The sequence below is a fragment of the Cryptomeria japonica genome, chromosome 1, assembly GCF_030272615.1.
Source record: "Cryptomeria japonica chromosome 1, Sugi_1.0, whole genome shotgun sequence".
Taxonomy (NCBI): Eukaryota; Viridiplantae; Streptophyta; class Pinopsida; order Cupressales; family Cupressaceae; genus Cryptomeria; species Cryptomeria japonica.
Window position 1 is genome coordinate 442118935 of NC_081405.1, and position 72089 is coordinate 442191023.

The 72089-nt window shown below is 35.9% G+C and overlaps 2 protein-coding genes across 2 annotated transcripts; both read right to left on the bottom strand.

Moving 5' to 3' along the window:
- Positions 1-14176: 14176 nt before the first annotated feature.
- On the bottom strand, positions 14177-15065 carry LOC131065990 (auxin-responsive protein IAA13-like). The gene is made up of 4 exons (XM_058000651.1): positions 14974-15065; positions 14724-14739; positions 14412-14539; positions 14177-14330 (listed from the first exon to the last, which is right to left on the bottom strand). The coding sequence occupies exons 1-4, from the start codon at positions 15063-15065 to the stop codon at positions 14177-14179; spliced, it is 390 nt and encodes a 129-aa protein (XP_057856634.1).
- A 4813-nt stretch (positions 15066-19878) lies between these two features.
- On the bottom strand, positions 19879-21751 carry LOC131064722 (auxin-responsive protein IAA11). The gene is made up of 4 exons (XM_057998975.2): positions 21338-21751; positions 20773-21258; positions 20227-20332; positions 19879-20143 (listed from the first exon to the last, which is right to left on the bottom strand). The coding sequence occupies exons 1-4, from the start codon at positions 21687-21689 to the stop codon at positions 19996-19998; spliced, it is 1092 nt and encodes a 363-aa protein (XP_057854958.1). The 5' UTR covers positions 21690-21751; the 3' UTR covers positions 19879-19995.
- Between the last annotated feature and the right edge of the window lie 50338 nt (positions 21752-72089).

A 72089-nucleotide genomic window follows, 5' to 3' on the forward strand; every position in this document is an offset into this window, starting at 1 on the left:
GCACACAATTTTCCAGTTTCTATTTTATTTCTTTTTATTTCAAAAAATCCTCCTTTACCCTATCATTCTTGATAACCTTTCAATCAAATCACTTAGTTTAGCCTCAATAATTAATTCATTAGAGAATATGTTTCTAATGTTTCTTTGTTCCAAATCCTGAACTTGTTCTTGATTAAAACCAATCTTTTCATGAAACAAAAATTGGTTGTCCCCTCATAAACATTTCTTTCCTTCCACCAATTATCTAGCCTATTGATAATAGAATCATCTCTCCAACACATGGATTCAAACTTGAAATACTTATTATTGGGTTTTTTGCTTCTTCCTCTAACCAACTAAATCAAGAAGTGATTAGAGATAGCTATCAGAATAATAGACAAAAATAAAGTTGTATTGATATTCATTCACGAAATACCAATGAAAAAATGGTCCAATCATTCCACTATGTTGATAAAACCCAACCTTCGATTTGATAACATGAATACAATTTTTTTGGGCACCACATTGATCAAATCATAGTCTTTGAAACAAACTTCCAAAAATATAGAATGACCCTATTGATCTTCTTCATTCCCCCACTTTTCTATTCTAAATTTAGAATTGCGTTAAAATCACCTCCAATACTACAGTTCTCCTTATCCAATCTCCCAAGTTTATCTTTTAGGGTTGTCCATAAATTTGCCTTGTCCTCTATTCTTATTTTCCCATAAACATTGAAAAAGAAGAAATCTAGATTGGTCATACACCATCTGACATTACATACCATCTAATGCATATCCAATTCTAATCTTGATACCCTCATAAGATTGGAATTTCATATTACTCCTAACCCCCCTACCTTAAATGGCCACTTGCCTCCTGAAACCAACCTTCCCATCTTCTGCAATACTGAGTGAATTTATTGTTAGCTTCAAGATTGATTTTTGTTTCTTGTAACAAAATAATATTCGCATCTGCCTTCTGTAGAACATGCTTCACCAAGCACCTCTTGTTAGTGGCCAATAGGCCCTTGATATTCTATGATAGAATCTTCATTGTATCCTAAGGGAGGCATTGGCTCCCTTGGTCATTTAAAAAAAATTAGAGATTTTATAATCAAACCTTTCTCCATTAATTCATCTTCTCGCTTTTGTTTGTTTGTTTTTCTTCCTCTACTCTTTTTGGATCTACCAAGGAGCTTGACTGTCATCTGGTTGATACATCTTGGGTCCACTATACCTGAATCATCTTCCCCAAACATTCCATCATCAAAATTACAATCTTTTTTGATTTGTTTAGGGGTTTCTTCCATCATAACCTTCTCCTCATTTATCTGGATTGCCTTCTCCAAGGGGTGATTGTCATTATTATCCCTATTATGTTGTACTTCCATTTGATGAATCATTGAACAATCACCAACTTCATGTTCTTTCTACATTGTCTTTTTGTTCTCCATTGATGTTTAAAGGAGGGATCATTAGGTTCCAATTTTCCCTTACAACCATTGTCTTTAATTCCTATTGCTACAACCTCTGAGAGGAAATATATTCTACTCGTCAGTCTCTATTTTTCTATTATTTTGGGATTGGTTGGACACTCTTTTTCTTTGTTGTTTCTTGATTTACACCTCATGAAATATTTATTTTCTTCTTCTATTTCTATCTGTTGTATCCATTCAACACCATGGGCATTTAATTGGACTTGACCCAAAATTTTCCCGACTACCGCAATCTACAATCTTGCATATAAGTATGAAATATTATTAACAATGTCTACATCTATGTCCATGTGAGCTCCTAGAGATCTACCAGTATTTTGTAAACACTCCTCTGAGCAGTACTTGATTGGGAGGTAGTAAATGTGAACCCATACTGGGTTTCCATAGGGCTCTTGCTTGAGAGGGTTGAAATTAGGGTACCACCTTTGCATATATAGAGGATAATTATCCATATACCATAATCCCTCTTATAAGATCTTGTCCCTCTCCTCTTCACTAACAAAGATGACCACAAAGAAACCCTTTGAGAGAATTTTTGTAATTTCCCGTGTTCTCCAGTTCTCTCTGTAATCTATTTTTGAATTTTATTGCATTCCATCCTAGGTCTAATAAATCGACATATAACCACTAGTTCTTATAAAAATCCATATTTGTATTTGTTTCTTCAGATACTTCAATTGTTTGTATTGCTTTGTGGTCCATATAAGTGCAAGGATGTTATTTATACCTCTTTACTTAGTCATCACATGAGTCCATTTGAGCCCCTGGTAATGGACTAGAGATATTTTGACCACAAATAAATACAAACATCCCTGAGTTGATAGCTGACCTTGTTGGATTTTATCACTTTTTAGGTCCACAACATCCCATGTTATGCTTCTTCCATCATCATTAGTCACCAATAGCTCATTAAAAAGAGCTTGTACATAGATACTAACCCAAAGAGTACCTCCATCATGCTAATGTTGCACTACTTTGATTTCCATACGGGCCCCATCATGAGTGAATTTGATGATGCTTGTGTACTCAACACCAATGGTATCCACCCCATTGAACTGCAGGCCATGATAAAGCTCCCTTACTTGTGGTGAACCAATAAGGTCAACCATCAACGCATGATGATCTAATCCACAATAGTCCACTATAGAAAGTAAACCATCAATGATCTTGGGTAGCCCTATAGGAAATACAATTGGTTTCACCTTATAATCACACACCATATCTAGATCCTATATCTCACTAGTGTTATAAAAAATAGGATATACCTCATCATCCAACTCAAAGAGTGGTTTATCGAAAGGAAAATCAACATGCTCATCATGAATAGTGGGTTATCAATAAACTAAAAATTATTCCATCTAAATTAGACCAAGCCTCTTGATGTCTTGTATTTGAACATACCATTTTAGGACTCTACTCTAAATCATAGTATTCTTTGATTTGGTCAAGCTCTTCAATCAACTGCTTGAGTTATTCCCTTCCTCTATTTTCTTGCGTCTTGAACTATTCAACAACAACAAGCTGACTTTTTTCTTATAGAAGATCCATTTTACTATTCTTTGTAGTATACTTAGTAAACTTAAGCTCCAAGGTGAGATCATTAAATTCTTCTTTTCCTTTTAATGCATCATAATACACTTCAACAATATTGAAGATATGATACTTTCTAAAAGTAAATGCAAGTAATATGATTTCATTGACCCCAAATATTCTTTGACTAATTACAGATTTGCAAGAGAAGATTCACCTTCCATGAATTTTTGTCTCCTCTCAACTTAGGCCATCCAGAAGAGACCTTCAATAATCTTGTGAGTGTATTCATAAAGTATTAAGGTGAAACAATCATATCTTTAGTGACCTTCAATTGATTCTTCAAAATATGTGACTCAAAACCAACACCTTGCAATAATATTTCTAATTGGTCCTCAAATTATCCCCTTCAATGTCATCTTGCTCACATAATTTAGGCTCAAAAGCTAGGATAGTACCTTAGTTGAAAATAAATTCACCAACTGATGTAACCTCATTTCCTATATCTACAATAATCTTAGGTTCATTTGATAAATATCCTTCCAATAACTTGTTGACTCTTCTCATTTCTATATTTTCATCAAGGAGGCATCCTCATTTACATCAAAATCCTCATCAAATTTGGCATCTTCTAGGTTCATTATTTTTTCCTCCAAAACTTTATTAAATGTATGACATAATCATGCATTAGTGAACTATCACTAGTAAGAATACATGAATCATCATACCTTTCAATGGTGTTGTCAATGTCACCATAGGCCTCATAATCCTTGTTGGATTGATCCAAATTTGTAGCCAAGGCTATTATTTTGTCATCTTTGTTAAACAAATATTCAACATATAAATATACATGTTCTTTGATGGAGTCATTTTGGTGCTCTGTCAACATACTTCTTGAGGTAGGATTTTTTCTTCAAGCTTTATTGTCCCAATTTCTTCTTTGTTCCCATCATTACTTGGATATGATAATTCACTTTCTCATTGATTCCACATACATGATAAGGTGTCCAAGCTTTGTAACATGTGAATCAATGTTAATTTCTTCTCATTTGGTTTTTGTTTATTTTGGGAGGTCATGTGACTTGTAAACCCAAATAAATCAATTCCTCTTCAATCAACTGGTTTTAAATCTTCTTAATTTTTTACCCAACCAATCTTTTTGATAACTCTTGAGCTATAGGTGAGACATCCTATTCCTTCATCCAAATGGTCAACAAGCTCGATAGAAACTACTTGAAGATATCATCATCCTCATTTAAAATGAAGTACACAATAGTTTGTATAGCTAGTTTAAAATTATATGAATGATGTTTTTTTTATTTTGGCAAAGAAGCATTGAAAGATTTGGAGAATCAGGTCATTACATTTGAGATCAAGAAAATAACACATGAACTGACCTTAGCCATAACTTCTAAAATCTTAACCATTTTATCAAAAGAAGGGCTTCTAGTATCATCCAACCTATGAAATATTCTAATAACTAGTTGTATTATTTTCATCATTACGTCATCATTGTAGGGTGCTTTAGGTACCGTTATTTTGGTGATTTCATTGAGACAAGAGGTGAGTGCAAGTAAGGATGTTCCATAAGCTTGTGCTGGATTAAAGCAAACATTGATGGGTTTAAAGCCCAATTCAAAATCTCCCAATTTGATTGATATAACTTGGATAAACACATTTCCACTTCTTTCAACATAGAGAAAACAAAATTAGGAAAATGTACACTCTTTGGTTCTTTTCCAACTACCAAAAACCAATTTCCCACTTCCTTTTCTTTCTGTAAATTCCTAGGCTTTACAAACTTAAAGTTTTTGAGGAAGGACCCATGTTTTAATTTTCTCTTCCTAAAATATTTTTGAGTTGAAATGCTTTCCATATTGACATGCAATCTTGAAAACTCCAATAGACTAGTTCCTCGATAAGCTGAAAATACCACTAATTCTAATACCATTGTAAAACCCCTCACTATTTTTTTCCCCAAATTATTTATTTTACTTCAATGCTTGTGGGTTAATCAATTAATGATAATAATGAAATCTTATCGCATTTTTGTTGGTATAAGATTGCATTGGTGTTTGGTGCATCAATACAATGCAAATCATAAAGAAAATGAAATTGTAGTGTCTATTTAAGTGATGACATAATATATTCAACTACTGCTATAACAGAGACAATTACAACCATGATACAATTGCAAAAATATCATAATTTTTTTTTTTAATTTCTGACCTCTTCCTTACATCATTAATCATCCTTTTTGTATTCAAGGACAACAAAAAATAGCAACAAAATTTAGGGGGCCATGACAGTAGATTATAAGTATGATTCTTCCCATGTTTTATTCTTTTAGATATTCCACAGCTTCAGGAGTTTAGTGCGCTATGAAGACCTCAACTAGATGTCTTATGCCTCTAACTTATTAACTCCAATACTTCGCAATATTACCAACAAATTAATGTGACTAGATATTCTAAGAACCGGACCAACTAATGAGGTTTGCGCTAAACCTAGCACACGTGACCACCATATCTCCTTGTATCTCTCATGCCTTGTCTATGGAGCTATTCAATGACAAAAATCAATCTTAGAAAACTTGGTGGCCAAGGTAAATACCCAACTAGCATCAATCTAATAATATATTTTCATTCCACAAAGATAACCACCTCACATTCACTCGCATGACTTAAAAATATAGTGAGTCGAACAAAATTATCCAACCAATGTGACTTGCTAATTACTCATTTAATAATTTTTTTAGGCACATATTATTTGTTCGATATTCTAAGAATAATTCCTTCCGAATCCAATTTCTAAACTTTCTTGGTGGCTTTCAATACACAAATCCTGAAATTTGTCTTTCTAAAAAGATTTTAGAAATTTCAAAACTTCAAATTTTAGATCTATATACCAAACCTGTAAGTCACTTTTAGTACAAATGTGAACTCTGATTAGATTCACCTTTGAATCCTCACTAACTAATGAGGGTTTTCGTCCACACTCAAAACCTTTAACACTCTGTCAATCATTGTATGGAACTAGTTTGAAGAAGGCAGAGGGTTTCCATCCTCAAATCTAACAAGCCATTGAAGTTTTTGTTCTACTAGTAAGAGTTTGGCGATTCACACAAATTTTTGAATCTCTATAGAGAAATAAACAAGCTTCTGAATCTTCCTTGTGTTTCAAATGAGACCCTAACCTTCTTTTATAACTATATTGAGAACTTTCCAAAAGTATAATAGATTCCATAAGATCTAACAAATGTTACATCAACATTTGACACTTTTTTGCTCTTACATAACTTAAGAGTATTTTCTAGATTATTGTGGCCTAAAAGGATTGGAAGAGTATGATAAAAAAAGAGAAACCTTCACTAGAATTCAATCATTGGAATACAAACATGTTCATACTCTTGGTTTGATCCCATGATACACACAAAGAAAAATATAGCTCTTGGCATATTTATACTAAGTGCAAAAAAAAGTATTTTGTAAGAATGCATTTATTGTGGGCATAATTAAGTGGTTTAAAGTTGAGGAGAACCAAGATATATTGTTATATTTAGACAAAATAGATATATAGGTGTGAACAAAATATTCATTTGTGTCATATATTTTAAGAGTCAATTCATCAAAGTTTGACACATTTTTGCTCTTATCTCTTAAGAGAGTTTGTTAGATTATTGTATCTCAAAAGGACTAGGAGACTTTAGTAATGAAAAACGCCTCCACTAGCATTCACACACACATTTTAATATTTTCATTCACTTGATTCAGTCCCATGAGGTGCAAAAAGAAAATCATGTTTTTCTCCATGCCTATGCTAAGTGCAAGAGGGGCATTTATTAAGAATGCATTTATTTTCATCATGGTCAAATGGATCAAATTTAAGGGTAACTGAGATTAGTTATTATAGTCAAACTTAAAATCTGCCTATATATTCAAAAATTATTCCCAAGCACCATCTTTGAGAAACTCTCTATCAAAGTTTGGTATATTTTTGCTCTCAAGTCTCTTAAGAGAATTTCCTAGATCATTGTAGCCTAGAAGGATTAGGAGACTTTAGCAACAAAATAATGTATCCAATAGTATTCACCCACCTATCCTAATTTGTTTTCACCCTCATTTTTTCGCACAAGATATGAAAGAAAATTATGGCTCTTGATGTGCTTGCACTCACAAAAGAGGTATTTTACAAGAATTCATTCATTGTTAATATAATCAAATCATTCAAATCAAGAAAAAAACATATAGGTTATTGTAGTTAGACTTGAAATACACCTACATGTATTAATTTTTTTTTATAAATAATGGATTCTAAGAAATTATTTTAAAAATTTGGCAATTTCTTTTTCTCTTAGGTCTCTTAAGAGACTTCACCAAGTGTATAATAAACTCTTTTAAACCACAAAAATCTAGAAATATATGTTCCTAAACTTATACGATGAATTGTATAATAATGTGTCTTTAATATGCAACAATGATGAAAGAAAGCTAATAAATCTCAACACACGAAGAGATAGGGTGTATCAATACATTCAAATCAAGATACCAAGAAATTATTGTGTTCTTTATATCAATTGCACAATTTATATATGTTTTATTAGATGATATGTGGTTTTACACAAAGATAAAGGGATTAACAATTTGACATATGAAAAATTAGTAATAATAACTCTTAAGTACATTTAGAACATATAATCCAAATGTTCTCTTTATTATCTTTTTCAAATGATACAACTCTAAAAACCCTTAGGATTAAAGTGTCAAATCAGAATTCTGTTGAACACACATTGAATGCTGAGAGGCAAGGGTGAATTAACATAAATTAAAATTCTGGACTACAAACTTGCATCAATAAATTAATTCTAGATGTGCATATAATAAAGAAAACATCATAAATCACCCACACAAGAACACCAATATTTTATATGTGGAAAACCCAAACTAGGAAAAACCATGGTGAGTGTTAACTCACAAAATAATACAGTACATAGAAATTATTATAAAGAGAGATCTCATTGCTCCGGACTCACAAACCAAGGCTAACTGCTCATGGTGCAATATACAAAAGAGGGCTTACAAACCTAAAGCTAAATGCAACAAGGCAATATACATATTTAAATCTTTCACTTGAAAAGAATTGTATGAATAAAAGCATTTCCATATGTTGATTACAGTCATTGTTAAAGCATAATATTTGACCTTACTAAGATATCTAAACCACCAAATCTTCCAAATTATTGCATCTACATTTACGATCACTTCTGCATTGCAATACCATCTGACACAACAACTCAAATCACATCGACATCCTTACATCAAGTCGCACATACTTACTATTAAATCCAATTCACTTGCATCTCACACATATCTCTCTCTATGTATATTCTTTTCAATAAATCATCATCATCATCATCATCATATATATATATACCAGAACAAGAACATTCTCACCAAGTCAGTCAAAGGACAGATTGCAACATGTACACACATTTTCAACTTAAGATAAACATCCAGACCAAAACATAAAACATGGAACCTAAACCAACATCCAACAAGCAACACCGAACCAATAGAATGCATCACATGGAATCACTAGACCAAGGAAAATATCCCAACACGTGCACTAAAAGAGTCCGCACCAAAATAGGCAACACCCAGACCATACAGATAAAGCTTCCAATTGTTGCCACCATCACAAACAAGCTAATATCAATTGGAACAACTATCAACGCCATCTGTCTATATCCATTCCATAAAAACCAATCATAACAACCTCCAGTATGAATATAATCATAATAACTGGTACAAAAGCATAACTGCAGATACTTCAACGAAATACTTCAACACTGAATCCACACAACAGATGTCAAATCCCACACAACAGATGTCCTAAATAGAACATATCCAGACCACACTATTTGACATCAATGACAACAAAGCACACACCTGTAACAAAGTCCTCCAAGAAACCCCCCTTGTTTAAGTCCCTCTTTACATTCAAAATAACCTTGTATTTATAGGCTTCTGTTTAGTAACTATCTATAACTACTTCGTAATTACCTCATAAATACCTTTTTAAAATTTAATACTAAAAAATGATGAGCCTTATTTGGTTATGTTTGACATTTTTTTAAAAAATGTCCATTTTCTAACTTTTGGTTTCAATAAGCAACATAAGTCACTTTTCCATAAAGACAACATGAAACCTATAAATTTTGAGAAAAAAGATCAAATAATTGATCTTGTTGAGGTGGTGATCAATTCTTCTCCTAATCCAAGAATCATTCATTCAATAGAAAATTAACATTCAAGTACATGTACTTCAACTATATTTGATGATCATCCTTTCCTTCCATAGAATCCAATTAGCCTATAAACCAAAATTTTAAGAGGAAAATCTTATACCATTAGATAGATACCCTGTAAACTAAACCATGTTAGTTTTCCAACACCAACAAAGTGGCATGGCTATGAAAACTAGATGTTCACCTCTAGAACTTGATATAAAAAAGTTCTTACAAATTATAACCATTCAACCTCCAAGGTCAAACAAAATTGCACTAACTCAAAGAAAATAAAAATATTTAAGATTCTAAGTGAATGAAAATCAAACTAACATTGGTTCTTGCAATTAGGAGATGTACCAATAGACAATAGCTCCATTCCTTGTGATCCTTAGAACCTATCCTCAAAATTGAATTTCTAACTCATCAACCATACATTAGGATAAAGAAAAATAAAACCATGTCATACGACTCTCAAAATAGTTTTTACAAATGATATCCATTACATAAGACTCAATTCATATTAGTGGGTAAAATATAACAAAGATCACACTTGAAAAATATTTGGATAATACCTATTAGATCAGTCTCTACAAATTATATCTCATCAAGAGTAGTGGGTATGAAATTTATCCCTAGTTATGAAGGTCCAATCACACTAAATATCTATGTGAACAATATCCTCATTAGACCTAGGTTGAACTCATATCTAGCTCGAGATGTATAGGTTCCTTGTTCATTCTAAAAAAATTACATCAAAAGACATTGTCCAACACTTGATCTCCAATATCCAAAAACTTTCCAACCTCACCCAAATATATTTAAAATAAAAAAATTCCAAACTAATATTTTCATACAAAATTAATTCAACTACAACAACACAATATCTAGGAGTTCCTTAAGGCATTTTATGATTAATATACTCTACACTAGAAGACTACCTCCAAATCATAACCAATGCTTCTACTATATGTTCAATATAGTTTGTAAGAATGTGCTTATGACACCATGATTTGTATATTCATAAAATGATGCTATTTGTTTAAAATCAACAAATCTTAACTAATAACTCAACTAAGAAATCTAAGAGCTTTCAATAGCAACAAGTTGTCCACATAATCCAAATATATGAAGATAAGCATCCTCTATTGATAAATTAAATAGTTATAAAACATATTAGTACTCATATATATTAGGAACTAAGAGATTCTCATGCCACCAACATCCACTATAGAAGACCATCCATTACATAATAATAAATATACATTATTATAAAAGCTACCATTGAAAGTGATCTAGAGCTTTGAGCATGACATAGTGATAAACATATTTATGACAAGTTCACAAGTTGAACCATTTCATGTTAAATATTTAACAAGATCTTCCATGATGTCATGGTCAACATATTCAGTCAAGAAGACAACTTTTCACCATTTATTATTCTTGCATAAAGCTCCCATTAAATCATGATCCAAGCCCTTTCATGATAGTTTAGTTAATTTCTATGGGCTTCAAAAGAACTACTAACCATCATAAAGTCTTATTGCAACTTGACATATTACTGCACCATGATAGCCAAATGACCAATAAATTAGAATCTAAAACTTATAGCTTCTAAACAATCTATAACAAAATATTGCTACACACACATTACACCATCAATACTCTACATATCTATACCTATTTTTTTGTGCAACACATAGGTATAAACACAACAAATACAACTTTAACTATGCACATGCAACCTCTGAAGGTGATAGAAATCATGCTTAATGCTCTTATTTTAATTTAATAATATTATATAATACACAAAAATCCTAAAATAGTATAATATGGATCCACCATAATAATGCATCCTAAAAAACATACATTAAAATAACAATAACATTTGGATTCCTACATAAGAAGCATTGAATCCAATATACTACAAATTCACTACATGAAATAACTATAGTTTTATGAACCTAATATGAACCAAAAAAAATGTTCAATTACATATCATTTTCCAACACTCTTGTAATAAAGAAATACACAACTGGTTTTCTCTAACAATACTTGAAGCCTACATGCAAATTGAAACATGTCTCTTCCTTAGCTATGCTTAAATCATGCATGTCTCCCATTCAAATAACTCTTAGGAAGTACACCTTGAATAAAATTATTTCATAGATCTAAAAGGCTATAGATTTTAATTAGATGTAAAACTTGAAAAATCATATATACAAATCTAAATTTATTAGTACATCCAAAACACTTATCAATCCAAGAACCAAGGGTTCAGATGTTACATGATATAATATCACACATTTGCAAAACCATATATTTTAAATAGAAAATCTATAAAACCTGCTTTCACCAAAATTGGATGTCATTCATATATCAACTTGAGCTACACATGACCTAGATACACAAACTTGAATCTATAACATATTCAAAAATACCAAAAAATCTAAAACCACTAGATCTTCTATTTGAATGATGGAATGCCATAAATTCACATCATGCATATGCATGTAGACTCAAATCTCCATCAATTTGCAACTTACAAGAGTCTGTAGACTTATAATTACTAATGTGAAATTGACAAATCCACACATGCAGCTTGTGTATCCATTCATGGGGGTCTAGAATAACATAGATCTACAAAATTCAACTATATGTAGCCATAGGGGCTAATAATCTAGAGATTTCTCACACAATCAATGGACAAAACCAAGAACCCACCATAACCAAACCTCGCGAGACTAGAGGAAAATCCCACACTACCGAACATTGATCTCTAAGTAAAAAAATAGTACATTTAAAAAATCCAAGATCCTCTGCCTTATCCATTATGTAGTGCTTGTAATGAATGTTTTCCTAAAAATAAGATCAACTAAAAAAAAAACTTGAACATGTATTAAAATCTTAAATAAGACAAAACTTTTTAGAGCTAAAACCATGGTTTTGATATCAAATGTTAAAAGAATATATTTGCAAACCACTAAAATAGATAACCTCAAGACCAAGCCTAGACGCGAAATTTCTAGATGGTTTCTACATTAACCCTACAAAGAGTGAAATATAAGTATCTAATATACAAAAAATAGTAGCATTCTAGCATGTAAGACAACACTAAAATGGCAAAAATGTGAGAAGAAGAATTAAACCATAGATAAGTGTGATGTAAATATAATATAAGAAAAATTGGATAACCTTAGCCTAAAAAACACATACCCCCAATTTTTTTTATTTTTTTTAAAACAATGAATGCTTTTGACTAGAGCTATGAACCTGTGAGGCCACTAATAGGGGACCTCATCCTCGACATTAACGCAACAACAATCGCCAAGACCCGTGAGCTCCCAATAGGAGACTTGACATAGGCCTTAACATTGTCAATTGACATTAATGCCGTTATCGTTGACAATCAACCTAGAGGGGATTTGAACCTTGGTGGCACCATTAACAATACCACAACTTAACCATCACATTACGAGATCAACCCCACACACTCCCAATGTATTATTAATTAGTAATATTACAATACATTCATGGGATTGTGTTAAAACAAACCCTTTAATATTGAAAGAAAACTAATAACATAACCCTACAAGAAATAATGCATAATATCTCCATCTTAAGAATTTACAATATAGACTTAAGGAGGATACAAAAACCACCAAAAGATAGTATCATAGGCCTAAAATTCTCAAAACTCCATGGAAAAAATTATGATGACCCACCATAAAAGAGTGGCCCCCAAATAGAGCATTATTCCTCTTAGACAATGTCTTTAGCTATTATGACAGTCCCTGTTAGTCCACAAAAGCACTAATTACATCTCTTACATATCTTTACACTTGACTAATAACAACCAATCAAAAGATGCTCTTACTAGTCCACTATGAAGCTCCTTCATCATTACTAATTAAAATAATAATTTTAAGCCCTCATAGAATAACAAAATATTTACACATGTCCATATTTTCACATAGGTATCTCATTTTTTCCACTCCATGATTCTTTAAAAGATGCATACACAATTGTACTACATTAGACTTTAGAAGGTGCAAGGTGAATAACACATCTAATCTTAGTACCATCACTTAGAGAACATCAAAATTGTTCATTGCATCATCAACATTATATCAAATAGACTAGATAAAGTGTATGGTTGCTTGATATGTCTTTGATACTTATTCATACTACTACTTTGGTTCAAGAAGATTGAAAAAAAATGAAATACTTATTTCATATCAAACTCCAATGATATTTGTAGATACCCACCACCATGTTGCAAATGTAGATTTAAATATTCAGGGTGAATAAGTTTTTCAAGGCCACCAATACATGAATCATTTACATATATAAATGATTAAATCTAAAAAAATGTAGACCGATTTTGTAGTCATGAAATTCAATCAAAACAAAATAAAAACTATCTTATAATTCGTCAATATAATATAATTCAAAATTTGATTACAATGTATCATATTAGATTACTAAACACAATCTACAATAAAAATTCTCTAAACTACATACGAAACTTAATTACTATTCTTTTTTACCATTAAAAAGCATATTTATATTTGAATTGCAATCTCAACACATATCTAGAATTGGTGGTTATAATTGTTTGATTTATTGTTTTATCTATTCCTAGAAATATTAAATGGGGTGGTTCTTATTCTCTCAGGTATCCACAAGTAGAGTCCTCAATGTTTTAAGAATTCGAATCCCAATTTAGGAATAACATTATTCTTCCTCGAGAGTTACAAATCACAAGATAGGCGTCTGCAATAAGGGGCAACAATAAAAGTTCCCACCCAAAATATTATTCTCATGGTAGTTCAATTTGAACACAAAAAAATTGTAGGAAATTGTACTATGATGTACTGGATTTAAGTTTTAGAGCCTTTGGGAATTACAAAATCTATAAATTGTCTGGTTCTATAATTCATCTTCTTATAATCTTTGGCTCCAACCAACTCAGATGAAGATCCATTAATGGTAGAATGTGAGATCCTTAGACGTTTCACAGACTCGACAAAGTTTCTGCAATAAAACATATATCAGAACCAGTTTTGAATTGTGAAGTTAAACATAATTAATATATAAGAGGAATGAAGGGCTTACTCCCATGGAGCATCGCCCAACAGCATCCAATCTCCATCCTTGTCCACGTAGGTCAATAAGTAATCAGATGCAGAATCTAGAAGCCGCCAATGGGTTGAATTTGAGTGCTTGTCTTTCACTGTATTTTTCTGTTTAGAGTGGAGTATAATGATGTGAGCGTGTTAAAAAAAAATGATCTTTTATTTCAATTTTTCAATTTTTTAGAAATAATAACAAGAGATAGAATTAAAGATTTGAACATGTTAACAAATATTACAGATAGAATCAAAAGTGTGAGCGTGTTAAAAAAAACTTACTTATGAACATCTTAACAAAATAAAAACTCTTACTAAAGAAAGTACTAAATGAAATAGTTTCTTTGGATAAATGTATTTAAGATATCAATACTAGTTTAGAAAGAGTTGTATAACAATTACATGAATTTGAAATAGTTGTATAACAAATTGCATGTGATTCTTGAAAAGGTGAAAGTATAGCAAATTGCATGAGATTTTTTAAAAGGTGAAAGCATAGCAAAGATAAACTATTTTAAATGAATGAGAGTTTCTTATAGATGGGGGGCTGTTGAAACATATCCTCCACTGTCAGGGGCAGACTGTTGTATTTGTCCTGTGCATTCAGATCTACTTTCCTACCAATGGGAATGCCATCCATGAACGTTATATCTTCAAGGTGAAATTACATTTCATCATGAACATTATAATTGCTTGTTCAATAATCTCCTAATTGTACAATGACACATTTTTTTCAGTGCCCTATGCCATTCAATTGCATTTAGAATTGCATCTAATTTGAAGGTGTTTTTTCAGTGCCCTATGCCATTCAATTGCATTTAGAATTGCATCTAATTTGAAGGTATCTTGCTCCAGAGGAGCCTTTTTTGTTCTCTTTACTTCTCTTTTCATGATCCCTCTTCCTTTATTTTTCCTCTTTGAGCTACCTTCTCCTTCACTTCATTTTCTTTTCTTTTCTCTTTTTCTCAACTCAAAACCCTTCACTTCTTCTTCTTCTTCATCATTATTGTTAACCACTTTTATCTTTTCCCTTTTTGTTTGTTGCTTCTTCCTGGATTTCTTCTTCTCAACTATCTTCTCCTTCTCAAGTTTGACAGTTGTAAATATCTTTCTACTTGGTGGAGTTTGTGTTGCTATATAAGGTGTAGGAAGAGTGGCAGTAGCAATAATAGCCCTTACAATTCTTCTAAGTGTAGGCGGTGATTGTGAGACATTCGTAGTAGTTCTAGATGCCTCAACAAAGCCCTTAGGTTGTAAATCAAATCTCTTCTCCAAATTTTCTTTCATCTTCTCAAACTTTTCATCCACCTTTTTCTTAATTTGACTATTGAATATTTCCTCATGGGTTGCAAACCTTTTTACATTAGGATCTATAAGTTTGCTAATTAGTAACTCAACATGAACAACCTATTCATCTCCATCTCCAGTAAGTTCATATGATAATGTAGGGAGGGATCCAAGAAGTCCTAGGCTCAACAACCTCCATATAGCAGTTATCCTTGTCAACCATAAAGGTGATCACCTCCTTATATCTTTCTACAACCTCAACTAGTATTTTATGGCTCATTTGCATTTCACCTTGAAAGGTTTTGAAGAAACTCCAATAAGCGCTTTCCCATTCGGAAAGCTATGCACATGATTTAATATTTGTGATGCTACAGATAAATTTGTTCTCCAGACAACATTCCCCCCACCAAGCAATTCATTCATGAAATATAGCATTAAATAGATGATTAAAGATCCATATCGGAATGGGTACTTTATCTCCTTGGTCTTTTGCAAATTATCCATCAATTGTTGTCTCAATAACTCACATAGGTCAAATATTTGCCTTCCCTGACCATTGGTACGCTGTATGTATGGCAGTAGCAGAAGCAGAACCTTCTCTGAAATCTTATAGAAAATGCCCATAGAGGCATACTAAACACTCAAATTAACAATGTTATCAATGGTAAGTGCCCTGTTATCAAACTGTGCTCTGATTAACCTAGAAACCACATCATTCTTCATAGATTTCAATGCAATGACATCTCCTGTAGAACAGGATCCTATCATTTCCCTAATTGCTTCCTTCGTTATCATGTAGGGCTAGTCTGACCAAATGAATTGTTCATGTATATGACTCAATACAATTATGATAATCTCCTCTTCATAGAACATGGGGAAATAACTCTAGACATCCAATTTATTTTCTTCTAGATGGATGCACTCTAGTTTCAACATGAACTCATCATCCAACAAATATTTGTCTATGAAATCTACCATTTTTGTGTGATTGTACTCTTCCATGCGAGCATGAATGTAAATTCAAACATCCTTAGTGTGAATAACGTTGATCAACATGTGAGAAAATGCCCTACTAATGTCGTTCATGATGGATTTGAATGGTCATTTCTTGAATGGGGGACTTGGCTTATCTGCAATGTCTATAACCCTAGGAGTATCCATTTTCAACTTCTCAACCTAGGGTTTGTAGAGACTACTGAGAAATACCTAGAAATCTGATGACTAGGTTTTGCACGAATGCACTTGCAAGTTCTCTTCGCTCCTTAGCTCCTTAATTGCTTTTGAATGCTTTGAATGAGGTAAAAAATGACCAAGTGTGGCCTCTATACTTCTCCCATCTGTTGCATTAATTCTTTATTAGGTGTTAGCAGCTTTTAACCCTTCTGGTATAAAACTGATCAATCAAACTCTCTGTAATCCTCCACAATGAAGTCATTTGATCTAGAAATAAAACCAAATGACTTAGCATCACTTCAGCAATATGCCCAAATCATCTTGACTGATATGCTGAAGATCTCAACATCTACACTTCATAAGGGGTCTGGAAAAATTTGCAAGCACAACTCTCCTTGAAATAATACCTTTTCAATTTAGTTTCTGGAAGAACCATCTGCACCATCCAACGATACATGTCCATCGTTCACCTCATTGTCTTTCTTTCCTTTTCACTTCTTAATCCATATCTTTTCCATCTCTTTCTTCATTTAAGCCGGATCAACCGTCTTTTTGTGGAATAGAAGACCTAATATTCTTTCGTATGCAAAATTTAGCAATATGTCCCTGTTTGTTGCAGTTATAACATGTAATGCCATGTTGCAGAACATTTGCACTCTCCTTCACATTAGATCTATAGTCAACAATCTTATGTTCAAACTTGTTGCATATATAACCATTGAAAGATTGAGCATTCCTAGCATTGTTCACATTCATGAAACCATTCCCCATCACTCTACTTTTGCATTCATTTGCTTTATGATCAAATTTGTTGCAAGTATAACACTGTCTATTAAATATAAATAAATACATGAAAAAATTGGACAACCTTAGCTTAAAAAGCCCACACACCCAATGCATTATTTATTAGTAATGTTACAATACATTCATAGAGTTGTTGTGTACAATACACTATTTAATATAAGAGTAAAACTAATAACATAACTATACAAGAAATAATGCATGATTTCTCCATCTCAAGAATTTAATATATAGACTTGAGGAGGATAGGAAAACCATTAAAAGACGGTATCATAGGCTTAAAATTCCCAAAATTCTATTGAAAATGTTCTCATTAACCCATCATAGAAGAGTGGCCCCCGAAATAGAGTATAACTCCTCTTATACAACATCTTTAGCTTTTATGACCTTAGGCATGTCATACATAACTACCAAGTAGTCCACAAAAGCACTAATTACATCTCTTACACACCTTTACACCTGATTAATAGCAACCCGTCAAAAGATGCTTTTACTAGTCCACTATGTAACTCCTTCATCATTTCTCATTATAATACTATTTTCAAGTCTTCATAGAAAAATAAAAGAATCATAAATGGCCATACCTTTACATAGGTGTCTCATTTTGTCCACTCCATGATTCTAAAGATGCATACACAATTGTACTATATTTGCCACACACCCAATTTATTATTTATTAGTAATGTTACAATGCATTCATAGAGTTGTTGTGTATAATACACTCTTTAATATTGGACATTATTCTAAAGATGCATACACAATTGTACTATTTTTGCCACACACCCAATGTATTATTTATTAGTAATGTTACAATGCATTCATAGAGTTGTTGTGTATAATACACTCTTTAATATTGGAGTAAAACTAATAACGTAACTATACAAAAAATAATGCATAATATCTCCATCTCAAGGATTTAAAGGATTTAATATATAGACTCAAGGATTTAAAGGATTTAATATATAGACTCAAGGAGGATAGGAAAACCACCAAAAGACAATATCATAGGCCTAAAATTCTCAAAATACTATTGAAAATGTTCTAATTAACCCATCATAGAAGAGTGGCCCCCAAAATAGAGCATAACTCCTCTTATACAATATCTTTAGCTTTTATGACCTCAGGCATCATACATAACTACCAATCAATCCACAAAAGCACTAATTACATCTCTTACATACTTTACACTTGATTAATCAAAATATGCCTTTACTAGTCCCCTATGTAGCTCCTCCATCATTTCTCATTATAATACTATTTCCAACTCTTCAAAGAAAAATAAAATAATCATATATGTCCATACCTTTACATCAGTGTCTCATTTTGTCCACTCCATGATTCTAAAGATGCATACACAATTGTACTATATTAATAATCATATATACAATTGTACCATATTAATAATCATATATGTCCATACCTTTACATAAGTGTCCATTTTGTCCACTCCATGATTCTAAAGATGCATACACAATTGTACTATATTTGATCTTAGGAGATGCAAGGTGAATAATACATCTAATCTTAGTATTATCACTTAGAGAACATCATAATAATTCGTTGCATCATCAAAATGATATCAATAGACTAGATAGAGTGTATGGACTAGATTTTGATATCAATAGACTGATAGAGTGTTTGGACTAGATAGAATGTATGGTTGCTTGGTAAGTCTTTGATCATTATTCATACTACTTTGGTTCAAAAAGATTGAAAACAATGAAATAATCATTTCATATCAAACTCCAACAATATTTGTAGATACCCACCACCATGTTGCAAATATAGATTTAAATATTCAAGGTGAATAAGTTTTTCCAAACCACCAATACATGAGTCATTTACATATATAAATGTTTTTAAATCTATAAACATGTATACCGATTTTGAAGTCGTGAAATTCAATCTAAATAATAACAAAAAAAATAAAAATTCTTATAGTTTGTCAATATAAATAAATTGAAATTTGATAACAAGCTATCATATTAGATCTCTATACAGAATCTACAATCTAGAATTGGTGGTTATAATTGTTTGATTAATTGTTTTATCTATCCCCCATATTTTATATGGGCTGGTTCTTATTCTCTCAAAGGTATCCACAAGAAGAGTCATCAATGTTTTAAGAATTCGAATCCCAATTTAGGAGTAACATTATTCCTTCTCGAGAGTTACAAATCACAAGATAGGCGTCTGCAATAAGGGGAAACAATAAAAGTTCCCACCCAAAATATTATTCTCATGGTAGCTCAATTTGAACAAAAAAAAATTGTAGGAAATTGTACTATGATATGCACTGGATTTAAATTTTAGAGCCTTTGGGCATTTACAAAATCTATAAATTGTCTGGTTCTATAATTCATCTTCTTATAATCTTTAGCTCCAACCAACTCAGATGAAGATCCATTAATGGTAGAATGTGAGATCCTTAGACGTTTCACAGACTTGACAAAATTTCTGCAGTAAAACATATATCAGAACCACTTTTGAATTGTGAAGTTAAACATGATTAATATATATGAGAGGAATGAAGGGCTTACTCCCATGGAGCATCGCCCAACAGCATCCAATCTCCATCCTTGTCCACGTAGGTCAATAAGTAATCAGATGCAGAATCCAGAAGCCGCCCATTGCGCTCATCTTTCACTGTCATACAGAAGAAACAATTAATATCTAGAATGGAGTATAATGATGTGAGTATGTTCTTTTATTTCAAAATCTTATGTTTCACAAGAAAGAGAATATGTAAACGTGTTAACAAAAATTCAGAATGTGGCTTTTAGTAGAATGAAAGAATGCAGGAGCATCAATTATTAAATGAAATGTGAGTGTGTTAATGAAAATTCGATAGAACATCTACTACTAAATCTATTATTAAATGAAAAAAAGAAAAATGAAAGTAAGAAATAGTTTTAATTTTAGATAATTTTGAGATATTTTTTTATAGATGTATTTAAGATATTTTTTTATAGATGTATTTAAGATATTTTTTTATAGATGTACTAATTTGAGACAGTTAGGTGAAAGAGGTTAAAGCAAAGCAAAGATCAGCAATCAGCTATTTGGAATGAATGAGAGTTTCTTACAGATGGGGGGCAGTTGAAACATATTCTCCAGTGTTAGGGCCAGACTGTTGTAGCTGTTATGTGCATTCAGATCTACTTTCCTGCCAATGGGCATGCCATCCATGACTACTTTTACAAAGTTTGAGCCCCTTTTACACTCCACAGAAGTGCCACTGGTTGTCTCTTCCACATTTTCATGGGGAGGGGACCTTTGCTGAGCATAAACTGCATTTTTTCTGCATGTTTGAAGAGGAGGCCACCCCACAGCTGGAGTCCTGAGAGAGGAATGAATGTTGCCCTGCACCTGCTCACAAGAAGGTTCACACAATTGGAGGCTAACAACTCTCCTCTTCCTCTCCTCCTCCCCACCAATTGTCTCACTGTTAACTCTCTTCAATCTGCCCTTAAACCACCCACCATTACCCATTTCACTTAGCTGCTTCTGTTCTGCAGATTCCTTCACTGGCCCAACAGACTCATTGCCAGAAACCCTAGGATAGCCCTTTCCTGCAGACCCATCAATCAAACAAGTCAGATCACAAGCCCATAAAAAAGGCAGGAAATGAGAAATTGAAATAAGACATACCCATATTTGCAGAAGGAGAAAGGCTCAAGCACAAGCTTAGATCTGCTTCGCTCACACTCTGGTGGGTTTCTGCACTTGCAGAGGAATGCACAGAGAGGTGAGAAGATACATCAGAAGTAGTCATTTTGAAAGAATTTTTGTGGAAGGAAGTTGAGAATGATACAGTTGGTGAGGAGTGGAGGAAGAGGAAGATATAGGAGAGAAGAATGGACAAGGCGACCAGAAAAGCAGATGGCAGCAGGCAAGAGCTGCAGGTGTTGATGTGGGGGCAGCCATGCGTTTTCATGAGAAGGCAATAAACAAATCCCAGGGTGGCTGGTTGCCTTGCCTTGGGAGTGGCCGACATGGACATTCGCACGGATGGGAAACAAGGGTCCCTCCCTTTCTTTCTTTGCAGCTCACAACTGCCTCCTTCCCACTTGCCCACATCACTCTCTCCCCATCTTGCCGGGAACTTTACTCATTTCCACATCCTAATCATACCTAAGTTCATATGAGATGTATGGAGACAAGAGAAGCCACATCTACTTTTACTCTCACCTAACATATTATGTTTTCATGTCATTGTGTGAAAAATCTTTCATATCTAAATTTTGTAATTTTGAATATGTAAAATTATTTGTTCTATGGTACATTTGATTCGGTTTTTTATTTTGCTTTTAAAAGATATGATGGATTGTAAGTATGATCTTGTCTTCTATTTTAAAAATTCCTTTTTCTCATGTCAACAGTTAGAGGATATGACCATTGCTCATTCGTACGTTCAAAACCTCCTATTTTTCATGTCAACATGTAGAAGATATGACCATTGTCCATCTATATGTGCACTAAAAAGTTGAAATAGTACATCTAGGGTTGTGTATTGAAAGACGTTGTCATTGGCTACTTTTAATAATTACAGCATCACATGTTGATCATATAGAATAGTAGAGTCGAAATATCTCATACATCGATCTTAACTGATATCAGTCACAATTTAATCTTTATGGGTATCTCACAAATTAAGCAACAATCAACATTCATTGACAACCTTACTATCAAAAGCTCATCATAAAGTCACATATTGAAATCCTAACTTGGATTAGACTCCACTAGCATTAGTCATCAACTAATCCAACTTCATTATTATATCTTATCTCCTTTTCATTATTGTGAAATTAATTTTGAGGCCTCACTATCATCAAGGAAGATTCATTCTCTCCTCTATACATTTTAGGCTTCGAGGAATGTTCTTTAGTACCACACTACTTTGTAGCCACAAAAATATATTAGAAGAGCATCCCCTATAGATACTTGCCTATTAATTAGCATAGATATTCCCTAATAGTTCACCAACTTTTTTTTCTTACTTTATCCACTCAAAACAATTAATGTTGACTAGTAATGTGTACAACTTTATTTACACAACAATCTTGTTATTTGAGGTAGCATATAAACAATATTAACACGTCATCACAGTGATGACAATAACAAAAATGTAAGACAATCAACAAAACAATGCATTTTACTGTGGAAATATCCTAAAAGGTAAAAATATGTAACATAAGAGAACAATTTGCTCCTTAAACTTCTATATTATAGTCATAAATACATTATACTAAGTTGAAGCCAACATATTCGCTTCAACATGACAAGTTAGATTGATAGACTATAGTGAAGTTTGCAACCTAAAAAATCTTGTTTCATATGATTTCTCTACATAATGAACATAATATGAAGATTACACTAAAAATTGCCCCTTCAACTTCCTACCTTATCCATTCTAATTGAAAATGTCACCTACCTTATCCATTCTAATTGAAAATGTCACTTGTAATAGTAAAACAATTTCAAACCATTGCTTATCTTTATTAGGTGAATTTAAAATTGGTGATTTCTATTAGAACCATGGTTTAGGAAGACATAGAACTAATGATTGCAAAATTGCCAAATAGATGGCTATGAAAACCATATGCATCAAAATGACATAATACACCAAGGTGGGAATACACAACTTCGTAAGGCAAAGCTAAAGAAAGTTGCTAGGTTTACTTGAATCTCAAATAAGGCATCCAAGATCAAGCCTTGGGGGATCATAAGAGAGATTCAAAATAAGGAACTCTCAATGAGACCTTGTGATGGCTAAGGAGTTTTCACGATAGAGTGTTAGATTGATTTTACATGTGTAGATAAAGATTCAATAGCTTTTGCAATATTACTATGTTATCTAAAAACGTTGCCAATTTGCCTACTAAGAGTTGGTTAACTAAGTGTAACAAGTTTGAGAACTCTATGAAATGTCCACAATATGTATAATTAAATGCAGTCCATTTGATTATTGGAGAGTTTGACTTCTTGTAATGTTTTTTTTAATGGTGAATCTAATTTTAATTACTGCAGTCAAGGATGGAGGGATCAAAATGGACTATCCAGTCATGCAATATAATTCAAAACAACGAAAGCAATTGGAAGATATGTGCAACTTTATTGATCCAAAATAAAAACAATACATGCCCACGGGCCTTCTCATGGGCAAATTACAATAGGCCCCATTGGCCACACATGCAGGCTCATAGGTCGTCACATGCTTATGAAATACTTACATGCATAATTGACTCCAAATTGTAATTCTCTAACTACTTGGTTCCCTTCTACTGAATTCAAAGAATGATCAAATGCAAGCTCCAAGCTTTAGAAGTGATTTGTGTCAATCTCAATTAGGTCCTAGTTTTAATGTCGACTCAAAGTAGATGATGAAGCAACAAAGGTTAATGTGAAGGGTTGTGGATCTATTTGGGGGATATACTGACCCAAATCTGTCATGTGATGAGTTGTAAAGATTCTACAAGGTACAAAAGAGTTCCACGCACTAGCTCTCATAGGTCCAAGTTTAGGCTATTTGACTGAGTTAACTTTTGGTGAAGAGATCTTCTAAAAAATAAGCCCACAACTACTACCACCACGATATGTTGTACTAACATCACCTATTTTTCCATGTTCCAATCCGTAGGGCGAGATCAATTGTTGTAGTATAATGCAGTAAGGTTTACCAAGATGCTTCTGCATTAGACCCTGAGGTTATTTGAAAAATGTGCCTCACACATTGCCAGCTCTAGAAATGATCCAAGTCATTCCAATTCAACTTCTAAGTTCCATGTCACGCCCTCCATTGGCTTGCCTTCCACTGGCTAGATACTTCGTATACTCTTTTTTCCAAGCATTGCGCTGAGATTGGCTATCCAAAATCTACTCTATCTGCTATGGTTGTTGTTGTGATAACTAGTCTTGAAGACGGGATTTGTGTTGCTCTCGTTAGACTGTACTCCATAAAATTGGTAGAGATCTGCAATGTTCAAGATTGATGATATGCCAATGCCCTCTAGTAACTCAACCTCATATGCATTTCTAGAATTAAATCTTTGAAAAATCTTACACAATCCAAACTTCTTCATCTTCGGCTTCTTGTAAGTGCTTGTTGGAAACCTCTCCTTTTGGAGATACACCATGACTTCACCCCCAGTGGAAAACTCTTTATGACATCTCTAAGCATCTACTTGGTCTTTGTATTTTTCATTCATAGTCTCCAGATGCTACTTGACTTGCTTGTAAATAGTCTCCATGTGATATGCAAATTATTCTGCTTTCACACTTGTTTTATCCTCTAAGATGTTGTCTATGAGTTTTGCAACTCCCTTAGGATGCAATCCAATAACAATCTCAAATGGTGTCTTCCATGTACTCTGGTTCACTGGATTATTGTATGCAAACTATTCTTGCAGCATAATTAAGTCCGAGTTCCTATCCTTGTCTCCTACCAAGAATCTGAGTAAGTTTCCCAAGATTATGTTCACCACCTTCATTTATACATCAATTTGGGGATGGAATGTGGAACTGAACTTTAGGCCTATCTTCATCATTTCCCACAATGCTCTCCAAAAATATTTGATAAACTTGGTATCCCAGTCTGAAATAATGCTCTGAGTTACTCCATACAACCTCATAATCTCTCAGAAGAAAAGATCAACAATATGCACTACATCACGAGTTTTTTTTATCTTGAAGAATGGGTTTACTACCACAAATATGGAATCATATCCTCTTTGGATCCTAGGCAATCCCAACACAAAATCCATGTTGATGTCCTCCTAAGGTCTTTTTGGAACTACAAGAGGTTGGTACAAGATGGTATTCAGATCGGTCCCATTAACTACTTGATGGGTCCTACATTCTTGAACAAACTTTCAAACATTCTTTTAAATTTGAGGCAAAAAATAATGCTTGCTTAACAAATCTATAAACATCAATGCCAAAGTGTCATGCTAGTCCTTTGGTATGCTTCTCCTTGATCAACTTCTCCTACATTGAGCTCATGGGAATGCACTGTTGGTTCTATTTGAACAACATATCATTTCAAATGAAGTAGTTTAGCCACTTGCTTTTGTCAATCATTATCAATTCTTTGTTTTCCTTCTAGGCCTCTACAAAGTTAGGGTTAGCCTAACAAGTGCTTCAACTCATCAAATCCCATCACTTCCATCCTCATCTTCTCATTCGTTTTTCTTCTCTTGCTTAGTGCATTTGCAAACTTATTTGACTTCCCACTTTGGTGTTTTAGGATAAAAGTATAGCTTTGCATGTGCCTTTGGTTTAATTTACTTTGACAATTCAAATACTGGAGATCTTGATGGTCAATATATAGCACAAACTCTTTTGGTAGGAAATGGTGTCTCTATTTCCTTAGGGATTGAATTATGCCATAGAAATATTGACCATAGACTAAGTATCTCCTTTGGGCATCATTCAACTTCTCACTAAAACATGTCATCGGTCTTCCTTCTTGACTTAAGACTAATCCTATTGCATTTTTCTTGGCATCGCATTCCACCTGAAAGACCTTATTGAAATCTAGTAAGGCTAATATTGGTTGCGTCATCACCTTTTGCTTCAATATCTCAAATCTCTTTTGTGCTCCGAATGTCCACTTAAACTCTTTTTAGTCTCCTCTTATGGTATTATTCATTGGTGTGCAAATGGTACTCAAATTTTTTATAAACTTCTAATAAAAACATGCCAAGCCATGAAAAGATCTCACCTTTCCAATGTCTATTGGTGTTGGTCATTCCTAAATTTCTCTCACCTTCTCTAGATCCATCTTCAATCCTTCCATTGAGATGGAAAACCCCAAATATACCTATTTTATCTTCATGAAACTGTACTTCTTTATGTTGATCAACAACTTCTCTTCTCTTAGTTGTTCGAACACTTGTCTGATATGCCATATACATTCTTCCCTCATCTTTCTAAAAATAATATTTTCATGAAGATAAACAATGAGGAACTTACCTAGGAACTCCTTCAACAACTCATTCATCAACTTGATGAATGTGTTTGGAACATTAGCTAGTCCAAAGGGCATGACTAGCCACTCATACAATTCTTCATTAGCATTGATTGTAGTTTTCCATTCAACCCCCTCCCAAATTCTTTTTTAATGATATCCAGTCTTGAGATCAATCTTGGTGAAGTATTTTGAGCCACTCAAACAATCCATGATGTCATTCATCCCTAACAAGGGAAAATTGTAATTGATAGTGATCTGGTTGATGGCTCTAGAGTTTGTACACATCCTCCATTTCCCATCCTTCTTTGGTGCCTAGACAAAAAGCATCCATAAGGGCTTAGTCTCTCCTAGATCAATCATTTCTTCATCAACTCCTGCACTTGCCTACTCAGCTCCACATTCTTTGTTGGTTTCATCCGATGTGCTGCTTTGTTTTTAAAACTAGTTTTGAATCGGTGGAAGTCCTTTAGGAATATTCCCTAACACAATGGCTTGATACCCCTTCAGTAACTCCGAGACCTCATTTTGCAGTAATTCTTATCCTTTTACAGTGACACCACCTCCTATATATTCATTTGTGCACTTCCTTAGAATGAGGGAAAAACACATATTTTCATGTCTTAGTCCATCCAAAAAATTTCTTCCATCCACCAAATAGATCTTGGCATTACCACATACCACCTTCTTTTGCTCTTCCTCTTAGGGGATAAATATATGTTTCTTCCCATTCAAGGTCACAATATAGGTGTTCTTTGTTCCATTATGCATGACCCTGCTATCATATTGTCAAGGTCTTCATAACAAAAAATGGTAGACATCCATTGGCATGCTGTCACATAACACTTAATCTTTGTATGATCCAATGTGAAATTTGGCTAGACATTTATTCACTCACTAGGATTTTGTGATTATCTTGAATCCAAGCGATCCGGTATGGGTTTAGATGTTTCAACCTTTTCAAATTTAGCTTTTTGGACCATCTCTTCTAAAACCAAGTTGTTTGTGCTATCATTGTTAATGATGAAATTACAACTCTTGCAACATGACTTGTACCTTATCTAGAACATGCTCTTTCTCTAGGTCAACTTATTCTTGGCCTCATTCTATAGTAGGGTTCTTCTCATGACCAATTAATCTCCCTTCTCTAGATGTCCCATAGATCTAGATGATCCATCTTATTCTTCCTTTGTGTATGCTGCTCTTTCTTCGGGGTCTCTTCACTTTATGGAACTTCCTTGGTGCCACTCAAAGCCACAGTATCTTGCTTCCCCACTTGAAACTGCAAGTTCCTTGAATGATCCCTAATCAAATCTTCCTGATTCCTCCAGTACCCATGATTGTAGTGGCAGTCATCATCTTCCCTCTTGCTGTAGTAGGAATCTTCTACGGGACTCTGTTCCTCTTTGTTGTAAGGATTTCTTCCTCTATTTTATTTTATGTTTGGCCTCCTTTCATTATATTTTGACCACTCTCCCAGAAACCTTTGGCTCTTTCTTCCCATTCCTTGCTTAGGCCTCCTAGCCAACTTTTCTTCCACCTTAAATGCATATTGGTAGGTTTTCTCCATGGTTGTCATCTAGATTTGAGTCAATTCCTCTTGAGTGCAAGTTTTAAGGATATTGATATACCACACCACCTTCTCCTTTTTTCACTATGGTCAGTTCTTATGATCATTTTATAGGACTCCTTTTGTGTACTCTATTATTTTCTCCCCTTGCCCCAAGTTTTAAAATCTCTTCGACAATTCCATCTCATAATCAGTTGGCATAAATTGATTATTCAGTTTCACCACCACCCTATCACATTTTGTGATTCACTCCTTTTTTATTTGATTTCTATCTAGTTAAACTTATTTCCACCAAATGATAGCATGACGCTTCAATTTGGTTTTTGCAAACCTCACTCTCTCCAAAATTTTAACTTCATATATTCAAAATATTCTTCCATCTAATTTATCTAGAGCCAATCAACTCCTCTAGATTCACACTACCAACATAACTAGGGATATCTATTCTTAGCAATTTATCAATCCTAGCAATAGCCTTCATCATCTTTGATAGGCTTATATTTTGTCTACTTTTCATAGCTTCACATCAGACTTTAGTTAATTTTTTATGACATCTATGCTAAATACTTTAGTATAAATTGAATTCTTATGATACCAAGGCTTCATATGAGCACTTTAATATGATTATCAAATGGATATATATATATATATATATATATATATATATATATATGTGATGTGATGTGGTTGGGAAATTGTCATGGTTTATGATGTTGTGCATTCTGACATGTTATGCAACATTCTGTTCAAATTGGAGGAAGTTGTTTCTATAGTCGATGTTGTGCAGCTTCCTACAGTTAAAGGTAGAACTAACTTTGAATTAGCTAAAGGTAGTTTGAGTACTCCAATATGTCGAAAGTGTCACCAATGTGTATAATTATTCAATGGAGGAACAAATTCTTGAGGAAATGCTATCCAATAATCTATTATTGTAGTGTTGTAAATTGTATCAGTATATAATTTCATCCTCACCTAGACCTCACCTTGGTGCTTTGGCTTTCAATGCCCAATGCCTATTTTGATTCTGCTCACACAACTTGCAATCTTGCATTTCCACCTTCTTCCTTGCCTTTTCTCCAAGTCAGAGTCTTGATTGTTAGGACTAGGGCATTGGGCACCCTGGTCCTAGCTCATGACCAGGGCATCCATGGCCCTGGTCCTCTCAATTAGGACCCATTTTTGGTCCTCATAATGGTCATCTTAGATGAACGAGAAATTTGATCTTGTGTCAGCCTACTCCGGAAACTCAATTAATTTTTGAGTAGTCAAGTATAAAAGGTCTACCCCTCTCATTTGAAACCTAACAAAAACTAAGCCGTCTAATGATCCTAATTACACTCTAGAAAATTCAATTCAAGTGAGCAATCAATCAAGCATTAATCAAAGAATTGGAGAAGAAGTAAATTCAAGTTCAAGCATTCAAGATGGCATCCATGATCAAATTTTTATGAATAAATTCTACAAGAAATCCTAAAACCCTTGCATGAGGATCCAAACAAAACTTCATCAAGGTATACATTTCAAGTACACACATTTTATTTCAGATCTAGCCTTTCCCTCAAAAGGAAAGAATCTTGCTACAATTTCCATTTCAATTACTATTTCAATTTTAAGGTTAGTTCCTAAACCAGGGTTTGATCGATGAAAAATTCCTATCCACAACATTTTCTCTCTCTTTCTATCTACAAAAAATTGGCTCAAGAGTTGTACTCAGGGATTTCGATAGAGTTGATGATGATGAACAGGTTCAACTTTCGATGGAGCGAAATTCAGAGGACCAGGGAAAATCTGTACTACTTGGCCCCAAAAATCATCTTGAACTTCTGGGAACAGGTTTTGACTCTATTATTTTGCCTAGATCTTTGATCGTAGCTCTATTGGATATCTTTAATAGTATGTTTTCGTTAGTTTACTTCAAATTCTCAAGTATTTACCCTAAATTAAAACAATACATTTTCAATTACATTTTCCACTCAAACAAAAGGGGAAAAGGGACTACAATCAACATCCAACCCTTTGCTTAATAGAACTGAGGTTGGATCTATTATATTTATCCTCCTTTCAATGTTTTGGAGGTGAAAGCTAGGTTATTTCCTAGTTTACAAAGCATAACTCGTGAAACCCTAATTTGTTCACTACAATATAGTTATGTTGTTTGAAGTGGGCATTTATATCTTGGCATGGTTATGAGTCTAATTCCTACTAGGAATCTTAGATACTTTATGCTTTCTTTACATGTTCAATAAATATCTCCCTATATCTAGGGATCGAGCATTAGTTAGTTGTAGAATGATTCATTGGATTGGAGGTTATATATGAGTCCTATTGCAACCTGCAAAGGTCAACAATATTGTGAATGCTGTAACATCTCCTTTCTAGATATCAATTTATAATAAAATGCATGTATGTCTGTTGCATATGAATAAAAATGCATCTGCGGAATTAGTCCTTTGATTTTTTCATCTACTAAAAGAGTTTTTTACCTCAAGGGACCACTTTGAAGTTTCATTTATGTATTTTAATTAGATCTTTTTTAGTCTAGTTTATTGTTAGATTTCATACAATGATTATGTAGCATTTAATTCATTACAAATATCCTGTAGTAGTTGTAGATCGAGAAAAGATTCATGTTAAATGTTAATCAAAACCAATAGCATAATTTGAAAGAAAACCACAAACTTATTAAAAACTATGCTAACATATTCTAATCCTACCAATAGAGACGCTGAAACAAATTACAAAAACATCATGCAAGTATTACCTACTCCTTCAACATGTCTTTCTTTCTCCTCTAATTAATGTTGTTCTCATTGTGCATGTGCAAATATGGATGAAAACAAGGTGAATGCAAGGATGACTCGAAAGTGTGATTTATTTTAAGATGATTCAAAATTTAGACAAAATCATGATATGCTAAAAGTGGATTGCTAGCTAAATTGACAAAATGAAAATACTCGAAAATTAGATTAATGCTAGACAAACTAACATAATGATGACAAGAAAAATTGATGTATTGACAATTTGACATAATGAAAGTACTTGAAAGTTAATTGATTTGATTGAAACAAAGGTCTCAATTTATAGAAAATCGAAGACCTGACAGATGGACAAGATCAAAAAGATTTTTTGATTGGGTGGATGGACCTGAATAAACCCACGACAAAGCTACCATTTGAGGAAAGGTTAAGGAGATGAGGAAAAAGCATAGAAAAAGCAAAAAGAAGATTTTCCGAGGATGCATACCTTATTTTCAAATTTAAAATTAAGATATAATGAGATATTTCTAAAAAGTTGGATTTTCAAATATCAAGGAAAATCTCTTAAATATTCACAATATTATTGCCATTTTAAAAAATTAGGAGGATAAATAGGATAAATAATTAAATAAATAAAGATATTTATTCAATTATGACATTATTCAGCTCCATTAAGATGTTTTGAGACATTCTTTGTACAGTCCTTCATTCTTCGTCTCGGGTTTTGGTATTCTTTTGGTCCTTACAAGTATTTCAATTTAGGTTTTGATGATGGTTACAATTTGGGGTTACGGGAAAGGAGAGTGAAGGTTTGACTCGATGGATTTATGGATATAATCAAAGCAGTGTAACATCAACATGGTGGGTTCTTTTTGACATTGACATAGAACCTTGGGATCACATGTTGTAGTCTGGATCAATCTAGTGACGTTGATGTTGTCTAGGCACAACTTGAGGACACACAATTGTTGGGAAGGGAGGACTATAATGTCCCCATTTTAGGGTTCTCTTGCATTGCAGTGGGCTCTAACCCTCTCGGTGGAGGTTTGCTCTAACCCTCTATGAACATTTAAATTATGGGAGATAGAAATGATATATAAATAAATTAAATAACTTATTCAATTATGAGAGATAAAAATGAACATTTAACTAAATAATTAAGATTATTTAATTAAAGTGTGAAATTCAAAATTAATTAAATAATAAAATCATTTAATTAATATTAAAGGGGATGGTTAAATGATGAAATATTTAAAAGAAGAATAATTAGTAAAAAGGAAGGTATAGCTTCTTCAATTATGAATGTTTATTTGGATTGTGAATGTTCATTTGGATTGTGCCAGCATTGGGTATTTGAATGAATGGTTCATAGTATGAAAATATTTAATTACCTTTGGAGATCGCACCAGTGTTGTGTAGTTTTTATGTAAAATTAGTAAAAAGGAAGGTATAGCTTATTCAATTATGAATGTTCATTTGGATTGTGCCAGCATTGGGTATTTGAATGAATGGTTCGTAGTATGAAAATATTTAATTACCTTTGGAGATCACACCATTACAAGTTTGATTGTGAATGTTCATTTGGATTGTGCCAGCATTGGGTATTTGAATGAATGAATCGTATTATGAAAATCTTTAATTACCTTTGGAGATCGCACCAGTGTTGTGTATTTCAAAAGAAGGATGATAAGGCAAAGGGTAAGTCCACTTTCCACTTGATCAAGAGACACTTAATGACTCAACAAATAGGAGATCCCTGTTAACAAAGTTGATCTGTAAAACTAGTTGGGAGACAGGGGTGCTTTAATGGTGCTTTAATAGGAGGTCATCAGTTCAAGTCCTAGATAGTCCATGGAAAATTAACTGCTATCATAAATCATAAATCAAAATATTATAACTGCCTCAGAAAATTAGATATCCTAAGTTGAAGTCTTGACCTACTTTGTTCCACTAGTTTAAATAAATTATTCAATTATGGGAGATAGAAATGAACATTTAACTAAATAATTAAGATTATTTAATTAAAGTGTGACAGGACCAGAAAGGAAGCAAAGACTCTAATTGAGATAGGGGTTTAGGTCAAAAAAATTAGGAGAAAAGGTTAATTTGTCGACAATGACACTAGGATTCCAACATCATGAACGGAAGTGAAATCATATTTAAGATGCAAAAGATACAAGATCGAGAAGGTGAAAAGGACCATGACTAGTGCAAAAGGAAGGGCATGCATGTCCATCTAGGTAGACAAGAGGCGTATAAAAAAGGGGCGGGAGGGTGAAGAGAGCTCAGTTTAACTCTCATTTTTCGAAGAATTGGAGCTCTAGAAGGAAGGGAAAGTTAGCAGGATGGTGCAAATTTTGAGGGAGAATCATCATGGTGAGCATGTGTGGACCTATTAGCGATCGGAGGGCGTAGGACTAGTGATATGTACCCCAACTCCTACTTGTAAATTTGAGTTTTAAGCACACTTTTCTAGGCTTAATTTCCTTGATTTTGATTCATGTTGGGGGGCTTGAATTAGGACTTGCACAGTTGGATGCACTAACTATGCAGTTGGCTTAATTTAGTGCACTTGGTTGGTAGAGATGTGCAATTGGGTGATGAAACTGCATAGTTAGTTAGGAAAACTATGCAATTGGTCAAGCAAACTGCATAGTTGGTTAAGGAGACTACACAATTGATTAAACCAACATGCATTTAAATGGTGTCCTAGGTTTAGGGTTTGATTGGTGATAGACTTGGTTGACCTAGGGTTTGACTTAGGGTTAAGATTTGATTGGATTAGGATTGATCAATCAGGTGCCCGATTAGGGGACCAAATTAGGGTTTTCCACTAGGGTTAAATTAATTAGTACTTGGACAAAGCTGATTTGCCCCATTGAATTGTAGGTTGATCTTCCAACTTTATAGACACGTGTGAGTTGGCCTCCCTCTCTAGCACTACGTCATTAGTTACAAAGATGTGAGAAAGATTATCTATTACATTTGGGATTATATCACATCACATTCATGCTGGAGATAAGGGCAAATAGGACATTGATTATTGCAATATTGATAGAGTAGTGGCACTTAGAGACAAATTTATTTCTTCTACCGACGAGAGAGGCAACAGTGACCTTGGAGGATGTTTGGAGGATACTTAGGATTCCAATTCATGGGGAGCTAGCCGTGTATGAGCCTTCTATTGGGAGAGAGGCATTGAGCTGGATGTTTGAGGTAGATGAGGATGAGCTATGCATCATTGATTATGAGATCAAATGGGAGACTATGACAGCACAAAACTTGAGGTTAGTGACAGTCATTAGTGTAGTTATAGCAGGATTGGTAGTAACATTTAGGAGAGGTCATGGATTCCCTGTCGGATGGGGACGAGTGTAAGAGAAGATGGTTATGGAGGGTACAATATTTGCATGGGGACCATGCATGTTAGGCATGCTATACTTTCATTTGCACCAGGTGGTGTATAAACGGATTCCAACTATTAGCAGTGTTTTCACTCTATTATATATGTGGGCTTTTGACCACATAGAAGTGTACAGATCTATTCTACAGGGGAAGGTACAACCAGGATGCCGATATGTATATTGTTATAATGGAGCACTATCACAAGGACCATTGGGTCAGACATTATATTGGAGACGTCAATCAGACTGCTTGAGAGATTTCACATGGAGACTCTAATGGATTGCAAGGGTTGGTCGAATGATGAGGACCATCTTCTATATTACAGACAAGAGAGGTAATTGATAGGTAGGATCATTAGGAGACAAAGGATTATAGAGGTTCAACTAATTGTGAGGATTCAGGGGTTTTTTAGGGAGCGAAGTGGTGTACCAATAGGCATAGCATATTATGCACAATCTAGACGAGAGGTTGGAGATTGGGGACCAGTTATCATACCACATGTAGCTATCTTAGAGTTTGAGAAGTTGCAACTTAGATAGTGGATTGTAGGGCCAAATGTTATAGATGCAGGAATGCTAGATGCTTATGATAGATGGTTCACAGAGCACAGGCTATTGCCCTTGACATATCCAGATGTTCTAGTTTCAAGAACAACATTATGATAGAGACAAAGGAGGAGACAAGATGAGACAGAGATGAAGGAGCTCGAGGGGGATGAGGATGAGGAGATGAACAAGGAGGAGGAGATAGATCCAGATGATGAGGACAAGGGGACTGAGTCAGATGCTGAGGATGAGATTGAGGATTAGGATGTCATGCTGATGGATCAGACAGATGACCTACAAGATTCATAGGATGATCCTATGTAGGATATAGTAGTAAGTGATGGGGTTGAGAACATCCCAGATGAAGAAGTAGTTAGAGGAGAGGTGAGATACCAGAGAGATAACATCTTAGTATTAGAGAATTAGAGAGACAAATAGTAGCTCTACGAGGTGACAAGACAACTTGGGATGCCGAGAGAGCATCGTTGATCGCATGCATGGAGAGGTTGATAGTGGAGAAGGAATAGTGGAGTGTTAGAGAGATACACTATTTGAAGAGAGGGATACTTTGATGGCCTCTCAGGATACAACAACAAATAGAGCAGCATGGGAGGCAGAGCGAGCATAGATAATCACTGATAGGGACAAACTTATAGCGATAAGAGCTATATCGGTAGCTTCTCGGGACACAATAGTGGCTAGAGAATAGAGAGATGATGAGACAGTTAAGGAGTTTATCTAGAGTGTCACAGATATGGGCATGTACGAAGATATATAGGGGATAGGAGAGATAGAGAAGGAGACCAGATATTGGAGAGATCTGTATGAGAGCATAGTGCCAATAGAGTGGAGAGTGCCATCATATTGGGCACAGAGCAGGTCATGCAATAGGACACACTCACAAAGGACACACAACGGTGTGGAGGTGATAGGACCATTGAGGCTACCAGGATAAACAAGACCAACAATAGAAGGATCTTCACCCTCACAATAAGATAGAGGCCAGGAGGACCGAGGGAGCACCTAATGATATTTGTAGTTATATAGATGTGTAGACACCTTTTTTTTTGAGATTTTAGTGAGCCTGCAAGGTCCATTTTGACACAACAGACTGAGATTATGTACTCTGACACTTTTATGATATATATGTGATTTGGATTCTATATGTGGTGTTGTTTTTATGTGGATGAATATGCATGATGCTTGTTGGTTTTATGAAATAGATATGTATGCATTGCTATGATATTATGAATGATGTGATGTTAGTGACTTATGTATGCAGGATGAGATGATATATAAATGATTATTATGATATGCATGTGGACTAATGTTTTATGAATGCATGATGTTTATCACTTTGAGTATCAGAGTACAAGATGAAGAAGACAACAAGGACTGACCAAAGGAGGGCTAGCAGAAAAAGAACAAACGTTAGACAAAGAAAGGAGCAGTTAGAAAAAAAAGAGTTAGATGGAGAAAAGGTTAGTAGTGATGAAACCTTGCTTTCATAAGCGTATCTTAATTTTAGAGAGATTTATTTAATATGGCAAATGGATACATCACATCATGACATATGAGGTCAGAGTGATAATGTGATCCTTTTGCAAAACAACAAACATATTGCAGATAGGGAATGTTCTCATTAGTTTTGAAATGTTGGGGGTGTGTGTCAAGGGTCAAGGTATACGTGATAGTCACAAAGTGAACGTACCAACATAGACTCCCAAGACATACCTATTTTAGAATATCATGAAAATATCCCATAAACAAAATACAAAACAAGAAGATCATGAACCATCCCGACAACTCTAATCACTTGTGGATATCCTCGAGTAATATAGGAACATGATCAAAGATAAATAAAGAAGGATAAGACTCACTAGACCAAGAGAGATAACAACCATTTTGATCTTGCTGTCAAAGTTTTGATAGGTTGTGTTTGATAGGATGATCATGACGTCTGGTTTCAGTAATGAAATACCCTATTTAAGATGGACACAGTTTGGTTTCGAGTATACTGCACCTTGTATAAGATAGATGATAGTCAGATAGGACTAGTGTGATAGGTTGATTGATTGAATTTTGTGACAAGTTGATCTGATTGATTATGGATTTGATTGATAGTTTGTCTGTTGATATGTGATTTGATAACCATAGTGTTTTACAAGTTTTTTGTCTGTGTCTGCTCAAGTGTTTGTTTGTTGCAAGGGACATGATTATTGATGAAATGAATATGATGATTTGTTTTTGAAATTTTGACTATTTTGAAATGTTTAAGGTTTTTTGTTTATTCAATTTTTTGGGGAATTTCTTCAGGACATTTTTTGAATATTTTTGGATCTTTTGTCTAGGATGTTTTACTATGCTATTTAGGGATTCTTTCAAGAAATTTTACAATTTTTAAGGATTTTTTTTGGACATTATGTAATTTTTAGGGATTTTTTTCAGCACAGTTTTCTATGTACAAGAGTCATCCTCTAATCTTTTGTAGAGAGAAGGATTCCATCTATTGACCATATTTAGAAGGATATGGATTGAAGGGTGTGATATGGTAAGCGATATGGATATAAAGGATGTGGACAAGGTGAATAAGATAGGACGTGTGATGCTTAGGAAGATCCTTAGCCTTGTGAAGATCAAAGATGGAAAAAGGGATATGGATGCAGATAAGGATATAGGACATGAAGGACAAAGGATAATGAAGGATGTGATGGATAGGATGTGCTAGGATAAAAGGAATCGAACATTCCTCCAAGTATGGAATGCAAGAAGATGAAGGATTACACATGACGGTTGTTTGCTACGTTTTCATCATGGTACTTTCCCAAGGCACCAGTTTGTCAGGTTTTCACTAGTGGATGAATTATTTCTCTTTACTATTTTTTTTAGGATCCCTAGTTTTCAATTTTTTTGTACGTTTTTCAGAATCATTTCAATTTTTTATTTTATTTTATTCAGAAGACAATGGATTCATGATAGGAAATAGAGGAAGGACTCAAACATCTTTTTGTTTTGATGGTACATTTGAAACATGTGTTGCACTAGACCATGGCTACAAAGGTATTCTCAAAGGCATTGATAGGATAATGAAATGGATGATTGGAAGAAATGGGACAGGGATTTATGCAAAGGTTTGGATCAGAGGGATGGAAGGGTGGAAAAGAGGTGTTGGATAATGGATTGGGTGTTGGAAGACTTGTGAATGAATGGAGGAAAATGATAGCAAGATCAACATTGACACACACCTTGAGGGGTGGTTGAGTATTGGAGTTAAAGTGAATTTTAAATTTAGGGATTTTGATGGAGGAATGACTATGGATTTTGGGACATAAGGACCCAAAATTGATTTGAAAGGTTGAAGGCATTTAGAAGGTGGGATAGCAAATTTGGATGCCAAATTTGATTTTTCTTTGGGATGTTGTGCTTTGAAGAGCTTCTTGGGAATCCACATAGTTTTTGACATTTCTTTCTTTTGTAGTTCCTTGGAACACATTGCCTGTATAATGGACTTAGGAACCCATATGGCTTTTGACTTTTCTTTATTTTTTAAAATGGGCCTTTGTGGCCTTTGTTAGTCCCAATCGGTGCTGAGAGGGGAGGGTTGAATCAACACTTTACCAGTTTTATGATTATTAATACCTTTTAACTCAAGACTGCACTAACTTAATATTCATCAATATAAATAGTTATTCCAGAAAAACATGCATACATGAAAATATACACAACAACACCAAGATTTATCTCGTGGAAACCCAAATGGGAGAAAACCATGGTGTGAGTAGAAACTCACAAAATTTGCACTCTTCTGGAGTACGCTAGGTGAGGAGCCATCCCTGTTAGGAGATTACAAAGACATTAATAGGTGCCACCCGGTTAAGGGATTTTGTTTAAGGCCCGTTAGTGCCTTTACCCTGTTAGAGGTAGAATTTTTAAAGGTCTTAGGATCATCAATTAAGATGACACTTGGTTAAGGGATTTTACAAAGGGACCTGTTAAAGTCCACCCGATTAAGGGATTTTGAGTTGCATTGGTTAGAAAGCAACAGGGAGTTGATCTTTTGGAATAGCTACTGATAGCTTGATCAGATCACAATGAAAATCATACTTTGTCTCCACCGGTTGTGTCTGATCTGCACTACACCAATCCTTTGCTCATATCCTTGGCTATGCATTCTACCGATCTACTTCACACACACTTTGCTTTGCTAACTCATTTAGCACTTCCTCACTCTTCACTTTGCATTTCAGATCGCCTCTCACATGATTTTCTCTCTGCAAATTTTATGATCAAGAATATTTTGAATGAACTCAAAATAATTTATACATTCTCTGCCATCACCTTCAGGTGTTTCCTTAATCAATGCAATCATAGATTTTGGTAGATTTAAAATTCAAATCTTTTCTCTCTTGCTCTGCACACCCTGCAACAATTCCACCAACTACTCAACTAATTCTGCCACTGCATCCCCCCAAAATAGTGACTTCTGGGTTATGTTTAGTCTTTTAAATGCGAACCCGAAAATCCGCAAATAATCATGGCTTAACTGCATGATAACTGAAGTTGACTTCACCAACCTTTAGTTGGGTGTTGCTACAAACTCACCAACTCACATTTTGCCATCACAACTATGTAACCAATCATTGCTCCAATATTTATGGTGCCCACCTATCTTCCTTCTACTTCACTGGTGTACCCGTATACCACTCTGCTCTTCATTACCAGTTCATCCTTTGATGCCAGTTTGCAGTGCTTCCATCAAGCCTATTCTCCTATTTGCCAATGAGGTTCCAGTTTTCATACAGCCTCAATCCTTCTTGCCTAAGTCACCTTCTATGACTTCATTATCATCAGAATGACTAACCTGAAGATCTGACCTCAACACCGATCTTCTTGAGTGACAAACCGGTTAGCTTAGTCTGTCTTCCCTTGAGCTAATTGAACCTTGATTATCTGTCTCTTATACTACTTCCATGTTGTTTGGAAGTCATCACCTTTGCTACTGAGATACACCACTCCACCGGTACCACTCCACCGGTCAGTGTTAGACATCAATGACAAATATAAGCAAATATACCGATTTTCTGGATTAATTGGTTTTGTCAATGCCAACAATCTCCCCCTTTGGCATTGATGGCAACACTTCAGAATCTGTCTTATCAGTTGCTCCTGCATATACTTTCTTCATTTCTTTCTTTATTTTTGTACCGGTCATTACTTCTGCTTTGAGTAATGAATATCTCCCCATAACACTGCAATCCTCTATTTCCAACAAATCACTTCTAGCAACCCTCTACTTCAGCAACTTCAACTCAACACTACTCAAACACTATAATCATATCTCCCCCTATGACAACAATGTCAAAGATGTATTCTAGTATACTTACAAGACCACTCCCCCTAACTAGAGTAGTCCACACTTATCAATCTAGTCTTAGAGATTTTTCATAAAGAAATCATACCAGATTGATATAGAGCCCTTTTTTAGTTACTTTAATGCAGGTAGGGGCATCACCTCTAGCTTACCTCTGAGGTATTCAAAGGTATCCTTTTGTAGTGGGTTGGTGAAGATATCAACCACCTATTCTTTTGTTGGTATATACTCCAACCTCACTTCCTTGTCTTGAACCTATTCCCTGAGGTAGTGATATTTGATAGCTATATGCTTTGTTTTGGAATGCATCATCGAATTCTTAGATATGTCGATAGCACTAGTGTTGTCATAGTGAATCACCACAGGTTTAGTCACCTTTTCTTGGATCCATACTATCTATGTATAGTTGATTGTAGCAACCACATACTCAATCTCAGCTATGGATTGAGAGATGCAATTTTGTTTCTTGCTTGTCCATGACATAATCCTATCTCCAAGAAAGAATGCACCTCCACTAGTGCTCTTTCTGTCATCAATGTTCCCTGCCCAATCTGCATCGGTGAAGACACTAAATCTGAAATATCCCTTATTTGGATACCAGAGACCATACTTATCAGTCTCCTTAAGGTATCTAAATATTCTCTTGACTGCCACCATATGTGTCTATTTTGGATTTACAACAAATCTGGCAACCAAGCCAATAGGTTGTGCTATATCCAGTCTACTGTGTACTGCATACTGCAACTTCCCGATCATGGATCAGTACAGTGTCTCATTCACTTCATGAGCCTCATCATTTTTGGAGAGCTTGCAACCTATAACCATTGGAGTTCCAACAAGTCTACAATATTCCATTCCAAAAGTCTTTAATATTTTCCTAATGTACTTGGTTTGGCTAATGAATATACCATTCTTTAGTTGAGATACTTGCAGGCCAATGAAGAATTTATTTCCCCGATCATGGACATTTCAAACTCTTACTTCATTTGTTCTGCAAAACGTCTGCTCATCTCATCATCTCCTCCAAAGATGATGTCATCTACAAAGATTTCTGCAATCAAATGTTTTATTTCTTCTCCGTTCTTCAGATACATATTACTGTTGTCACTGGTTCTCATGAACCCTATGCTTAACAAATATGAGTGCAACCTCTCATACCAAGCTCTTGGTGCTTATTTTAGCCCATATAGAGCCTTCTTCAGCCTGCATACCATATCACTTCCATATTTTGATACAAACCCTTCCGGTTGCTCTATGTACACTTCTTCCTCTAAAACACCATTTAAGAATGCCGATTTGACCTCCATTTGTTAAAATTTTAACTTCTTGTAAGAAGCATAAGCAAGCAAGATTCTGACCCCTTCCAGTCTAGCCACCAGTGCAAAGGTTTCTCCATAATCCAAACCTTCTTCCCGAGCATATCCTTTGCAGACTAATATTTCTTAGTTTCTTACTACTTGACCGGTTTCATCCATTTTGTTTCTAAACACCCATTTGGTGCCTATCACATTTTTGTTTTTCGGTCTGGGCACTAGAGTCCAAGTTTCATTTTTCTCAATCTTCTCCAGTTCCTCCTCCATGGCTTTGATCCAGTCTTCATCTTTTAGAGCCTCCCTCGCTATTTTGGGCTCAATTTTGGAGAGAAGACAAACATTCTCTCTTTCTCTTCTCCTAGTCAATACTCTTGCATCTTTGTCACCAATGATATTTTCAGCAGAGTGACTGTTTTAGACATACCTTGCTAGTACCGATTCATTTATTGGAGCTTCTTCTACTGGTTGTGCAGGTTCTACTTCACAGGCTTCTTCATTTACTGCTACAACATGATTCTCTTCAGCATGTTCGATCGGTATAGTGTACTCGAATCCTTGATAATCCTCTGGTTCACTCTTGCTATCCTGTTCATTTTTCTCAGAGAACTCATCTACTCTGACATTGGCACTCTCCACAATCTTACCGGTCCTTTTGTTCAAACACTGATATACTTTACTCTTTTTGGAGTAGCCTAAGAAGGTTCCTTCATCACTCTTGGGATCAAACTTTCTAGAGTACTCATCCCTCTTGATATAGCATCTTCTTCCAAATACTTTGAAATAGCTCACATTGGGTGAGTATCCACACCATAATTCATAGGGAGTTTTATTTGCCCTTTTCTTCACTTGTATCTGGTTCAAGGTATACAAAACAGTGTTTACTGCTTCTCTCCAAAAAATATGTGGAATATCCTTCTGTATCATTAGAGTCCTTGCACAATCAATCAGAGTTCTATTTCTTCTTTCAGCAACCCCATTTTGCTGAGGTGTTCTGGGTGCAGACATTTGTCTCATAATCCCCTGTTCTTCACAGTAATTCATGAACTCTTGAGAGGTGAACTCTCCTCCTCTATCTGATCTTAGACATTTCAAATTCTTACCGGTTCCTATCTCTACTCAAGCCTTGAAGACTTTAAACATGTGAAAGGCTTCAAATTTTTCTTTCAAGAATACAACCCACATCATTCTTGAGAAGTCATCTACAAACAACATGAAATGCTGGTCTCCATAGAAACTCCTGGTCCTCATAGGAACACACAAGTCTGTATGAATTAAGTCCAACACATTATCAGATGAATAAGATTTGTTGCTGAAACTAGACCCGATTAACTTTCCTAGCTGGCATTCTGTACACATAGCATTTTCAGGTTTCATAATATCAGGCGTACCTCTAACAAACTTCATTTTACTGACTTTTTCTATGCTATCAAAGTTAACATGACACATTATTTTGTGCCACAACCAACTATCTTCTACCTTTTCCATTAGACAACTACCTACGGTGGTGTCTAAGTGAAATTGATTACCTCTAGATTGTTTACTGGTAGCAATCAGACTTCCTGATTTGTCATTTATTTTGCATATTCCTTCATTGAATTCTAACTGGTAACCCTTATTGTTAAGTTGTGAAACACTTAACAAACTATATTTTATCTCTTCTACCCAATAAACATCTTCACAATTTGTTTTATCATTTAGGTCTATAGATCCCTTACCTTTTACTGCACAAGAAGCATCATTGCCAAATCTCACCGTTCCTCCATTGCAGTCCTCCAAGCTGGGGAATTTGTTTCTGTCACCGGTCATGTGGTGAGTGCAACCATTGTCAATTACCTAGTCTCTACACTGGTTTGAACTAGAGATTAGTGCCATATCACTTTCCTCAATGTTATCTTCCTTTACCACTACAAATGCAATTCCATCTCCATCAAATCCTTCTGATTCTTCATCGGTAACTCCTCCTTTTGTAAGATAGCACTCCTTCATGCTCTTGTCCTTGTAGCTTCTAAAATTATCCTTCCTATCATTTTCAGGACATCTGGATGCAATATGACCTATCCTATTGCAAGAGAAATACTTCAAGGGAAGTTTACCTTTATACTTTCCTTTTCCTCTTGACAGTCTTCTTGCCAATAGAGATTCAATCTCATCTTGTTCCTGTTCTTTAGATAACAGGTTGTCACATTCATGTGAATGACTGATTCTTGTAGTAGAATGGTTTCCAGTTTCTTTTCTTCTCCTTGTTGGTGCAAATATCATGGAAGCTTTGAAAGCAACATCAATATTTGGTACAGTTTTATCATAGTTTCTAAGTTCAAAGGTAGTCAACTTACCAATCAATGAGTCAAGTGAAACACTAACTATTCCGAAGGATCTGAGTTCTTGAATTGCAGAAACCCTTATGACATATTGTGGTAGAAAGGTTCTCAAGATCTTACTAACCACATCATCTTCTTCAATCTTTCCTCCAACACTTCTGATGGAGTTTACTACATCCTTTATTCTTTTACTATATTGTTCTATATTTTCTCCTTCTTGCATCCTCATCTCATCATATTTTCCTCTCAAGCTATCCACTTTAGCCTTTTGAACATGATGATCTCCTCCATAGACAGTCTTCAACTTATTCCATATCTGATAGGTTGTTTTCAGATCTTGAACCTCATCATACTCATTATCAGATAGAGTGCTAGCAATCAAATCCATAGTAGCAGAGTTGTCTTTCCTTTCTTTGATCTGATCTGCAGTGATAATCCCTATAGGTTCATTATACTCTATGATTACATGATTCTAGTATTGATCTCCTAGGGTTCTTAGGTAGAGCTTCATTCTACCACACCATAAGGTGTGATTCTCCTTAGAGAACTTAGGACCCTCCTTTCACACCATCTTGGATCTTTCCTTAAGTTGTTAGGCTCTTTTGAATCTAAGGACCAAAGCTCTAATACTAATTTTTAGTCCCAACTGGTGCTAAGAGTGGAGGGGTGAATCAACACTTTACCAGTTTTATGATCATTAATACCTTTTAACTCAAGACTGCACTAACTTAATATTCATCAATATAAACAGTTATTGCAGAAGAACATTCATGCATGAAAAGATACACAGTAACACCAATATTTATCTCATGGAAACCCAAATGGGAGAAAACCATGGTGTGAGTAGAAACTCACAAAATTTGCCCTCTTCTAGAGTACGCCTAGTGAGGAGCCATCCCTGTTAGGAGATTACAAAGACACTGATAGGTGCCACTCGGTTAAGGTATTTTTTTTAAGGCCTATTAGTGCCTTTACCTTGTTAGAGGTAGCCTTTTTAAAGGTCTTAGGATCATAAATTAAGATGACACCCGGTTAAGGGATTTTACAAAGGGACCTATTAAAGTCCACCCGGTTAAGGGATTTTGAGTTGCAATGGTTAGAAAGAAACAAGGAGTTGATCTGCTGGAATAGCTATTGATAGCTTGATCATATCACAATGAAAATCATACTGTCTCCACCGTGTCTGCTCTGCACTACACCGGTCCTCTGCCATATCCTCGGCTCTGCACTCTGCGGGTCTACTTCACACACACTCTGCTCTGCTAAATCATTTAGCACTTCCTCACTCTTCACTCTACACTTTGGATCACCTCTCACAGGATTTTCTCTTTGAAAATTTAATGATCAAGAATATTTTGAATGAACTCAAAATATTTTATACATTCTCTGTCGTCACCTTCAAGTGTTTCCTTAATCAATACAATCACAAATTTTGGTAGATTTAAAATTTAAATCTTACTTCTCTTTCTCTACACACCCTGTAACAATTCCAACAACTACTCAACCAATTCTACCACTGCATCCCCCAAAAATAGTGACTTCTGGGTTACATTTAGTCTTTTAAATGCGAACTAGAAAATCCGCAAATAATCATGGCTTAACTGCATGATAATTGAAGTTGACTTCACCAACCTTTAGTTGGATGTAGCTACAAACTCACCAACTCATCTTTTGCCATCACAACTATGTAACCAATCACTGCTATGAGATTTATGGTCCCCACCTATCTTCCTTCTTCTTCATCGGTGTACCGATATACCACTCCGCTCTTCATTATCGGTTCATCCTTTGATACCGGTTTGTAGTGCTTCCATCAAGCCTCTTCTCCTGTTTGCCAATGAGGTTCCGGTTTGCATACAACCTCAAGCCTTCTTGCTTAAGTCACCTTCTGTGACTTCATCATCATCAGAATGACCAACCTGAAGATCTGACCGCAACACCGATCTTCTTGAGTGACAGACTAGTTAGCTTAGTCTGTCTTCCCTTGAGCTGATTGAACCTTGATTATCTGTCTCTTATGCTACTTCCATGTTGTTTACAAGCCATCACCTTTTCTACTGAGATACACCACTCCAATGGTACCACTCCACCAGTCAGTGTTAGACATCAATGACAAATCTCATCAAATATACTGGTTCTTTGGATTAACCGGTTTTGTCAATGCCAACAACCTTCTAGATATTTTGTTCTTTTTACATGTCGATTAGATGGGACATGTTGATCCTTAAATACACATAAATTCTTGGACTTATGGATTATATTCTTGGCATCCAAATTGCTTCCAAAGGGTAGAATTTACAGGTGGATAGGAATGATATGAAGGTTTATTGGATGGGTTGATGTAAGTAGATGGTGAAAGGGTTCTTAGTGATGTGTGCCTTTTTTGATCTTCTTTATGATAGGATATGTGAATTGTGAGCTAGTGTATGGGGGAATTTATTGACCTCAGATGGATGGAAGTGTTGAAGGCTTTGATTTTGGGATATGAGGACCCAAAATGGATTTGGAGGATGAGGAATGTGCATGTTTGGACTTAGATGGATGGATGTCGGATTTTGCATGGGTATTAACATATTGAGAGTGAGCTATGTCACCAAGACCATTACCATCAAAATTTTCTTTGATATGGAGGGGTTTTAATATGCCTTGTTCATGTAGGCCTAACCTTTTACCTTGATATTGCACACTTTGACAAATATTTTTACCAATAGGGTAGTTTTTATTGTTGAAACACGATGCGAGTCCATTTTGAGAAGGATATGGTATAGAATAAATCATAGGCTCATGGAGTAAACTAGATTGGATAAAGGTGGAGGAACCCATTTAATATGTAGGGGGTTCATGAAAAACTTGCACAGAGGTGTTGGGATCATGAGGGGAACTAGGAGGAATGGTAGGTTTCATTTTGTGAGATGGAATCCAGAGGGATAATGGGATCTTGTGGTAGATATGAAGATGAAGGGATACTTTGATCTTGACTTGAAAGGGAATCATTGGACTCCATTTTAATAGTGTTTTTCTCCTAATTTTGAATGGAATAATTAGGAAGGATGGAAGAGATATAATGACCTTACTTAGGAAGCAGAGTGTCAATAGGACTTGGATGGACAATGTGTTGTTGAGGTAGAAAAGGATCACCTTGGATAGGATGGTCATGGGCAGTGGTATCATCAAAAGAAATTAGATGTTGGTCAAATTTTAGATACAATGGGAAAGAATTAAGATCTTGATCCCAAGATTGATTTTAGGACTTATTTCTTTATTCTTTGAATCATCCTCTTGACATGAGATATGATTTTGAATATGCGCGAGGGATTCTGGGAAAGAATCAATCTTTTTAGACGAGGGCGATGAACTTTTCATGGAATTATCTGTAATAGGAGCATATGGTGTGATTGGGTCTTGCATTTATGAAGCATGGAAGGGAATTGCATCATGAATTAGATTATCTTGAAAACCTATTATAGATAGCCCTTGGGAGGTTGCATCATTGGATGTATCATTTGATGGAGATGGTGTATATTGCTCTTGTGAAACTTTAGGAGATGCAAAAAAAGTGGGAGATGTGAAGGCTACTTGAGGAGAAATTTCTTGATAGGAAGATGAGCCATTGTGAGACATGGCCAAATGATCATGTTCTGAAATAGTCTCATGTGTGTAACCTAGTTGTTGAAGCAAACTATTGAGAAGTTTAGGTTAGCATTTTCCCTGTTTGGGCGATCTTGTTTGTGATATCATTCCAATGTTTACTTGTTGTAGGGTAGTTTTTGATTGACCTTGTTGCACAACATGATACACATTGACTATATTTAGTTGATGTCCAAAGGGTGGCGTGTTTGTATCTACACTTGTGTTTGTTTGAGACACCCTTGATGGTGTATTTGAGGACATAAGGGGATATTTACTAACATGTGATGCAACCAGAGGTGAAGTCGGTTGTTTAATTGTATTAGACCTTGGTAGGAGTTGACTTGTTTGTACAATTACTTGTGGTACTAGGGTTTGTGTTGTTTTTTGGATCAGTTGTTGGACTTGCATTATTGGTAAAAGACGATGTTGTTGTCGCCCATTTTGTTGCAACAACACTATCAATATTTATTGTTGTGCCCCTGGTTGATTCATTTGATGTTGAAATCCAGGAACTTGTGGTATATGTTGTTGATATTATGACACATATTGTTGTTGTACTTGTTGATATTATGACACATATTATTGATATATCATTGGATGGTGGGTTGTTGTGTTGGCCCAATATTTTGATAAGCTTAAGGTTTTTGAGGTTGATATTGGATGTCTGCTTGCATAGTTGGACGTGTTTGCTATTGATATTGGTTTTTCATGTTTATTTGTGAGAGGAGAGTTGGTATGTTTGATCATGCGATGAGAGATTGTACATCAATTGGCTCTAAGTTTGTATTTGGACCCCTAAATTTTTGAAATAGTTTGGACATCTAGGATCTACTCTCTTCACTTTTTCTAAATTTTTGTTCCAAGATCTCTTTTTCTCAAGCTATTTTTTCCTCTAGAGATGGAGAAATAGGAATAACATTTGTCTGTTCATGATAGGTTTGATCAAAGTTTTGGGATATGCACAAGTTTGATTGACATGATTGATTGTTTGATTGCAATGAAATAGTCTCATGAGAGTTGGAAGGTTAATAGGGGTAATGTTGTCTCCTTGAAGTTTGAGAGCTTGTTTCAACCATTGAACTATATACCATTTTTTGGATTTTTGAATTTTAGGAATGAAATGAAATGAAACTAAGGGATGAAAAATGCAACCCTATTATTTTTTTGGATTTTGAGAATTTTGAAAATGGACAAATGCAACTAAGGATGACAAATACAACCTACGTTTTTGGGATTTTCGAGACTTGGAAAATCTTAAGACTACAAGTGTAAAGGTATAACCCTAAGAAATTGGTATGAAGTCACAACCTTGATAGGACAAAAGGACAAATTGATAATTGAGGATAAAGTCTCACCCGTCGCTAGACTAATGAGATAGGGTTTTGACCAGATAATGACTGATTGATGATGGACAAAATTTTGAAAAGGTATTGACTTCTTAGACAATAACACAAGGTGTGAATCTAAAACTTGATGTTCTTTGGGATTTAAAAAAAAATTATTTTAGGATCTAAGTGCAATGTGAAGATTGACGCTAAGAAAACAATATGGAGAAAGGTGATGATATGTGCTAATGAACTAATGATATGACAATGATGAATGAACCTAGGACTAAGGATAATGACAATGGTAATTGAACCTAGGACTAGGGATTAAGATAATAAATCTAAGATAAGGATAATGAAAATGATAAATGAAAATGAAAGTAAGATGGAACCTAATGCAAAGTTGAGAAAATTTTAAGTTTCCCATGTGATGTTGCAACGTTCAAGATCATTTGGAGTTCTCAATGTTTGAAGGTTGTTGGACGAGTCATGATTTTTTGATTACTTTAGAGTCTTTTGGGCAAGTGTTTGATTTGATTGCTTGGAATGTGTTATTCTTCACATACTCCTCTACTCCATTTTAGCCTTTGAAATGTGGGTCCCCCTTTTCCTCGTTTTTCCTTTGCTTCTCTCTCTTTTGTTTTCCTTCTTTGGAATTTTGGGATCCTGAAGTTTCAGAGTTATTTGTTTTCTCTTCACTCTTCGGGACTTCAAATCCCCGAAATCCCAGAGTGCGTTCTTTGTTGTCTTTTGAGACTTCAGGATTCCAGAATTCCGGAACCCCGAAGTGTCCCTCTTTTCTGTTTTGAGTGCTTCGAGACTCTAGGACCTCAGAAACCCGAGGCTCTCCCTTTGTTTTGTAGTTTCGCCCTAAAACTCCGGACCTCCAGAGTCTTGAGGTCCTCTTTTTTGTTGGTGTTTTGGTTTCGTAACTCCTAAGTTCCGTTGTCTCGAAAAATTTTCCTTTTTGTTTTGTTCCCACCCTGGAACTCCAAAACCTCATAATCCTGGGGCGTTCTTCATTTCCCGTGCCAAAGGGGGCTATAATTACCATCAGGGGCTGATTTAGGCTCATTTATGCACCTCTCCTTCTTTCATATCTCCCTGATCTCCAACAATCTTATCTCTCTTCGGTGTGCTTTTCATCCTCCCTATATTCTTTCAGTTAGGTTGGTCTCTTTTCATGGCCTTTGTTTTTCCTTCTTCGTTTTCTGCACATTTTCATTCTAGGTTCTAGGTTTTCTTTTGAATAAGTCAATTTTTTGACATTGGGGTTATTTCGGTTTCAGAACTTCCTTTGGCCTCTCGTTTGCACTTCAGGACTATGGATCCTTGGAATCCCAGAGATTTTGCCTTTTATTTTACCCAGACCTCCGGAACTCCAAAACCCCAGAATCCCGAAGATATAGTTCCCATGTGTTTCTCTTGATGTGGGATTCTGGAACCCCAAAATCATGTGGTCCTTTCCTTGCATGTCTATTTCATTTCGGGATTCCGAAACCTCAAAACCCCAAAATAAATCCTTTTAGTGAGCTAAGAGCTCTGAGACTTCGGATCCTCAGAATCTCAGAGTGGTCCCCCTTTTAAGCCTTTTGAGCTTCAGGACTCTAGAACTCTGGAATCCCAGGATGTTTTCCTGATTGAGCTTTAAGAGCTTAAGAATCCCAGAATATTGTGTTTTGAGAGTTATATGGACTCTGGATCTTCAGAACCCCATAATTTCGAAGTATCTGATTTAAGTTGGTTTTAAAGTGTTGATTATGAATTTTCTTTGGTGCATATTAGCAAAGCCTTATGGAATCATCGACCACTCCTTACAAGAAGACCAAGAATGAGATCAAGATCGAAAATAACCCTCCAACAATGAAGTACCAATATCAGGGACATACTTTGGTCTCGAAGTTGACAATGATGTCCAGTTGGTTATAGATATTGAAATAGGCCACATTGAAATAGAGGACATCAGAAAAGAAGTAGCTCAACCAAACCTTGAAGCCCCATATAGAAGGATAAAAATATCAGGGTTGGTTGAAGCTACCATTTTTCCTCAGGCATTGCAATCACCTGAGTTGATTCTTGCTATAGCTCAACATTATGACAAGGTCACTAGGTAATACATGGATGTAGATGGAAACCTGAAAGTAGACCTGTCACCAGACATGATTAGGATGACTTTTGGGATTCCTCAGTTTGAAAAAGTCCTTCAAACTACAGAAACTGAGGCTTTGCAAATATTCAATCATAATGCCACCACTCACAGAAGGTACATTAATGAAGCTTGGTTAGAGGAGCCTAAGGTATCAGGGTTGAAAGCTTCTAACAATATTATCAGGGTGGATTTCACTTGGGCTCCCATGGATATAATAATAATGTTGAGCCGAGAATTTGGAAAACCAGATTGTAGACACTACCACCTATGGATGCATCACTTCATTCATATTATTCTAATAGGTAAAGAATATTTTGATTGGGCTCAGATAGTTTTTGATAATATTCATGACCAATTGTGCACAGTTTCAGAAACAAAGAAGTTCTTTATGACTTCTTATGTGATATGGGTAGTGGTGAGAAGTGGAAATACCTCAGAATGAATAGAATAGGTAGGATAGGAGAGGAGTCATGCCAGAAGAGAGTGCGAGATTACTACACTCAACTACCAATCCAACACACCAAATTCCATTTAAAAAGAATAAATGATTCTTTCATCTTTGCAGTAATTTGTAAATTGATCGGGGATGTGGAGTATCACCTCTCCCCAGAGGAGATGAAAGTAATACAAGAATGGGGCACATGGTTCTTGCAAAATCAATGCTCCACCTACATCCGAGTTAGCGGATTTATAGGAAAACCCTTCCTCCTTCCAAGGTATTACAATGACTGTATTATTATTCTTGAATACTGAAGAAAATTTTTGGGACTTCAATATCTTATGACTCTTAAGCATAAAAATGGAGTCAGATTTCCAATTGTCATAAGTTATTACACTTGCCAGAATATAAGCTACCAAGTCAACCATTCATGAGTTGTAAGATCTCACTTTGAAGGAATTTGATTATACTAGGGAAAGGTATGACCCATTTGGAAAGATAAAACAAAATGATACCTGTAGCATTTTTGGGCCATATACCGGCTTTATAAATTTTTTAGGTGAGCATGCAAGATAGTTTTAAAGTAAGAGAAACAGGATACTAAAAACTTACCGTTCCCCAAATCAAAAATTTCAAGGTTGCCACAAACCTCCCTAGTGATCTCAAAGATGGTGGAGAAATACTGGATCTAGTCTACAAAGAAATCGGGATTGATAAGATACTACTTTCTCCAATTATATGGTCTGAGCAAGAGAAGGTTGATATTAGCACTATAACCAAGAAAGTGGTAGAAAGAACAATGCAGTGGCTAGGATTGAGGATTCGTCCTAGTGCATCAAAGGACAAAATGAAAGCAAAGGCTTCTAGAAATCCTCAATCCAAGACCACCAAGGAGTACATTAGAAGGACTAGATCAAAGTCTAGGAAGAATAGCCCCTTAGAGCCTAAAGCTGCTACTTAAAATATTGGTAAAGAGGAATTAATGCAACAACTTGATGTAAAGATGTGGGAATCCCAAATCCTAAAAACTATAGCGGAACATGGAATTACTACCAGGTTGCAAGCAATACCACAGGCTTCAGTCACCCCTATTGTGCCCATCATTGGGATTGTACCAGGAGAGGGTACATCATGACCAAGAGAAACAAAGCAACATGCTCCTCCTTCTTCTCAAGCACCTGCATCAACTATGGCTGCACATGAAGAACAAAATATCATCCAGAATATTGAAATAGATTCAAACAAGGATGATGAACCTAGTGTAGTGTTAGCTCATCGTAAGAAGGGTGAACCTCTGTAGAAACACAAAGCCTCAAATAATGATCAAGAAGCACCATTACTGCAACAGATGGAGCCTCCTAAAGAATATGAAGAGAATATTGATCAGATACAAGGAGAAGGCGGGCAAGATCAAACTATGGACATAGATGAGCAAGATGAATGCTTGGTGCTGACTCCTTAGGATCATGAGATGCTCTTGCAACAATTGTAAGGTGGCAAAGAAAAACAATAGGGAGAGTCTGATAAGGAAACATTTGAACAAGAAGTTGGTGAATAGCTTGAGGAGTTTGCTCAGTAATAGAAAATTGAACAGGTACATTCCACAAACCTTTCCCAACAAGTATTTTCAGCACATCCAATACAAAAGGATCCTACATCTCAATAGATACATGAGAAGCTTCGTAAGGAGGAACAATTGGAAGATGATGGACAAGAACAACACGTGTAGTCACATATGGTTACAACTAAGGTGACAAATCAAGGTGAAGATCATGATGACAACATGCCTCAATGGTTAACTTTCAACTTCCAAAAGAAGAAGAAAGTAGTTCTTCCCTTGCAAGATGTAGTTTCAGAGTCACCAAGCCAAGCCAAGAGGGCCAATGTTCTTCATCATCTATCAAGGAGTAAAACATGAGATGCCATTTCTAGTGTGGCGACCCCGACACAAGAAGAACAAAAGGGTATTCAAGGATCCCCAAAGTATCATATCTCGCAGGTTAACCTTGGTAAACAAAATAAATTGGGGGAAATAGCCTCTTTGGATGCAACCACCACTTCAATCAAGACAAGGATTTAGAAAGAATATAAGTCTAAGAGTGAGGTGAAAGCATAGTTGCAGTTGTATAGACAGCTTCTCATCAGGATGTCAAAACCTCTAGACTCAAGATATAGAGATGCTCTACCTTCCACTTATTTTCTTTTGCATGAACATGTTAAAGTAGTTTATGAAATGAGAAGGGTCATGCCATCTCTCAAAAATTGGACTGCTCACCAACTTAGCAAAGTAAGAGGATTCCTCCAAGACACCAAGGAAACATATGAAGACACTCACCTCTTGGAGAATGCTCTCATCTTTCATAGCAAGCAATGGGGGACTCAAATCAAATGGATTTGTGAAAGCAATCAAACTATTAAAGATGATTAATGGATTGGGTGAAGGTGTCATAAATAGTGAATAGATACTTGGAGGAGAAGACATGAACAACTTGCAAAAGTTTGTCGACATTTTGGAAATGAAAGTAGACATGATAGATCAATGCCAGACAAAGGTATTAAAGGAACATCCTCCCCTCCTAGATTTGCTGAAATGTTATGAACAATATGTAGTTGAGTTACTAGGCAACTATGGGACAAACTTGATATATGCCAAAGCACTTAAGAAGGAAGAATTTATCAAGAAATGAGAAGCATACACTGATGAGTACTTTTCTTCGATTGTTGAGTTCAACACAACAGGTATGGATCGATATATGTACATGATCTCCCAATCATACCAAGCAACTCATCTGATTGAAAAATTGGTTGATAAAGTAGAAGAAGTGAAAGAAGCACTAAGGGTGGAAAAATTCCGCATTGAATATATACCAGACCCACCATTCACTTCCATTGAGTGGTACATCAGTAACTACCATAGTTACAAGAGAAGCAAAAGAAAAACATGTAGTTAACTTACAAATGTAGATACAAGGAAGCATCGTCCTAAAGAGGTCACTGCAGTTCACTTGTAGTAATCCTGTAACACCTATCATGTGTTAACACATCCATCCAAAGGTATTGCACACATGGAGGTTATAGAGCAACAACACCTGGAAGACTACTTTTGATGACTCTAGTTTAGTAGTAAGAAAGTGGAGTTCCAAAGGCAACGACTTGTATGTTGACTGCGACTCCCACCATCTTGTAACTAGGTCATGGGCATATTTTTCTCCTAAAAGGTAGGAGTCGTAATACTATAAGGATGGTGAATTAGGCCATTTTGAGGCCCTAGATTAGAATTTATTTCATTTATAACATTTAGTTTTAGATATTATTGTAGTACCAGTGTTAGCTATTACAATTATTCTTTCATGAAGAACCAATATAAGCTCTTGTTTTGGATCGCATGTTCCATGACTGATGTTGAATTGAGTTAGTATTCCCTTTATTCTGATATCTTCTCTTAGTTTGGATGGTATGAATGTTTTATGTGTTATGCTTTCTATTGTTAGGTATTTGAGGTTATTTAACTAGCTCTGCGTGCACATGAGATTGTATGTCTCGTATGTAGACATAAATCATAAGTGATTCTATTTAAATTGTTATTGATAATATCCCCATTGGGATTTATTTTGTTTAATTCAACAAGCTTGTATGGTTATCTTCCTTTCTCTCACCCCTATTGTTGGCTTGATGATGATTGTAATGTATTCATCATATGTTGTCATTGATGAGACACTCACACACACACACACACACACACATACACACACATACACACACACACATGATTATATTGACTACCAATGTACCTCCAATTATTTACACTGTCAACTAGTATACTTAGTGGTTAATCTCTAACCAGTACCGTGTGTTAACCAGTATGTGCATAAGAGACAATCTGTGGTTATACTAAGTCGGCATCAAGATGAAGATCAAGATGGAGATCAAGTGAAGATTCAAGGACAACAGTTCATATGTTTTACTCAAACCAATATTTGATTGTTCCAACCGGTATTTGGTAATTTTGTGATGAGTTACCATATTTCATGATGAGCTACTAGCATTGATTGCTTGGCAGTAATTTTTGTGATGAGTTATGATCACTTGTCCAGATACACTGCACCTAGGAAATTGTGCTATGATTTCTTTAGGCCGACATGAAATCATAAGCTCTATATATTGACATCGCAAAGAATTATTTTGATATAAGTGAAAGTGTTATGTTATGTTTAAAAAAAAAGGAGTTAAGTTGCAGAGTATGCAGTGTTGGAATATGTGCCTCTAGTTCACTTGACAATAGTCCATACTGATCAGGTTAAGTCTTGCCGATGAAATAGTATGAAGGTTTTTTGTGAGCTCTATCAGCATGACTCTTGCCGATGTATTCTTCTCTGTTGGGTATCAGAATAGCAGGTTTGAAGTCATCCCGATGACCCGACAAAGTCGATTTCGATCATTAGAGTAACTTTGGCTATCAGGATTAACTTGTGGAGAGATATGCCAATGGTCCGATGGGTCTCTATGGTATTATCGGGAGATCAGAATAACTTCGGGTTTTCGGGAAGACTGCAACAACGGTGTGCCGATGCCTGATGAAGTCACCTTTTGGCGTTTGGGTCACATATCGGTTATCGGGTTGACATTCTGAATGTCATGCTGATGTCCCGGTGATTTCGCTCTACCTTGTCTCAGAGTGTTTCACTCATCGACATTGTATTCTTCTTTGTGTTCTGATGACCCGATGAAATCATCTTGTCGGGCTGGCAATGCAGATCGGGATAGCAGTTTTGGTTTTGGTCCGATGAGCCAATGAGTCCATGCTCTTGGTATCGGCATAGTATTTGTGTTCCTATTCCGATGTCCTGATGGAGACCACTCCTAGCCATCGGAGATCAGAGTATCTTTTAGAGAGCTATACCGGTGACCGATGGAGTCGCCTTAGGCGATCGGGTATCATCGGGCCATCGACTTTACCTTTTGAATGTTGTGTCGATAGCTGATGGAGCAGAGATCGACTGCGGGAGCAAGGTCAAACTGAGATCCAAAAGATCGACTCTTGGACACCAAGTACGAGATCGTCAGTGTAAATGAATATGAACTGACCCGGTTCTCTACTGCATGTGGGATAATTGCTTTTCATGAATGCAGACTGACATAGGCTGACGGTTAGACTTCGACGTAGGAAGACAGTTAGACTTTGAGCCATTGGGGCAGTTGCTTTGATGAATCATCAATTAGTTTGGTATTTGAAGCCGACTGTAATCCATAGTGACGTGATGAAATCTTGAGAGCTGAGTGTGTTCTGCGAAGAGTTTGAGCCAAATGTTTGTATGTCAACCTGGAACGACTGTATAATAGAGTGTAGGAAATCTATAGATGAGACTCTATTGTATTGTTTAACATACTGATAATAAAGTCGATCATTTGCTGGTGGTGGGTTTTTCTCCCGAAAGGGTTTTCCCACATTAACTCTGTGTGTTATCTCTCTGTGTTGTTGTTGTGTATATTTTTACTCGTGCCATATTCAGTAAATGTTGCAAATTTTGTCTACACTAGTCTATTTTTCCTTTGCAAACTAACATTAGGGAAGCAAATTCCGCACTTGCTTTCCTTACAAGTGGTATCAGAGCCTGTCCCGTTTTGTTATCCTTGTTGGGTTGGGTTGGTTTTTGTGTCAGTTCTATCTCAGTGGGAGTCTTGCAGAGTGTCTACTTGTTTTACAGATTGAAATGGTGAGTACTTCAGGATGCATAGAGATGGAGAAGTTTAATGGTTCCAGTTTTGAACTTTGGAAACTCAAGATGGAAGACTTGCTGGTCGATAGAGACTCTAGGGTGCTGTAACTACAACTTCTAAGCCTTCAGGCATGAAGCAAGAAGATTGGGATTTAGCCGACCAGAAGGCAAGGGGTCTAATCAGGTTATGTCTGGCTGATTATATTTTGTTAAACGTCCATGAGGAGAAGTCTACACATCTGCTCTAGGAGAAGTTGGGTGACATTTATCAAGACAAATCCTTGGTGAATAAACTTTTCTTGAGGAATAAATTGTACTCTCTAAGGATGGATGCAGGGACACCATTGGTAGACCATTTGAATGCATTCAACATGGTTCTTGCACAATTAACTTCTGTTGGTGTGTCCATTCAGGAAGAAGAACGTTGCATGTTGTTGTTGTGTTCATTGCCTGACTCTTGGGAACACTTAGTGATGGCTATTGGTGGTACCATGACCCAGTTCAAGATGGATATTGTGGTTAATACTCTTTTGTCAGAAGAAATGAGAAAGAAGTCTTCTAAGACGACAAAGGATGCACTCTCTGTTCGAGGAAAATAGAAGGACAAAGACAAGAAGAAAGGAAAGAAGTCCAAGTCTTGAGAGAGTTTTAAATCTCTAGGCAAGAAGTCAAAGGTGAAGTGTTGGAACTGTGGGGAGAAAGGGCATATCTGAAAGGATTGAAAGAAGGAGAAGAAGAAGAAGAAATATTCTGACACTGAGTCTTCTCAGAGTGATGCTGATGCTTTTGTAGCAGCCTTGGCAGTGCCTACCTCAGATGACACCTGGTTAGTAGATTCTGGCGCATCTTTCCATATGACGTCCCACAAGGAATGGTTCCATAAGTATGAACTGTATGCTGGTGGAAAGGTATATCTGGCTAGTGATTCTACATTGGAGATTGTAGGGAGAGGCAGAATCAAAATTCAGTTTCTAGATGGTAGAGTGAAGGGGATTAATGGAGTTCTTCATATACCAGGTCTGGCAAGAAACCTCCTCTCTGTAAGTAAACTTAATGATGTTGGAGTTCAAGTTACTTTTGTGTCTGGTGGTTGCAAGATGACTAGGGGTTCCATTGTTTTGGAAAAGGGTGATCGCATTGGTACACTGTATAAGTTAAATGCTAAACCTATATGTTGTAATGTAACTTCTGAAAAGTCTGATAAGACAACTGTAAGGATGCATAATGCAAACTAATTGGAAGCTAAACTTCTTGCTGAGAAAACAATGCTCTAGCATAACAGGTTAGGCCACATAGGTGAAAAAGGTTTAAAAGCCTTGAAGAATAAGAATCTGGTTGAAGGTCTTGATGATTGTAGTTTTGAGTTCGATTTCTGCGAACACTGCATTTATGGAAAACATAACCGAGTTCAGTTTTATTCTAGTTCTCATAAATCTTCTGCTATTCTGAATTATGTTCACTTTGATGTGTTTGGTCTAGTGGATGTACCTTCTTTGTCTAAGTCTAAATACTATGTATCCTTTGTAGACTATTATTCAAGAAGGGCATTTGTATACTTTCTTAAAAGTAAAAAAAAAGTGTTCAATCGGTTTAAGGAGTTTAAGAACCTTGTTGAAAATCAGACTGGGAGAAAGATTAAATGTTTAAGAACAGACAATGGTGGTGAATTTTGTAGTGCAGATTTTGACAAGTACTGTGTTGATCATGGAATTAAAAGACATAAGACTGTACCTTACACTCCACAACAAAATGGAGTTGCTGAAAGGTTGAATCAGTCTCTAATGGAGAAAGCAAGAAGCATGTTGAGTGGAGCTGGGCTGAAATAAACATTCTGGGCTGAAGCAGTTGCTACAGCGTGTTACTTGTTGAATCGTTCTCCTACTTTAGCATTGGTTGACAAAACACCTAAGCGTGGTCTGGTAAGAAACCTTCTTTAAGGCACCTACATGTTTTTGGTGCAGAGGCATATGCTCATGTGCCTGATGTGAATAGATCTAAGTTGGATAACAAAGTGGTAAAATGTATTTTCATTGGCTATGGAGTTGGTGTGAAAGGATACAAACTTTGGAATCCAGTGACTGGTAAGGTTTTATTCAGCAAAAGCGTGATTTTTCATGAAATGAAGCCTATGTCATTAGATCATAAAATAGAAAAGAAAGGGGAAGTTGAGGTTGAATTACCTCTAGTTAAAGAAGAACCTCCAGAGATACCTGAAGATGAGGAGAGTTCAAGCAGTTCAAGTAGTTCTGAAGAAGAACATGATAATGAGCCTCCTAGTGAACCTCAAGAAGCCTCAACACTAGAGTTGAGAATATCTACTCGAGAGAAGCAGAAACCTGAAAGGTATACACCTAATAAGTATAGTCACTCTATGTTGAATGTTAATTGTGCTTATGCGTTACTTGTAGATACTACTGAGCCTAGGATTGTAAAAGAAGCAATTGAAATGCCTGATTCAGATTCCTGGTTGGAAGCCATGAATGATGAAATGTCATCATTGGATAAAAATGGAACTTGGGATTTGGTGCCAGTGCCTAAAGATAGAAAGCCTGTAGGCTGTAAGTGGGTATTCAAAAAGAAGTATGGTCCAGATGGCAATGTTGACAAGTATAAGGCAAGACTGGTTGCAAAGGGGTATTCACAAAAGGAAGGTGTTGACTATGGGGAAATATTTTCTCCTGTAGCTAAGCTGACATCCATTAGATTTCTCTTGTCACTTGCAGCAGCATATGATTGGGAGATTGAGCAGATGGATGTGAAGACAACATTTCTTCATGGTGATCTTGAAGAAGAAATTTATATGTCTCAGCCTGAACACTTTGTGGAAAAAGGTAAAGAACATCTAGTATGCAAACTCAAGAAGTCTCTGTATGGTTTGAAACAGTCTCCTAGAATGTGGTATCAGAAGTATGATACATTTGTTTTGTCCTTGGGATTTGTGAGATCCAAAGCTGATCATTGTGTTTACTACAAAACTGACGGTGATAGGATTCTTATCATAGCTTTGTATGTAGATGACATGTTGTTCATAGGAAACACAAAAAGTATGATCTTAGATTTAAAATATTAGCTTTGTATGAAATTTGAAATCAAGGATTTAGGACCAGCAAATTACATTCTAGGAATGGAGATCAAAAGAGATAGGTCTAAGAGGAAACTTTGGCTCAACCAGAGAAAATACATAACCAATGTTCTTGACAGGTTTCATATGCTTGACTGTAAACCATAGGTTGTTCCCATCTTGCAGGGAACTAAGTTGTCTGTGCTGGACAATCTGAAATCTCCAAAAGAGATTGAAGACATGAAAAATGTACCTTATGCAAGTGCTATAGGCAGTCTGATGTATGCTATGGTCTATACAAGACCAGACATTTCCCAACCAGTGGGAGTACTCAGTAGGTTTATGTCGAATCCAGGGAGATCACACTGGGATGCTGTAAAGAGAGTGTTTAGATACCTGAAGGGTACTTCAGATTTTACATTATGTTATCATGGTAATCTGAGGGATTCAAAAAGAACTCTCAGCATTTGTGGTTACACAGATTCCGATTAGGCAGGGGATATTGATAGTAGGAGATCTACCAGTAGGTATGTTTTTGTCCTGAATGGTGGAGCAGTTAGTTGGATGAGCAAGCGGCAAGCTGTAATCGCTTTGTCCACTACAAAGGCTGAATACATGGCAACCACACATGCTTGCAAAGAAGAAGTCTGGCTTAGACGTTTGAGTTCTGAAATTGGTTTTAATGCAGGGCAAATTGAAGTCTGGAGTGACAGTCAGAGTGCCATATGTTTGGCAAAGAATCCTACTTTCCATGCCAGGTCGAAGCATGTTGATGTTCAGTATCATTTCGTATGTGACATGGTGGAAGATGGAAAAGTTTGTCTTAACAAGGTAGACACTCTAGAAAATGTTGTAGATTCCTTGACGAAACTAGTGAGCACACACAAGTTCAGGTGGTGTTCAAATTCTATGGGTCTTCGTACCCATGCCTATAAGTAACATCTGGAATGGTATCTTGGTCCAGTGAATTCCTCGTCAAGTGGGAGTTTGTTGGAATATGTGCCTCTAATTCACTTGACAATAGTCCATACTGATTGGGTTAAGTCTTGCCAATGAAACAGTATGAAGGTTTTTTGTGAGCTCTATCGGCATGACTCTTGCCGATGTATTCTTCTCTATTGGGTATCAGAATAGTAGGTTTGAAGTCATCCCGATGACCCGACGAAGTCAATTTCGGTCATCAGAGTAACTTTGGCTATCAGAATAACTTGTGGAGAGATATGCCGATGGTCCGATGGGTCTCTGTGGTATTATTGGGAGATCAGAATAACTTCAGGTTTTCAGGAAGACTGCAGCAGCGGTGTGCCGATGCCTGATGAAGTCACCTTTTGGCGTTTGGGTCACATATTGGTTATCAGGTTGACATTCTGAATGTCATGCCGATGTCTTGATGAGTTCGCTCTACCTTGTCTCAGAGTGTTTCACTCATCAGCATTGTATTCTTCTTTGTGTTCCGATGACTCGATGAAATCATCTTGTCGAGCTGGCAATGCAGATCGAGATATCAGTTTTGGTTTTGGTCCGATGAGCTAATGAGTCTATGCTCTTGGTATCGACATAGTATTTGTGTTCTTGTTCCGATGTCCCGATGGAGACCACTCCTAGCCATCAGAGATAGAAGTATCTTTTGGAGAGATATACTAGTGACCGATGGAGTTGCCTTAGGCGATCGGGTATCATCGAGCCATCGGCTTTACCTTTTGAATGTTGTGCCGACAGCCGATGGAGCAGAGATCGACTACGGGAGTGAGGTCGAACTGAGATCCAAAAGATCGACTCTCAGACACCAAGTATGAGACCGTCGGTGTAAATGAATACGAATCGACTAGGTTCTCTACTGCATGTGGGATAATTTCTTTTCATGAATGCAGACCAACGCAGGTAGACGATTAGACTTTGATGTAGGCAAACGGTTAGACTTTGAGCCGTTGGGGCAGTTGCTCTAATGAACAGTTGATTAGTTTGGTATTTGAAGCTGACTGTAATCCATAGTGACATGATGAAATCTTGAGAGCTGAGTGTGTTCTGCGAAGAGTTTGAGCCAAATGTTTGTATGTCAACCTGGAACGACTGTATAACAGAATGTAGGAAATCTGTAGATGAGACTCTATTTTATTGTTTAACATACTAATAATAAAGTCGATCATTTGCTGGTGGTGTGTTTTTCTCCCGAAAGGGTTTTCCCACGTTAACTCTGTGTGTTATCTCTCTGTGTTGTTGTTGTGTATGTTTTTACTCGTGCCATATTCAGTAAATGTTGCAAATTTTGTCTACACTAGTCTGTTTCTCCTCTGCAAACTGACATTAGGGAAGCGAATTCCGCACTTGCTTTCCTTACATACAGTAGAGAAGTGTTGAATATGTTTAGAAGGATTTGATCAAACAAGTATTGTGCTACTCAGAATAGATCAAACCATTCTTGTTGTTTTTTTGACAATTACATTAGAATCAAATCCCCTAACTGGGTAAGCTCTAACAAGCTTCAATGTATAAATCCTTTAATAGGGTGATCCATTAGTTTGGATTTAGAAATCCTCCACCAAGGTTACTCCTAATAGGGTACTGCCTTTAACAGGTTATAAGCTTCTAATAAAGCTTTGGGATCTCTAACAAGATTCGCTCCTAGTAGAGCACTTTGTAGACCTTAATCGATCAGTTATTTATTACTGCAGATAGTTAACTTGTGAGTTCCATCTCACCATGGTATTTACCTATTTGGGTTTTCCACGTACAAACACTTGTGTTATGGTGGATGCTTTACTTTTTGTGGATGTTGTTATATCATTTTGGATTGCATGCATTGTGTTTATAAGATTTGTTAAGTTCATCTACCAGTTAGTGTTTGAAGTAGTTTTATTTTTGCTGTCACTGATTCACCCCCCCCTCTCAGTGATTTTAAAGTCCATCAATATCTTTTGGGTTTTGTTTAAGTGATTTGTGTAAGCACTATCTGCAACCAACAATACCGCCTTGATGAAAAAGTTGCATAGGCCATGAGATACTCAAGCATTGTTGCAACCCAACTAACAGGACCTTGGGGAGCACAAAATTTGTAGTCTTTTCTCTTTTCAGGAGAGATTTCACACCTACAAAACTTGCATGTAGGTGAGTATAAAAGGCCCATCAATAGAAACTAGTGCTAGAAGGAGGGCCTTTCAGTAAAATACTGTCAATTCTCAGTGACTACAGTGATATGACATAACATGGTGCTCCTAGGTGACGATCTCTTTCCATTTACCCAACCAAACCTCATATTCGAATAACAAGAGATCATCTCAGAACTATATCCCCTTTCCTAGAATAATAAGAAGAACTACATTGATTGGTTACGCATGCATAGAGTGCTTGATAAGGAATGATGCAAAGGCATACGTCTGGAGGTTCAAGCTCAAAGATAGCTCGTTGAACAAAGAGTTGAAGCTTAGCAACAACATCCACCTGAGGCTCCTCAAGCACCTAATCCTTAACCACTTTAGAATTGAGAAACAACAAGCTAGAGCAAATCTCTTCCTTCTCACCTAAGGGATTTCAAAGAGTCCTTCACAGTACTGCGAGTCCTAAGATATTTGTAGAGCTTGGACCATTGACTAAGAAAAATAAAGATAATGGGAAGGAGAAATCTCAGGATACACCTATCCAACAACCCTATATAGTTCAGTCTCCAACCCAACCTATCCCCAACCCTGAGCCTATTGCAGCTCCTTTTGTCAACCAAGCACCACCACCAATGGATTTTTAGAACCAAGCTCAATCTCCCTTAGGGAATATCCCTGGTGGAATCCATGAACTTCCTAAGAATCCTGATATAGTTTTGTTCCAAGTTCGAGTTTGGGGGAATTAAGACCATAAAAGAGCATATTAAGGCTTTTAAGGATGCCTTGGTTTAAAACAATATTTAGCATGAGGATGTTGCCTATCGTCTCTTCCCCTACTCACTTAGGGATAATGAGTATCATTGGTACCTTTCCATCCCTGCAAATTCCATAACCAATTGGAATGCACTTGAAGAAGCCTTCATTTCCTAATTCAATGTTTACGGAGATCCTGCAACTATGTATCATCAATTTTCCTCTCTATGGAAGCTCCCCAATGAACCATTGACTATCTTTAATACCAAATTCCAAAGAGTGTATAAAAGGCTGCAAGATCCTTACAATGTTGCCTAGAACATTGCCATTGAAGAATACTTCCATGCCATTGACCCATGGATTGCAAAGTTCATTAAACAAATTGTTCAAGAGTGAGATAGAGACACCTTGGGAAAAGCCTATGCCCTCACCCTTAAGATGTATCAAAAGCTAAATCAAACTCCTGGTGGGATTGGTCATAACTTACCTTTAGGTCTTACGCATCAGGGGTATAATCAGTTACCTACACCAAATCTAGCCACATTTGTAGGAGCTCCTACTATGAACCCAGGTCCCATTGTATGCACCCGAACAATCTGTTGTACAACCACAAGTCTTGCCTTCTCTACCATGGCTGAATACCGCGCCCACACATACAAATGAACAACCTTACAGAATGTCTTACTAGTAAGGGATCAACAACGCTGCGATTGCCAACTAGATGCCAAGGACGTCCACTATCGATCAAACCAACCATCTCTCTGTGGAAGTTGAAGCGCTTAAGAAAATGATATCCCATGTCACTATTGTAATACCCTAAAAATGGTCATCTAAACCATGGGCCCCTAATCTCAACAACATCACCAAGGTCCTAACCAAAGGCAATTAAATCAACCTTGAGCACATTATTAATTCTTTAATCATCAAATATCACATGGCAAATCAATTACTCAATATTAATTAAATATTCATTTAATTAATTGAATCATTTCCAAGAATATCATTTTGATCAATTATCCTATTTTAATTTATTAAATATCCTTGCATATTTAATTAATTAATAAAATTACCATTTAATCATGCAAGAGGAATTAATTACAAAACAAGAGTTGAATTGAAACTAAAATAAAAGAATTGAATTGAGAGAGAAATCAAACTTGAGAAAAGCAATTAAATTGAATTATTGAATTATTCTCTAAAATTGGAACTCAAAGCTTTTCAGAAAAAGAAGTTCAGTTGCATTGAAAAGACTCTTTTCTTGAATAAATAAAAGAATTATCTATTTTTATCACAAATGCATGGAATTAATTTATTATCATTTCCAATGCAACTTGGACTTCTAATTTGAATGCATTTCGATTAAATTATAATTGGAATCTATCTCAGGGTTAACTAAACCTGATTTCTCAATTATTTTCAATTAATCCTAAATTGAGCTTTTCTCTTGGTAATTCTCTATAAATCAATCTTCAGCTCTCATTCCAATTTACCACAGAGATTTTTGAGAACATGCTTGGCGATTATTATCACGCTAATTTCGCTCTGGAGTCATTGAAGATTATTGTGCTTTTTAGATTATTTGCATCCATTTTACTCATGCATCCTTGCTTACATCCATTATTGCTTGAATTATTCATCCATCTTGCATCGCTGGTATTGCTTATAACAATCTAAGAGCAATCTTATACTCGCATCTTTTAGAAGGCAATTAGTCGCTTTGTTATGGTTTATTACTTATTGATTATTGATTACTAACCATGCATATAATGACTTAATTGAAGTGTTGTGCTTGTAGCTACAAACCACTTTTTCACACACACATATCTGGCACCCACAGTGGGGCAGAAGACTACATTTTTCGACCTCCAAGACTGATTGCTTATTTTTTTGTTATTTTCCAGATTTCAGATTTTTTAATTTTTCATCCATACATCTCGTACGACAATTACCATAGGCTGAAATGACAAAAAACAGGTGTCATACGAACTAGAATCCTATCTCATATGAGTTGGGATCCTGTATCGTACAATTTTTCATATTGTTGTACGACTCTATATTTTCTGGTAAATTTTTTTTTAAAAAAAAGGCAAATTTTCATGATTTTTTGATTATTCTGACAACTGACCCTGACTGTTTATCTGTCTATCTCAGAATTTTTCACAGCCTAATCAGTTTTTGTAGAATGCTTGTCAAAGAATATGCTTGTCGCACAAAGACAATATGACTATTGATTCATTATCTTGGCAGGTTGCCTAAGGAGAATCGACTAAACATCGTGTATTCTTTAAATTCATTTTTTGGGAACCTAACTTGCTATCTAGTTAAAGAACAAATCCATCTTTTGTTTTTTTTAGAAGATTCTGAGAGGTAGGAGAGTATGCTCTTGTCTTTTTCTAGACAATCAGAAATCCAGACCCTTGAGGCTTTTTCTTTGTTTGAGATTTGTACATCTTTAGAAGGCCTGCCCTCCCGAGGGGTTGAAAAACTCTTAAAGCCGTTACGGCCGGTGTGAGGGGAACAACCTAAGTTGGAAAGGCTAAACCCCAAGTAATCCAACCCACTATAAAATAAACGTGATTTGATGAAAATCAAGTCAACGACAGTGCTTGGGAATATCTCTCCTCCGTACCTTCAGGTATATTAAACCTTGGTTTTCAAGGTTGGGAGACCTCTTAATTGAGTTTATACCTCGACGCGCCAAATAGATCCCTGACTAGTTCCAATTAAAATTAGAAGCTACCCAATTCATCTCCAAAAGGGGGATAATCTTTGTGCAAGAGAGATAGTAACTATCCCAAGATACTTGTCATTTCGTGCCCCCATTAGCGTCTATAGTCAGATAATACGGCGTTGAGAATCCATTGCGTGAGACTCAGCGGTTGTATTCTAATTAGCTATTGGGTGTGTACCTGAGTCTACAAGCAAATGTTTTCTTTCTTCACCAAATTCCTTAGGGTTTGCATGTTGTGATTGGAGTCACTATACATACTACTTGTTTTCTGTGTTTTCATCCCTGAAACAAAAATTGAAATACAAAAATTGGAGAAGCCAAGAAACAACTCAGTGATTTGAAACTCTGTCCATGTCTGAAACTAGTCCATCCTAAGTCAAAACTCTGTCCGTGTCAGAAACTAGTCTGTCCTAAGTCAAAATTCTGTATCCTGGTCCAAAATCAGTCCATCTCAGAATTGGTCATACTGAGTTATCATACTCAACAATCTAAAAAACTCAGAATTTCTAGGCTCTATTCGATGAACAGTCGTACGAGTCTGATAATCTATCATGCTATACCTGATCCTCTGTCATACGAGTCTTCTTACTTATCATCCTAGACCTGATCCTATGTCATACGAGTCATTTTCATCTATCGTCTGGTTTTGTATCCTATGTCATACAAAACAAATATGCTCTGATTATTTTGTCATCCTGCACATACCCATCTGTCGTACGGTACGAGACAACAACTCGTACGAAACATAACTTTTGCCATCCTGTAACTGCTAAATTGTCATCCGATTCAGAAAATTCTGTCGTACGAGTCTCTGGTTTTGTCAAAACAGAACAATCAAATTTGCCTAAAAAACAACTTACAGCGAACATAATACTGGTTATAATTTTCCTGAGCATAAACAGATCAAGACAACGTACCTCTGCCATTTGCGTTGCACAATTTGGTCGATCATCTTTTAGCTAGTTCAATCAACTACCTATCAAATTTTTAGTCACTTAGATAATGTCTTATACATGATAGATCGTTCCTGAAACCAGACTGAATCTTATACTACGCTTAGAATCAACTTAGATAAATGTCTTATACAGGATAGATCATTCCTGAAATTAGACTGAATCTCAGTTGTTTCTCCCAAATAATACATTAATCGAACAACTAGCTCTGAAATTGATCTCGACCTCTGCATCACAAACAACTTTAGGTCACACTAATCCATAAAAATGCCTACATAAACCAGGAGTTCTTGTAAGAAAGAAGCCAAAGGCAAAGGAATACCCTTTTCATACACAGATAATCCATTTTACGAAAAGGATCCACTCACTGACATACTGTCATCATCAGGCGGACCAATTTTTGATGAGCCTAAATCTCCCACTATATATGAGATGGAACACAATGATGGAAACAAGGACGATAATAACATTCCTGAAAATGATAATGATTCCTCATCATCAAGTGAGGTTGACGAAGACACTGAACCTCCAGAAAAAGAAATCCTTGACTGTCAAAAGGACAAAGACTTTAGAAAAATGATGAAAGCTGTCATGCCCTGAGAGAAGGAAGACTATTTCTTAGAACTAGCAAAACAAGGTGCTAAACTTCCTACTGAATATGATGTTCAGACCCTCGTTACTAAAAAGAAAGAATCACCTATACTCATGGTACACAAACAATTACTAGCCTTACAAATGGAGGTCACAGAACTAAAGAATAAGGATAAGTCCCCAAAACAATATTCTCTGGAAACAATATGTCCCTTTCCATTTGACAAGAATCTATACATGCCTCCATTTCCTTCACGAGTGATCCCAAAATTTGATAAGTATGATGGTACCTCAGATCCCCAAGATCATGTCAGAGAGTTTTGTGCCGCCTGTATGGAGTTCATGCATGATCAAATCCAACTCAAAATCCACAATATTGGAAGTTTGGCAAAGACAATAACAAGAATGTTGTTAATGATGGAGTAGTAGACACTGTCAAATCCAACTCAAAATCCACAATATTCAACTTGGCTAGTGGTACACAAGCACTTAAAGCCGCTGAGGCTGTAGCAGAAAATCCGCCAAAGAAAACAAATGAATGGTTCAAAGAAAAGCCTTGGCTTTCCAAACCTAAGTGTGATTTTACTCCTCTCGAAATCGTATGAATCCACTTTCAAAACTCTATTGGCAAACAACTTGATAACACTACCAGATAACTCTAGAACATATGATCCAGATGTTAAACCAAGATGGTGGAGAGAAAATGAATACTATGACTTCCGTCGGAATAAAGGTCATAACATAAACAATTGCATGAAGCTAAAACATGAGATTCAAGATCTCATAGACGTTGGTTAAGTTGTTGTTGGGAATCATATGACTAATGCAGATCATAAAGCATTTAAAGACCCTTTGCCTATTTACGAACAAGGTGAGTCTTCAAAGACCAAAGGAGGTGCCAAGGTAAATTATACTTATGCCAGTCAGGACAACGTTATCAACATGATTGAGACTTCCCACTCGAATTATTGCAATGTGATTATAGTCCAAGATAAACCAAATGAATCACGCTACGCAAGAGCTCTCACCCGTTCTCAAAAGAAAGTCACCATCCAAGGAGCTAGTTCTTCTGACCTGGCTCAAGCAACATCAAACCCACCAGCCTTACCAAACAAACAAAAAGAATCAACCTTGGAAAAATTTAAAAGGTTAACTTCATCATCATCTTCTGGATATAGTGTTGTTGAACAGTTGAAAAGGAAAAATTCTCAAATCTCAATCTTTGAATTGCTAAAACTCTCATCTGCTCACAAAGAGATCCGAGACAAAGCATTTCTCACCACCAACATTCTAAAAGATTTAGACATTGATCGGTTTTAGTCTATGGTGGGTCATCTGACTTCACCTCACTATCTGACCTTCTCTGAAGAAGATGACAACTCACTAAATCATCCACATAACCAACCATTTCATATTGAAGCCATGATCCACAAACACAAAGTCAAATGTGTTTTGATAGATGGAGGCACAACATTGAATATCTGTACTTACAGTTTGCTTACAGAACTAGGATTCTCTGAAAATGTCATTGATCCTGGCAAGAAAATAACAATAAAAGCCTTTGATGAAGAAGAAAGGACTTCTAAAGGTCTGGTGTCATTACCTATCAGAGTGGGACTTGTAGAAAGAGATGTCCTTTTCCAAGTACTTGATATTCCTTTATCATACAATATATTACTAGGCAGGCTATGGATTCATGAATTGAAGGCAGTACCGTCAACATACCATCAATGCTTAAAGTTTCCTTATAATGGAGCTGAAGTCAGTATTCCTGTTGATACAAATGTTGTTTGTAATGCATTGACAAAAGGTGCAGATACTTTTGTGCCTCATAATAGGGTAGCCTCTCCAAATGCAGATCCGGAAGCACTAATGAGAGACTTAGAAAAGAGATTGAAGATTACAAATACTGGCATGGATGGCTACAAGATAGAACTGGTACTTTCATTAGTTTCTCTCCCTCCATCACCAAAATAGTTGGGCAAGCCATCAGAGGCCATGAGAACACAAACTTCAGCTCTGAATACCATATATGATGGTCTCTTTGTACAGTCTTCTACCTCCTTGGCAGATGAAATAGAAGAGGGTGCTGTTCTTAACTGGCTCTTTAAGGAAGATAGTCAAAATGAGGAGGTACAACATTGTGAGATTTCCTCAAACCAATATGGTCATGGCTACAAAATGATTCAACACATGGGGTACTCAAGTACTGGTCCTCTGGGCAAACAAAAGGAAGGTATTACTGAACCAATTCAGCTACAAACCAAATCCACAAATGATAAGGTTGGACTGGGATACGATCCAAAAAAGACATCAGACCAAAAACATGTTTCTAAGTCTAAGTGGCAGAAAAGGATATCACCTTCAACATTACAGGAAGTAGACACTCAACAAACAAAAGCAGAGTGTAGAAAAGGGAAAGAGGAATCAATAGTCAAGAAAGAAGAAACAGTTAGTGCTCACACTTCAATGGTATCGGCTACAATAATATAGGAAGTTGAGGTCCTTAAGGATATAAGAGATGAAGTAGTAAGAATCAGAGAATTGTTTGCACCACTAAAAGTTCCAGTCACATATATTGGCAGGCAGCAAGTAGACAATTCAGAGATTGATTCAAACGAGTATGAATGGGGTCCTGACCACCTCTCAGACACATCCACTACAAAAACTCCAGAAGAGTCTAGCGATGTCATAGATGATACTCAAGAGATGATGCACATAAAAATAGAAAAAGAAATACAAGAAATTAGACAAAAGAGACAAGAAAATTATGAACAAGGACTGAAAGAAGGAAGAATACCAGAGAGCTTCTCATCTATGTACCCCTATCCTAAAACAGAACAAATCAGGTATAGAACTACACAAGAAGAGTTGGAAGCTATAGAACAAGAACCAGTTATCGGTCTAGAAGAAGCTGAATGGAGTAGACGACAACAAATCACAGAAACATCAAGATCATGTCAACAGGTGTGTCAGATACAAGTGACAAATGAACCACAACATGAAGGAACTTGCAGTATTAAAGATGTTGGTGTTGATACCATACATACACTTATTAAATCACTTGAAGAAGACTCGGAAACTTCACTTGATGACTCTGATGACAATCCTATTCAGGACAATATCTACTCAGCCTCAAATTCTGAATCAACTGATACAAATAATGAAAATCTATCTACTGATCTTATCACTGTTAAACCACGATATGACGTCCAGTCTGGCGTAGTGAATGACATTACAAGTATTTCTATCAGATTAGATCAACTAAATATTAACATGAACTTTGATAATCATGATCTGACTCTTCCTGGTCTTGAGACACTTATGCAAGGTATTCTTGTGGAACTTGACTTTTTGATCCGCTGCTGTGATAACAATACAATGAACACTCTTGAACCTATCCAAGATTTATCTTTAGTACATCCTGAATTGATTGACTATACTTTACCAAACCAACCCATGTATCTACCTACTTTTGCCAATGACTATACGTTAGCCTATTATCTCAATGCAGTCAAACCCATAGACTCTTCCACCAGTGAATATAGTGAAAACATGACTGAAGTAGATATCAAGCATCTTGGTCGCAAAAACAAGAAAAATAAAAACAAAAGATCTGATGGCGAAAACCACATTGTGGTGGTGTCAGAATCTTAAAAAAAGAAAATAAAGGACGTACCTAAAGGTTAAAACCTCTCTGAGGTGCCTAAATG

Bases quoted from the DNA above. Each gene is read 5' to 3' on its own strand.
- LOC131065990 (XM_058000651.1), bottom strand. From the start codon at position 15,065: ATGGATGGCATTCCCATTGGTAGGAAAGTAGATCTGAATGCACAGGAC. The intron at 14,331-14,411 runs GTAAGCCCTTCA...GTTTTATTGCAG, and splicing joins TTGGGCGATGCTCCATGGGA to AAACTTTGTCGAGTCTGTGA.
- LOC131064722 (XM_057998975.2), bottom strand. From the start codon at position 21,689: ATGTCCATGTCGGCCACTCCCAAGGCAAGGCAACCAGCCACCCTGGGA. The intron at 21,259-21,337 runs GTATGTCTTATT...ATGGGTCTGCAG, and splicing joins TTCTCCTTCTGCAAATATGG to GAAAGGGCTATCCTAGGGTT. The intron at 20,144-20,226 runs GTAAGCCCTTCA...GTTTTACTGCAG, and splicing joins TTGGGCGATGCTCCATGGGA to AAATTTTGTCAAGTCTGTGA.